The sequence below is a fragment of the Natrix helvetica genome (assembly GCF_964273705.1).
Source record: "Natrix helvetica genome assembly, chromosome: 7".
NCBI lineage: Eukaryota > Metazoa > Chordata > Lepidosauria > Squamata > Natricidae > Natrix > Natrix helvetica.
The window spans coordinates 54,836,383-54,899,120 of record NC_138558.1 but is presented as its reverse complement, the minus strand read 5'-3'; the positions used below and the strand labels follow the sequence as shown (position 1 = coordinate 54,899,120).

Here is a 62,738-nt window from a genome sequence, read left to right as displayed (position 1 = left end):
TAATTGTTAATTATTAATGTGCACAGAAAATAAAATTCTGAGTAACACGTGAAAAATGAAATAAGGTTGATCACTCTTTCGGGCCAGTTGTCCAGCCTGCCAAACTCTATGAGTCAAGGGACTACAAAACAAGTATGGAAGTATTAATTGCAAGTTGACTCCTTCTTCATGTTGACAGTGACAGAAATCATTACCATCTGTCTCTTGGTTGGAAACCTTGGCAAAAATCAGCTGCTATTCTTAGCACTATCCTCTTTGGACAGGTGTCCCAATCATGAATTTGGCTCATTACCATCTTTCTTTCTATCTTCAGATGGTAGGCTGAGTGAAGAAGAATGAAAAAGCAGTTTGCCCTCTACTTTCTACAGATGACCTTCCTAAGTCAGGAATAAGAAAGATGTCTCTGTTCTGGTTACTTTCAAATATTCTTGTGTTGGTTTATTCAAGGAAGTCTCATGACAGGCCTGTTACACATTTATTTATGGTTTGTTGAAAATGCTGTAGTGTACTTTGTTTGGAGAGCTCACTAAGACTTGCACCACCATGTTGCAGGAGCTGGGTCCCTACTTCATAGTAAATAAAGCACAATGTCACTAGTAACTGCCTCTCAGAGGTAAACTTTCAAGGCTTCTATTGTGTCAGGATGTTTTCCTGCAGGAAGAAAGAATTGCTAATGATGGAGACATTTTCAGAGGACATGACTGAACTATTTATGTAAAGGAATCACAGAACATTTTTGAGAAAACGTTTCTTCCCTAATGAACTGCAGTTTGCAAACCATAGTTCTGAAACAGATTGCTGTGTTACTGGAAAGGCTTGACAAAAGAGAGTTCCATATCTTCTATGATATTACATTTCTAACATATTGGGTAATGCTGGTACTGCTATATGTCTATGTGTGGAAATCATAGAGTACTGGAAGGGGCCTCAGCGGTCTTCCATTCCAACCCCCTGCCCAAGGCAGGAGACCTTATTGCCTCCTGGACAAATGGCTATCCATTCTTTTTTTTAATAAAGTTTTTATTTAATAAACATTAAAAATATTGGACATAGTGCAATATTTCTGGCATAAACATTTCCATATAGTGATTAGATCTTATAACAATAATATTTTATATCCATTACATAGGTGTACGTAGTCAGTCAGATTACCCGTATGTTGATCCTTTCTTTTATATAATTACTAATCATACAAATACATATCCAATTTCTACATATCACACATTCTTAATACCATATTTTCCAATTCTTAATTTGTCTGTGTTTTTCTGTCATGGCCTTTTCCCCTCATTTCTAACCATCAGTACCATTTGTCCCAGATTTTGTGATATTCCATCTCACCCTTGTCTTTGAGCTCTAGAATCAGTCTGTCCACCTCTGCACACGTCAATATCTTATTTATTATTTTTGTTCTAAGGGAGTCTCCTTATTTTTCCATTTCTGTGCAAAAACCAGTCTTGCTGCCGTTAAAATATGCAGCATTAAATATAGTCCACCTTTGCCATGTTTTTCTTTTGTAATCCCTAGTAGAAATAATTCTGGCCTCAACTCCATCCTTTGATTTAGCATCTCTTCCAAATACTTTCTTATCTGGTGCCAAAAAGCTCTAGCTTTCGTGCACTCCTACCACATATGATAGAAGGTCCCTACTGCAGCATTACCTTTCCAACATTGTGGCGATACATTTTTGTTAATTTTAGCTAATCTTGTGGGTGGGATGTGCCTCCTGTAGAACATCTTGTATAAGTTTTCTTTATACGAGGTGGCTAAAGTTAACTTCCTGTTTCTTTCCCATAAGTCTTGCCAATTGTCAAAATCTATGCTGTAACCAAAGTTCCTACTCCATGTCCATTCTTTTTTTTTTAATTAAAAGAGTTTTGTACAAACAAATTTTCCCCCTTTTCACCCCCCCTCCACACAATATAAATCTCATACAAATGCTATACCCCCCCAACCCCCCGCAAAAATTCACATTCAAATATTATACCAAACACTTTACCCCCTCCCCTCCCCCCATCTTAAAATAGATTACTCATAACCCCTCTCCTCCCAACAAACACTATATAAATTTCTCTTAAATTAATAATAACACATTGATCATTTTCTAAGCTAATTTAACATCTATAACTCTTAATATAAATTTCTCCTAGCCTAACAATGTTTCATTAGTCCCATCTTCTAATTTATTCATACATATATATTGCCCCACCCTCCACCCTAACCCTCCCCCACCTCCCACACAAACCCACCCCCCTGACTTCCGCTATATACCACTGTCCATTCTTTTCTTGAAGACCTCTAGTGACAGAGCACCCATAACTCCAGAAGACAAGTTGTTTCATTCAATAATTGTTGTCACCATCAGGAAATTTCTCCTGAGTTCTAGGTTGTATCTCTCTTTAATGAACTTCCACCCATTGCTTCCTGTCCTGCCCTCAGATGTTTTGGAAAATAGAATGACCGTTTCTTCTCTGTGACAGCCCCTCAAGTACTGGAAAACAGTTATCCTGTCACCCCTAATCAATCTCTTCATTAGGCTAGACATACGTATATAGTTCCTTTAATCATTCATCATTTTAGCCTTTAGCTCCATAATCATCTTCGTTGTTCTTCTCTGCACTCTTTCTAAGTCTCAAAATATTTTGTCTCGTGGTGACCAGAATTGGATACAGTATTCCAAATGTGGCCTAAGTAGTGCAGTATAGAGTGGTACTATTGCTTCTTGAGGAAAAGACTGGCAGGAGACAGCGATTGGAATAATGGGCCCAGAAGATTATGTAGACTTTAAGACTTCAAGAATTTTCCAATCAGCAAGGTTTATTTTAAATAAATATTAAAAAACAAGAATAACCGATTTGGAAGAGACCTCAGAGATCTTCTAGTCCAATCTCTGCTCAAGCAGGTAACCTTTTCAGCACTGAGTGCCCAAACCGAAATGCGGTTTCTTCATTTTGTATCACGATTTTAATATTTACAATGCTCCAATATCGGTATATCTCATATGTACATACAAGTTATTTACATTATTCTTCCTTTCCTTCTATGTATGTATCTATTTTATACAGTACGCCATTATTATAATTACATCACTATATATTACATTTTTGTCACTTCTTAATTTACTTTAATATTCTTGATCTTTACTTCTATTCTCTAACCAATTACACCATGTGACCCAAATCAAACTGTATTCTGTTTCTCCTCTTTCTTTTATTTCTATTGTTAGCCTACCCATCTCTGCACAGTCTAACACTTTTTTATCACCATTCCATCATGCTATCATTTTTCCAGTTTTGCGCATATATGATTCTGGCCACTATTATTATGTGTAACATGATATATTGTGGTTTTTTACAATAATTTCCTCTTAATAAACCTAATAAATATAATTCCAGTTTTACATCTATTTGTTGTTTGGTAATTTCCTCTAGCCATTTTCTTATCTTTTTCCAAAATTTCTTTGCTCCTGGGCATGTCCACCACATGTGGAAATATGTTCCTTGCTTCTGTTTACGTTTCCAGCATTCTGCTGGGCTTTTGGGGAACATTTTCGCTATTTTTGCTGGGGGCAAGTGCCAACGATAAAACATTTTATATAAATTTTATTTATATACTTCTGACATTGTTAGTTTATAATTTTTCCCCACAATTCAATGGTGTATCCAAAAATTTTTACCCAAGTTATCATAGTTTCTTTAACCCTTTCTTCTTCCATCTTAAATCTCAATATGCTTTTTTATCATTTTTTCCTCTGTCCCCTGTAATATTTTGTCAAGTTCTTCTTGTTCCCTGTAGATACCATAATTTTCTACATCTTTTTTGTATTTCGACTGAATTTGTAAATACAGCCACCAATCTATATCAATTATTTGGTATTAAAGTTCTTGATTTGTTTTTAATTTTCCTTGGTCATCTAATAAATTTTTGTACCTTACTATTTTATCTAAATCAAATACATTAGGGTATATTATTCTAAAGATAGAATAAATAGTAAGGGTAATGGGGCATCCCTTTCACACCTTTAACTATACTAAATTGTTCTGTTGTTTCTCTGTTTATTATCACTTTTGCTGTTTGAATGGAGTAAATTACATTTATCCCCACAGTCCCCCACAATTCCCCCATGTTCATAATTTTTAATTGTTGCATAATAAATTTCCAGTTTAGATTGTCAAACGCTTTTTGCGCCTCTAGAAAAAATAGTGCTATTTGTTTCTCTGGATGGGCTTCGTAAAACTCCAGGACATTCATGATCATTCCGGTATTGTTTTCTCAGCTGTCTTTTGGGTAAGAACCCACTTTGATCTGGATGGATAATTTCATTTAATAGCTTTTTAATCCTTTCTGCAATTATGGAAATGAATATTTTATAATCATTTAATAATCAAATAGGCCTGTAATTTTTGATCTGCTAGTGATCTGTATCTTCTGTTGTATTAATATAATATATGCCTCTGTTCATGATTTCGGTAGTTTGGGTTCTGCTAATGCTTTGTTGTATAGTTCCAGCATTAGTGTCTCAAGTGGTCTGTCAGGCCTGCAGAGGTTCCTTTAAGAATCTTTGGCCTGCCACACTGTTTCATTAGTGTAGTAATTGGGAGGGGGGAATAGAAAGGAGTAGAATTGTGTAATGTGTTGTTGTCATTCTTTCTAGAAGCCCAAGGTCATCTTTTGTCTCCGCACCTTGACACTTGACCGGAAGAAGCTGGGTGGAGGTGCCAGCGTGTTAGAAGAAGATTGGGCCATGTGATGGATTTATGGGTGTGGGCATAAGATCATGAACTTTCAACTGGGTGGAATTCCAGGAAGCAAATCAGAGTTGGAATTCCATAGATGTGCCCACTTGCCTGTATTATTAAATTGGAACTTTAAGGATGATTCTGATTTATGTTTGCATGGTATTTGGAACGCTGACATGGTCCTTGTATTGTTTTGTATTTTGCAGGAAGTCCATCAAGTCCCCGTGATTTGTTGTTGTTTTTGTTTTTTAACTGCCTCCATTAATTCCATCAAGGTTATTTTCTCATTTAGCATTTTTCTCTTTGTACTTGGAATTGTAGTTAGCCCCCTCTCCATTAAATACTGTTTAATATTTTCTTCCAATATATCTTCTTGACTATATAGGTTCTTGAAAAATTTGGGATTATATATATATTTGTCTTCTATCTGATAGTGTAGATTTCCTTTCTCATCTTGCAGTTGTTGTATTAATTTCTCCTTTTTCTTTTTTTAATTTACTGTATATGCCTGGTTTATTTGCATGTTCAAAAAAATTTGTTTCATCAATTTAACATTTTGTGCCATTTCTTCTTGTGTCATTAAATTTATTTTGTCTTATCAAATCTCTTTTTCCTTTTATTTTATTATTTTGGGGTTCATTTTGTAATGCTGATTCCAATTTTTAAAATTCTTCCTGTAATATTTTTTGCTGCTTTTTCTTTTCCTTATTTCTCCTTGGCATATATGCTATCATTAGGCCCCGGACATATGCTTTGGTCGTATCCCACAAATTTTGCAATGATTCTTTTTCTTGTTTTCTTTAAGGAATAATTCCATTTCTTTTTCCATCATTTGTACATATTCCTTTTCTTTCAAGATCCTTTGATTCATCATCCATCTCCGCCTCTTTTTCTGTCCTTTCCAGATCACTTTTAGGGGATTAAGGTCTGCCCACATATTTGTCATTATTTCTACTTCTTCTATGTCTCTTCTCAATTTCGGGTTCATCCATACCATATCAATTCTTGAGCATGAATTGTGTGTACTTGAGTAAAAAGTGTATTGGTTTTTCTTTTAATTTATCTCCATATATCTTGTACATTTAATTCTTGTATCATCTTAAAAATGTAGTTGGCTGTGTTCTTCTTTTTTCTTATTCTTTTTGTTACTTCTATAGTCATTCTTGATATCTACTATTGCATTGAAGTCACCTACTAAACATATGTTTTCATTTTCTGTCTCTATTATTTTTTCTTGTAATTTACGGTAGAATTCTTTCTGGCTGTTATTCGGCACATATATTGCCGTGAGCAGCAATCATTTTTGGTTTGTTACTATTTCTGTCAGTAGTATTCTTCTGGATGAGTATGGTTCCTCCTGCTGAGAAGGCATAGGTTAGTTTGGGATTTAGCCACTCTTTGTAATATATACGGCTATTCCTATCTTCTTTTGTTGTGTTAAGGATAGATGGAGTTTCCCAATTTTGGAGTATTCTAGTATGTTACCATGTTGCTTCTTGATGTGGACTTCTTGAAGACAAACTATGTCAATATTCTGTTTTTGTAGTGTTACTAGGGTTTGTTTCTTTTGTGCTGGTGAGTTCAATCCATTGTTATTGATTGAAATCATCTTAATGTCCTCCTTCATCTTCTTGTTTATATTTAGCTCTCAGTCTTCTAGTTGCCCTTGTTTCTCTCTGTACACTTGCTTTTGCGCCTTCTCGTTCAAATCATTCTACTCCCATCCATCTTCTTTCATCTTGGTCTGTCTCTTTTTCTTCTGATTGCTGTTCTTCTTGATTCTTACTCTTAATCTCTTCCCTACTTTCTTGCTCTTCATCTGTAGGAAAATGGTGCTCATAGAATTCATGCACTTTATCCAAGGTATCAATTTTAAATTTCTTGTCCTGTCATGAAATCAGCATTCAGAAATCAGAAATCAGGAACCTCGGATCCTTTTACTCACTTATGGCTCTCATCCTTTTTTCCTATGTATCCTCTAAGTCCCTAGTTTTTACCATGTTTCTTTCTTTATTTTATTTTAAAGGTGCAGGAGGCAGCAAGCGTAGTCACCTCATGGCTGCTGCTGTGTTGTAATATTTTTGGGGAGGGCTTATTTTCAGGAGAGGGCTTATTTAATGCATGTGCTCAAAAGCCTGATTGGGCTTATTATCCAGGGAGGTCTTATTTTGGGGAAAACAGGGTAACCTTTACCCGGTCACCTATTCTGCCCTGTGCTTTGATATATCTTGGGGCAGGGGTGAAATTCGGGCTGGTTAGCCCTAACCGGTAGTAAAAAAAAGGCTTAACAAATTAAAAAACAGTTCTGATGATCAGCTGTGCTGCGTGATGGTAGGAACTTTTTTAAAACTTATTTTTAGCATTTGGGATCTGTTTTTGCTCCCAGGAGACTTCCCTGAGGCCTGCTAGGCCAAAAACTGGGGGGGGGGGGTATTGTATAAGTACTGTATTTTTCGGAGTATAAGATGCACCTTTTCCCTCAAAAAGAGGCTGAAAATCTGGATGAGTCTTATACACTGAATACAGCATTTTTGCCTCCCGAAGCTCTGTCCCCTTCACCAAAATGGCCGTGCATACCCTTATGGAGATTTTCAGAGAGCTCCAGGGGGCTGAGGAGGGCAGAAATTAGTGAAAAACAGGCCATTTTTGCCCCCCCCCAGCCCCATAAGCCTCCATAAGGGTATGCATGCAATTTTTTTGGACAAAAAAGGGGTCCGTATTTGCAAAAAATGGGACGTTTTTTGCTCGTTTTTGCCCCCCCCCCGGAACACTCTGCAACCCCCCCCCCCAAGGCTATTCAAACCTTTTAAAAAATGGGCCTGTTTTCACAAAAAACAGCCCATTTGTGGGAGTTTTGCAGAGTGTAAAAACGTTTTCCCCTCTTTTGGAAAGCTCCTTAACTGATTGATGAGAATTACATTGATCAAGGGCTGTGCCAGCAGAAACACCTACCTATCTACAGTATTTCTCTCTCTCTCTATTTCTCTCTCTCTATCCCTCTACCTACCTACCTACACGCACACTCTCTCTCCCTACCTATCTGCTGTATTTCTCTCTCTCTCTCTTTCTATTTCTCTCTCTCTATCCCTCTACTTACCTACCTACTGTATCTCTCTCTCCCTTTATCTCCCTACCTAGCTACTCTCTCTCCCTACCTACTTACTCTATTTCTCTCTCTCTCTTTCTCTGCCCCCCTTTATCTCCCTACCTAGCTACTTTCTCTCTCACTACCTACCTACTGTATTTCTCCCTCTTTCTCTCCCTCTCTATCCCTCTATCTACCTACCTACTTTTTATTTGCCTCTTCAAAACCTTGGTGCATCTTATACTCCAGTGTGTCTTATAGTCCAAAAATACGGTACATATTAGAAAGTAACACAGGAAATATTTGGAACAGGTAAAACTAGGTAACTTATTCACAACCCTGGCCAACCAAAGTAAGGGAGGAAAGAAGGCCATATGTGAGGGAGTTGGAGAATAATGGTTCTTTAGCTTCTCCAAGAGTGTCTCCCAGGGCATTGAGTGCACTGACTGAGGGGCTGCTAAAGCCCTGGCTGTGCCAAACATTTCATGGCCACAGGTGCTGAGGAAATAGCCTCTTTTACGGCCACTAGACAAACCAGTGAAGTCGTTTTCCTCCAGGAAGCACTCAAACCTTTCGAGGTAAGCGTCCCATGTTTCGGTGGCCAGGCTGAATGTTGAGAATGCCGGTTGGGTAGCCATCCTGAGAAGGACAGTGTGTGAAGGATCAGAGAAAGAAAAAAAATTCAGCGATGAGTGACGTCTCGTCGCTTAGTGACTTGAGACAGCTCTAACAGTGACTTCGCCTTTGTCCTTTACCTCAGACCTGATCCCATCCTCGTCGCCAGTGTTCTGTAGGGAGAACGAGGCAAGGCAGATTGAAGCTAACACAACCTTTATTAACAGTGACAAACAGCTCATAAGTACGGCAATTCTCAGACCGGCAAACAGCAAGCAAAAGACAGCTGACAGCTCTTTTATACTCGAGCTGTCCGCTGTTTAATCAATTGGGTGGCTGGTTTCTCCCGCCGGCAGGCTGCTTGCATCATAGCCAATCAGGAGCGAGCAATGTAAGTCTATGGCAGGAGAAGTTAGCAATGCAAGTCTATGGCAGGAGAGTTTAGTACACAACATAAACCATCCTTGTTTTCATTATTTTGCAATACCACTTAATACACTGCTTTTTGTTTTACATTTCTCATCTTTCTCTATTTTAGGATTTCATTGTATTCTATCATGACTTTTTCAGTTTTCCATTGTTTCTAACCCACTCATACTTGCTTATATAGAAAGGGTTGCAAGAAACATTAGCATGTTGCGGCAGACTGTGACAGGAAACCTCAGTCAGCCAAACATAGGACGCGAGACCACAAGGTAAAAGAGAAACAGGTTTTTTAATGATGCATCAGAGTTCAGAGCGTTTAACACTGCAAAGTCTGAACTGCCCTGGGTAGGCCAGGACAGAACTTTAATACCCCTTCAGACGTTCTGGGGGTTCCATAGGCGTGTTTGTCCAAAGGGAAAAAGGAAGGTCAAGGGGAGGTACATTCGGTCAAGGGGAGGTATATTCTAGATTCATCATCATCACAACCTTTACAGTAAAATGTTACAAATATGCTCCTTGACATTTAACAAAAACAGAAGTGAATTTGTTGACTTGCCAGAAAAGAGAAGTTGAAAATGCTAACATTATACAGAAAAACAGAAAAACAGAAATAATGTGTTAGCCTAGGCGATCTCTACATAAAGGTGAGTATAATGCTAAATGCCACTTCCCTATTTCTTATCTTACCACATCTGTTTTTCTCTGTGCCCTTCCATAAAGCGTTTCCTAAGCTCTGTGTCACTAAAATGTGTAATATCCTATGCCAGCTACAGAAGTCCTTTTAATATGCAGACTTAATCCATGTTTTTATCAAGGAGTTTTATCAAGGAGTCTAGGGGCTCCTATACCCTTTAAATGAGGGGGTTATTTACCTGCTGCCACATTCCCCCCTGTTGAAACTTCACCTGTATGTGATAGCTTACTGGGGAGTTTCATAAGCACCGTTGGGATCATCCCAAGTACGCCAGAGAGGGGGCTCCTCCTTTTCTTGCCGGAGCAAGGTGACATACTCACCTTCCAAGTCACACAGAGCTAAGGCCTTTACAGAGGCCCTTTTGTCGACCAGAAGTGAGAGACTGTTACTAATGGTTCTCACAAAAATGGGGAGAATGCAAGGCAGAATAACACATCCAGCAGCAATTAGGCCAATCAAAGCCACTATTGCCTGCAGTCCAGGGAGTTTGGGAAACCAAGATCCAAAAGCTGAGGAGAAATCAAACCCTTTCCAATCCTGCCCCTCAAAGTGGGTGAGCTGCCTCATTTCAGTAGTCAATTGCTTTATAACTGAGCCAGTTTCATCTATTTGGAGACAACAGTTGGTAAGGTTAAATTTTCCACACACCCCACCTTCTTTAGCCAGCAGATAGTCCAGGGCCAGCCGGTTCTGATATACAGCGGTCCTTAGTTTATCTGCTGTCGAGGCCAAAATGTTAAGTGACTTATCAATCCTTTCACCTGCTAGGTCCAACACTGCCTGGAGCCTAATAAGGCGATTCAGCATATATATAGGAGTGCGATACCCCCAGGACCCATCCTCAGCCCAAGTGGCCTTCCCATAGGTGCAAACAATACGTTCCGAATCCCAGAATGTTTGTTCTTCATATTGGGCCAATTCTTTACAAGGGAAGTTGGAGAATGCATGTTCGGAGTCCCTCTTCTTCCTTTGAAGCCCTATGTGTTCATATAGGGGGACCCCTAAAACTTGGCGTTTTTGGATGGGGAGTAGGAAAAAAGAAGGTTTTATCCACCCCAGAACACATGACCCAGACCAATACGATGGCAAGACCTCATAGGCAGTGTTGCCACAAATCCAATACATATTTGCAGGGGCAACCCATGGGCCTGGGAACTTAGGGTTGGAGGTAATGAAAGGAAGGAAAGTGTTGTTAAACTTTGGAGGGGCTGGCAAATCGGATGGCGATGTCCATTTGGTATAATTGACATCCCATGTACCTAGGCATATCAGATGGCCCACCGGGAATGACCCATTCCGGACAAAGCAATTTCGTCCCACCAGGTTTGTGGTGAGCGTCCAGACTATGCCCGATGGGTCAGTTCTGATGGTAATATTGCCATCCTGACTCATGTTGTTATATACTTCGGGGCTAGTTTCCAAAGCTTCCCAGGGCCACTGTTCTCCCATGTTAGTTCCACCACACACAAAGCAGTTTCGAACTGCGAGGGACTTTGCCACAACCTCAGCCATTTCCACAAACAAATTGACTGCCTTAGTACTTAGAGGGAGAGGTTCTTCCAATTCTCGAAGGCTGTCATAAACTGACCATCCAAGAGACTTTATTTCCCCATCATTCTTAGTCTGGAGGCGAATGGTGATATAGGTAACAGGATCCCTCCCTGACCCCTCAATCCCAATACCATAACTAACCTGAGGGGGATGGTCTCGAGACACCTGGATCGATACCAAATTACTACCGGGGATCCTTTCAAACTTGACAATGTGCGGACAACCAGAGTGTGTTCCCTGGCCTGTGTATTTGCATACACAATCCCAACCTGTACATACCATTCGGTTGTCACAAGGGCTGAAGTCATCAGGATTGCCCTTGTGCGGGTCCAGATTTCGTGGACATAGGTATTTGTGTGCAGATTGATAGACATTTCTCCAGCTACTGTCCCCACAGGTAATATGGACCGCTTTGTCCATGGCAGCACACACATCAAAGACAACAGTCAGGGGTTGCGTTCCTTGCTTCAGGGCTACTGTAGAGTTTAGGTAATAGAGCCATGAGTGTTCCTGAGAGGTAAGGCCGAGGCCTGCCCAAACAGAAACATTCATCCGCACAGGGAGTTCTGGATTATAGCACACCAAATCAGTTCCCTGCAAACAGTAACTGTACATAGTGCCATTGGAGGTGCACCCTGGGGCCTGGGGTACACAATGTGGAGGGGCCTCAGTGTGGTAGATCAGGGTTTCAATGGTGCGAGCCCCTACCCATGCCTTTTTCATGCAAGGTGTGCAGCTGTCCAAACCTTGGGATTTTGGAAGGTAGCAGATGATACCAGTGGAGCCCTGGCATCTTTTGTATACCTGGGGCTTTAGGGGGACCTGAGTACAGTTTCTAATGCCAGCCCGACCCCTACATATTTTTACCTGAGGGTGATCCTTCCCAAAGGTGCAGTCCGGAAGTGAAGCAGTTTCAGGTGAAGTACTGCACTCTTGGGGCAGGCCCAATTTAAACTTAAAAATGTTTTTTCCTTGGCCCGTCATGCATGAAATGCACTGAGGGAGCTCCTTGGGTATTACTGTTAGATTTGAGTTAGCCCAAGCTTTCTTGACCTCATCAAGTGAGGCCCTGTCTGGTGGACCTGCATGTTCCCCCTTCGTCTCTTGCACGTGGTTGCTCATGAAATTGGTCAACCAGGCTGACATGTGTTTCTGAAGGGTGTGGGGGTCCTTTTTAGTGGATTTCTTACTAGTAGGTGTGACTTTGGCTCGTTTGTGTCTGGTATGTCTGATACCAGAAATTGGTACCTGAGTGGGCCTTAGCAAGTGGCACATAATGGATGAGTTGTAAATATCATTGGGGGCCCATTTTGTACCATTGGGGTCTATTCTGCATTGCCAAAAGTTAGTCTTTTCATACTCACAAGGGGAGAGCCCTTCCTCCTTATGGCATTCGGGGAACCAAGAATCACTATGAAGGAACTGTTTTCCCCCTGGACCGTACACAAAACACTCCTCACAGGGTGGAAAGGGGCCCGGCCCCATAGTTTCGTATACGGGGCGTGTCCCATTCCCCCCTGTTGGAGGGTCAACTGACTCGGGGAAGCCCTCCGGCAGGACCAGAGGAGGGTCCTGGGCACGCAAAAGTCGGTACAAATACATAGAGTTAATTACAATAGAAATAAGAAGAAGAACGACTACCACCCAGACGGTGGGCATAAGGCCTCGTCTGATCCAGGCCGTTTGGCGCAGGCGCTGGGTGGCCTCCATCGAGCTATTTGGAACGTCGGGATGAGCGAAGAGTCCACGGGAGACGTCGTAAGTTGCCCGTGCGATGGGTGATCACGCCTGGTAGACCACCTGCAGGGGGTGGAGAGCGTTGGTCACCTGTCCGTAGAGAGACAGCGTCCCGAGTGTCGTCAGGAGAGGTGACAGTCCTCAGGTCGGGGTCCCGATGACGACGCAGAGTGAGTTTCAAGGGATCGTGTGGGTTGCTGGCAGCGTGCCACTGGGAAGTTGCTGCCAACTTAACTCGCGACCAATGGATCCACGACTTGATTTCAGCAACCTTAACAGCAAGGGGAGAACATATGACAACAGTATATGGTCCTTTCCACTTGGGGCCCAATGGTTCCTTTTTCCAGTCCTTGACCCAGACCTCCTGGCCCGGGTGGAAGAAGTGGACCGGAGTGGTAACAACATGTGGCCGACAGGTCAATACATATTTTTGCAATTGGAGGACTATGGCATTCAGGGCTTGCAATTGTTTAATTTTAATGGAGTCAGCTATCTGAGCGGTCGGGTGCAAATTAGGGGCCAAGAGGTTGGGGACCCGCCCATACAACAGCTCGAAGGGCGAGAGACCAAGACCCTTGCTTGGAGCACAGCGAACCGCCAAGAGAGCCATAGGCAGGGCATCTGGCCACTTAAGGTGGGTTTCTTGGCAAATTTTAGCGACCTTGTCCTTAATAGTGCGGTTCCGTCTCTCGATAAAACCGCCAGATTCAGCATGGAACGACGAATGCAGCTTCCAGGTGATCCCTAAGATAGAAGCCACCTGTTGCGTGGCCTTATGAATAAATTCCGGGCCATTGTCAGAAGAAATACGAGACGGGAGGCCATAACGAGGGATTATAAGACACATGAGGGCGCGTGTCACCTCGAAGGCCTTCTTCGTCCTAGTGGGGACACATTCAGGCCAGCCAGTATAAGTGCATGCTAAGACTAACATGGCATTGTATGGACCTGACCTAGGCATGTCTGTAAAGTCAATCATTAAGGAGTCAAAAGGATAGGATCCCTTTGGTTGGTGTCCCTGGGGAAGAGAAGGAGCTTGTCGAGGATTGTTGGCAGCACAAATTTGACATCTGGCACACACACTAGCTGCCATACTAGGAAGGTGCTCAATGTAAACTTCTCTGGCCAAAGCATTTTGTAGGGCAGTCTTCCCCAGATGTAGGTTCCTATGAAGGGAGGTAACTGCTTCCCATGCCAAATGTTGAGGAACAAAAACTCTGTTGTCAGGTAAGACCCACCATCCTTCCTGAAGATGGGCTCCTATGGCTATGGCCTGTTGGATTTCCTGGTTCGAATATGAAGGTGGATGGGATGAGTCTGGGGTCCACAAGGTAAGGCATGTAGCTTGTAAGTTCAGAGGGCGGAGAGCAGCGGCACGGGCCATGCGGTCAGCTTTATTGTTGCCTCGCTCAGTGTCCGTGGTGCCTTTCTGATGTCCCCTTACATGCATAACGGCCACTTCCTTAGGTGCCCAGACACTGTCCAATAACCTCAGAATCTGTGGGCCATATTTAATATCTTTTCCTCCTGCCGTGATAAGCCCCCTTTCTTTGTAAAGGGCCCCATGGACCTGTACCGTGAGGAAGGCATATTTGGAGTCTGTGTAAATGTTGACTCGGAGGCCTTGAGCTAATTCCAGAGCACGTGTGAGAGCATGTAGCTCAGCCAATTGAGCGCTGGTGCCGGGGGGAAGGGGCTCTGCTTCCCATACCTCCTCGAGAGTGACAATTGCATAGGCAGCCTTGCGGGTTCCCTCATGGAGAAAACTGGTGCCATCTGTGTACAGAGAAGCATCGGGGCGAAGGAGGGGCTCATCCTTCAAGTCGGGGCGACTGGCATAGGTCTCAGCAATGGTTTGTAAACAATCATGGGTAGTTTGGGCATCAGGTTCAGGTAGAAGAGTAGCTGGGTTGAGGGCGTGGGATTGGATCAATGTAACAGCAGGATTGTGAGTAATCAGGCCTTGGTATTTGAGCATCCGTGGATTTGTGAGCCATTGATGGCCTTTTCGGTCCAAGACAGCCTTAAGGGCATGTGGGGTGTATATATTCAGGTCCTGGCCAAAGGTCAATTTATTAGCCTCGTGGGTAAGGAGGGCCGTGCCAGCAACAGCTTTAAGGCAAGCAGGCCATCCTTTTGCTACAGGGTCCAACTGTTTGGACAGATAGGCCACAGGACGATGCCAGGTACCAAATTTCTGAGTTAACACTCCCACAGCCATGTTCTGTTTTGTGTCCACAAACAAATGAAAAGGCTTGTCCAAATCCGGAAGGCCCAAGCTGGGTGCTTGGGTAAGAGCTTGCTTAAGCTGCAAGAAGCTGGCTTGTTCCTCTTTTCCCAATTGCATAGGTTCTTTTTCATGTCCTCTTGTGGCATCATACAATGACTTAGCTAATAGGGCAAAATTAGGGATCCAAATACGACAGAAGCCTGCTGCCCCCAGAAAGCCTCTCAGCTCCTTGCGATTCTTGGGGATTGGTAATTGGCAAATAGCCTCTTTCCGTTCATGCCCCAATGCCCTTTGGCCTTGTTGTATATCATAACCCAAATATCTGACCTCTGTCTGGACTAACTGAGCCTTCTTCCTAGAAGCCTTGTATCCCCTCTCCATTAACAAATTCAACAGAGCTGATGTGTTTTTGTGACAGTGCTCCTGGTTGTGTCTGGTGACTAATAAGTCGTCTACATACTGAAGCAATACATCAGGCCGAGGGATTTGTAATGACTCAAGGTCTTTTGCCAGGGCTTCTCCAAACAGAGTGGGGGAGTTCTTAAAACCTTGTGGGAGACGGGTCCAGGTGTACTGTTGCTTGCGACCCGTAACAGGGCTTTCCCACTCAAAGGCAAACAAGTGTCTACTCTTGCGATGTATTGGGATGGAAAAGAAGGCATCTTTCAGATCAATGACAGAAAACCACTTAGCAGTTGGAGGAATCAGACCTAACAGTACATATGGGTTTGGAACAGTCGGATGTATGGTAACTGTAGCCAGGTTTACGGGGCGTAAATCTTGCGCCAAGCGAAAACGACCCTCACCCTTAGGGATAGGCAAAATCGGGGTGTTCCATTTGGAGTCAGTGGGAACCAGAATATGGTTGTCCAGATACAGATCAATGACTTCTTGGATGGCTGCCACTATGGGTCTGGGGTAGGGTCTTTGACGAATCCTGACAGGGTTTTTAAAGGGGAGCTCTTCCACTATGATAGGTGGGTGATGGGCTGCAAAGCCGGGGGGATTGTCCTCTGCCCATAATTCGGGGACCTTGAATTCACGCCACTTTTCTCCTGGTACTTGCATGATGGTCATAATTCTCCAAGCCTCCTCCTGGGGCACTTCCAAATTCACCCGCCCATATTTAAGATCCATCTCCCCATCTTCAGTAAAGAAGATCTGAGCACGTAGTTTGCAAAGTAAGTCTCGGCCCAACAAGGGGAGTGGGCATTCGGGCAAATACACAAATTGATGAAGAATGGACTTTCCTCCCGTTTTACAAAGCAGGGGTTGTAGGAGTGAACGCTTCTGAGGGCCACCTGTGGCCCCTTGGATGTTGATAGATTGATTAGAGAGGGGGCCCAAGGGTTTGGTAAGCACGGAGCGGGTAGCCCCTGTGTCAACAAGGAAGGGAATTTCTGTGCCCCCAATTTTAATACGGACCATAGGTTCAGGGAGGCTGCTGGAACCCGGTCGGTTTCAATCTTCCTCTTCTAAGTGGCCCAACTGCATAAGGGGGGCAGGGGGAAAGAAGCCTCTTCTGCCTCCGCGCCCCCGGTTAGTGGGGCGGATACGAGGGTCTCTGGGTGGTCTGGGTCGTCCAGATCCTCTTGCTGGCCCCTCTGCGCCGTCCCTAGCCTTTTGGGGGCACTCCTCCCTCCAGTGTCCATATTGATGACAGTAAGCACATTGATTGCGTCCCAAGGGCCCTCCACTCTCCCTTCCTCTCATTCTTCCCTCTCCTGGTGGCAGCGTCATGAAGGCAGCTGCCAGAAGTTCAGCTTTACGTTGCATTTTGGACTCTTTCTTCTTCTCCTCCACAGCTTCTCTGTTGACAAACACCTTGCGGGCCACTTCCACTAGCTCACTCATGGGCTTGCCCAAGGCACCTTCTAGCTTTTGAAGCTTCCGACGGATGTCTGAGGCGCTTTGGGAAATGTAAGCCATAGCCAACATGCGAGCATTTTCAGGCGAAGTGGGGTCTATGGGAGTATACATTTGGTAGGCATCAATGAGTCTGGTATAGAATGCCTCGGGGCTTTCATTTGGTTCCTGATGAACGAGGGAGGGCTTTGACATGTTGGTAGTTGGTTTTCCAGCCATTCGGATGGCCCTAACAATTAACTGCTGGAGTTGACGCAATTCTGCCATCTGGCGGGGCTCATAAGGGTCCCAATGGGGATCCTGAGATGGAAAACGTCTCTCAATAAACTGGGCCAAAGTGGTCTGAGCAGGGACATCAGGCTTTAAAATCTGGCCAATTGCTATTCGAATCTTTTCCCTTTCTTCTGGGTTGAACAAAGTGGCGAGCAGTTGTTGGAGATCCCTCCAGTTTGGGTTGTGGGTGTCCATGATAGTTTTAAACAGATCAGCTACATCATTTGGCTTTTCACTAAAGGGTCCATAATGGAGCTTCCAATTAAGGAGGTCTGATGTAGAAAAAGGAACGTGCTGAAACAGAGGGCTGGTCAGCACTTTGGTAGGATCCTCTCGATCCACTAAGAGTTGATCCACCCTTCTCAAAGGGGCCGTAAGGGCTGTTTCAGTTTTTCTTGCCCTGGTACGGGTAGAAATGGGGGGATCCTGACTTTCCCTCATGGGTATGCCTCCACTTGCTTCCATCCCTTCCCCCTCTTCTTCTTCTTTTGCTTCTGGGGATATTGGTCTTTCAGAGGGAGCCAGATCCTGGGAGCCTTTGAAAGAGCTGGTGGCTGAGAGTAGGGGGGTTAGGTCATCCAGCCTTTCTTCCATCCATGTAACCCCCGAAGTTCCGCTTGAGCTTATGCTGCGTGGACGGGCACCTGAATGGTGCACTTGGGGCACTAACGCAGGCACCGGGGGTGGCCTGGCCACAGCCAATCGAGGTGCTTCCACCTGAGAGACTTCATAAGGTGGGGGATGGGGCACTTCTTCTGGAGCACTGGCCACTATGGGAGGAACCACTTTTATTTTCGGGCGTTTCAGCGTCAGTGTATGAGACAGCATAACGTTGACTGCTTTGGCTTGACATTTTTTCATCCAGGGAGGGGGTCTTCGCACCAGGAAATACCACACATCTATGTAAGGAGCCTGGTCAGGGTGGCCTAATTCGGGGTGAAACACCAGCTGATGGACTTTTAGAGTAATTTGGGGATCAAATGTGCCTGTGGCTGGCCAATCAAAGCCAAAAGTGGGCCATTCAGAAGTGCAAAATACCCTGAGTTTGTGCCTACTCCACCTGATGCCATAGTCCTGAGACATAAATTCAGCCTTAAAATGGTCTAACATACATTGGAGGGGGGTCTGGGGTGTACTTCCACTGCCACCCATGGTCCTCCCGGGGCCCCAGACAAAACAAATCACTTTCACTCACACGTCCGACCCACGGTCCCGGTTCACCACGGCCACCAATGGGAACTGCGAACGTAACACCTTTACACACACACAAACAATCGTCCGACCCAGGGAGCCCGATCACCAGGGTCACCGTAGGGAACTGCGGACGCTCACGCACCTGCTACTGGCCCAGGGTGCCCGATCAACAGGGTCACCGTAGGGAACCGCAATAGCCTCAGAAAACACTTATGCTTAGACAATCCACCCAGAGGTACCTGTTCAGTTAGCGTCGGGGGATCAGCCCGCGCCTCCGGTTCACTAAGGAATCCGGGGTTCTGGTCCGGCTCTCTAACGAGTCCGGGTCAACTTCAGGGGAGAGGGGTCCCGCAATACTTGCCTGTCTGAATCCCCTTGTCCCAGCCGGCCGGCGTCTGTGAGCTCCTGGTCTCTGGTCCTTTTCACGTGGTTCTTGGAGTCGTCAGCCGCAGGTGCCGCGGCCCCCCAGTCCTCTGGAAAGCCCCTCGGAACAAAGGTCCGTTGGCGCCAGGGGGAAGTCCCTAGGAGCAGCCGGGCGAGCGGCACCGGGGCCGACACCCCAGAGGGTCCCAAAAACCCCTCACAGTCCCGGCTTGGAGTCGCCAGAAATGTTGCGGCAGACTGTGACAGGAAACCTCAGTCAGCCAAACATAGGACGCGAGACCACAAGGTAAAAGAGAAACAGGTTTTTTAATGATGCATCAGAGTTCAGAGCGTTTAACACTGCAAAGTCTGAACTGCCCTGGGTAGGCCAGGACAGAACTTTAATACCCCTTCAGACGTTCTGGGGGTTCCATAGGCGTGTTTGTCCAAAGGGAAAAAGGAAGGTCAAGGGGAGGTACATTCGGTCAAGGGGAGGTATATTCTAGATTCATCATCATCACAACCTTTACAGTAAAATGTTACAAATATGCTCCTTGACATTTAACAAAAACAGAAGTGAATTTGTTGACTTGCCAGAAAAGAGAAGTTGAAAATGCTAACATTATACAGAAAAACAGAAAAACAGAAATAATGTGTTAGCCTAGGCGATCTCTACATAAAGGTGAGTATAATGCTAAATGCCACTTCCCTATTTCTTATCTTACCACATCTGTTTTTCTCTGTGCCCTTCCATAAAGCGTTTCCTAAGCTCTGTGTCACTAAAATGTGTAATATCCTATGCCAGCTACAGAAGTCCTTTTAATATGCAGACTTAATCCATGTTTTTATCAAGGAGTTTTATCAAGGAGTCTAGGGGCTCCTATACCCTTTAAATGAGGGGGTTATTTACCTGCTGCCACAAGCAGAACCATTCAGAGATAATCAAAGGGAATGTCAACAGCAATATAGCAAGGGAGTGAAAGGAACATTAGAAAGATACTCAAAATAACATTCCTTGTAATGTATAAAAGGGGCTAAATGGAAAATCTGGCAGGCCATTCCATTCTGGATGCCACAATGAAAGTGAGTCTTTCACCGTGAGTCCCCAATGCTATGTTCAGGGGTTCTGTAGCAAAAATGGCCAATTCCTCCCCTGCAACTGACCCATCCAACTGGCAGAACGCAATGAGGTTTTTAAGCTTCTGCAAGTGTATGCCCTATTTTCCCACCAGGATTAGGCTAATCAAACACCAGGTGCACCCTGAGTCCAAGAGGGCTGAGATTTTCACACTTTCCTCCAAATGGGGACGAATAGTCTTAGGGGCAGGGTGAGTGGCTCAATTGGGTCACTTGCCAGCGGGTCATCTTCAGGGTTGCTCTCGGAAAGGGCCGATTCCTCCCCAAGTGATGCCGGAGTTCCTTCCCACAATTTTGTGAGGAGGAGAAACTCTGCGGCCTCTCCACTTCTAGGTGTGGTGTCTTTTTTTCAGGGGAGGGGTGTTTTCATGGGCTTTCCTCCGGACAGGCATTCTGGCTTTCAAGCAGGAGTTTTTGAATGACACTCAGCTGCACAGTGCTCCTCTTTCCCACATTTGAAGCAGACAGATGATCTTGGTGCCAGGAGGTTTGCGGCTTGATTGGCTCTCACTTCCCCTGGGGTGGGGATCTCTTCCAAGCTCTTCCCCCTCAGTACTGGTTTCTGGCCATGTCAATCTCCACTTCTTTGGCCAGGATGTACCAGTCATGCAGGTGGTCTGGGGCTCCTCGAGCCAGGCAGGCATGGTAGAGGTTGTCATTCAGGCAATCTTTGAACCAGATCACTAGGATATCTTCTGGCCAGTCCACTCTGCAGGTGAGATCTTGGGACTCTTTAGTGTATTTAGCTACCAGCCAGCACCCCTGTTTCACAGTTCTGATGTGATCACAAGCTAGCAGAGAGCCATCATGAATCGTCCACAGTTCAGGGGTGTCAGCATTGTGGAGGGTCACCATTCAGTGGGCAGCTGCCCTTTCCAGGGCCAAGGTGACGACTTGGACCTGAATGCTCTGGGTCTGGAAAGCCTTCCTGTACTCCTGCATAAACCTTCTTTCCTCCTGCCTTTTCTCTGCCCTACCTATTCTCTGAATACCTGTTGTTACATTTCCTTCGTCTCTAACTGACACATTGCACAGTTGCATTCTTCTAAATTTGTATTCTTTCCTAAGATAGGGATGTATTGCTTCTTAATGGGTGATCCATCATTGTAGAACTGCTAATTTGCAAGACTTGGAAGACCAGTAAAGCCAGTAAAGTAGGTTCATCAGTATAGTAACAATTGGATTCTGGACATTTAGGCAATGAGGCTTGGAATGCTTTGTTATCCATTCTTCAGTTTCACTGCTAATTTTAGTTGTAATAACCTATTCCTTCCTTTCTTTAATCACAAGAATACAAGAATTTTTATTTAGAAACAAAGTACTAGAGCTAAGTATGTCTGGCCTTGTGAAACTAGTTAACTGAAACCATTATATGACAGTTATTTTGAGTTCTTAGATGACATTCAGGATATACAGTATGTTTTGTGGTTTTCATAATATTAGTATTAAGAATAATTTTCAACTTCTAAAATATGGTGACCACACAACTATCAGCAATTGTGCAGGAAGCAAAGTATCTTGACTCATTTCATATTGGCTTCAGAGAAGACTGTAATAGTTGAGCCCAACTGTGTCCTTCTGATATTCCTTATCTGATGAGCATTATTTTTGTAAATCTTGATGTAGGAATAAATTAGTGATTTATTTAATTGAATACTGAATTCTGATTACCTATCTTTGTAAAACTTCATGTAATTTTTTTTGCCTATTTTACCTGCGGCTCTGAGATAGATGCCCAGCAAAAGTTCAATAGTTTAAAAACTTCAAATGTTTCTGCTAATTCATACTTGAATGCTCTGAATTATATGGTTAGCTCTTGTCCATGAGGCTGCCCTGGAGATGGCAAGGGGTTGGCCCCCGCCACCTTGGCCTTGACCCACCCCAGTCTGGCCGGGCACTCTCCCAGGGCATGCACACAGAATGTGGTGAGCACGTGAGAGCTGCCCTCAGCTGACCTGTCATGAGCACCGTCTTGCCCCACAGACTGACCATTTTCCAGTTGTAGTAGAGCAGCATGTAGAGTTCCAGCAGCAGCGCTGTGCCTCTAGGGCACCCACTGTGCCCCACTAGGGCCTCCATTGCTCCATGGCCTGCTTGCTGCCCAGCCTCACCTGCTGGCCCCACAGTCCACAAGCACTTTTTTCACTAGGACGGCTCCACCTCCCACCTCACGTGGGAGAGCCACAGCCACCAGTAGTGCTGCCACCATCTCCCCCTCCCCTCATCCCTTCCTGGGTGTGGAAGGGATGGAGGGAGGGAGGAAATATGGGAATGAGAAGGAGGGAGGCAGGAAGGAGGTAAAGAGGTAGGAAGGAAGGTAAGGAAGGAAAGAAAGAAGGAAGGAAAGAAAGAAGGATGGATGGGTGTGTGGGTGTGTGGGTGAAAGGAAGGAAGAAGATGAAATAAAGGAAGGAAGGAAGGAGTTTGGAATGAGAAGGAGAGAGGGTCAGCCCCACTGCCCTCTCACCATACACTTCCCCCTCCTCCTGGCCACTCTTGGTAGTCTCCAGCCTATCGCTGAGGATGCTTTGCTTACAAAGCAGGTCTCCTTGCATGGAGAGGGAGTGGGCCTCATTTTGACCCATGCGGTTTGCCATCCCACATCAGCCATGAGCAACCTGGCCAAGGAGAGCAAGCACAGCAGCAGCCTCGAGGAGGAGGTAAGTGTGGCCTGGTGCTCCCTCGGGGAAGTTGGGCTGGGCTGGGCTCAGTGGTGGGATTCAGCCAGTTTGCACCACTTCAGGAGAACCAGTTGTTAAATTATTTGAATCCCACCATTTGCTGGGCTGCTGGATCCTGGAGCCTTGGGAACTTGAGGGCTGGGCTGGGCACTTGCCCTCCACTGCCCAGCTAGAGATGAGGTGCCAGAGAATCAGAATCAGAGAGACAGGCAGAGAGAGAGACAAGAGACACAAAGAGAGAAAGAGAGAGACATACAGGGAGAGAGAGACACAGAGACACAGAAAGAGAGAAACTACAAAACTGTATATGAATTGTATTTGCATAAACAAAGGAAAATATGTAAAAGTGTATGGAAATCCATGTTACACAGGAATCTGTAAATACAGCTGCCACATGTAAGTGCTTCATTTTCCTAAAATGAGGCCAATGAATTGTTTCTGTAAATCTTGGCATTATTTGTCTGCATAATTTTTCCTGTTTTTTTTTTTTAATGTGGAACAATTCAATTCTCCTTGGTTACTTTCTTTTTATACATTAGGGCCTGTCACTGAAGTCAAAACAGATATCTATGTCACAAGTTTTGGACCTGTTTCTGATGTAGAAATGGTAAGTATGAGTATTATGATAGGTTTGAGGAAGAAAAAAATTAAACCTAGTACTTAGTGTGTGACTAAATGAAGGGCTGCTTTGGGACTCACCTGTTATTCATGCAAAAAAGAACAGATTACCAGCAACTTATTTTCAGGGTTTTATTTACATATGGCTATCACAGCTTCTATTCTGGTCTTTCCTTATTTTAAAGGAGGAAAAACCTCAAAAAATTGTCATGGTAAAGATAGGGGTTTGACTGAAGCCGATCAAGATATGATGAATACTACAATCTGTATAATCAAGAGAAATCATCCAAGTTGCCTGGGAGGAAAGGCAAGAAATAGCCTGATCCTGTGTACCAGTTCCTTGACATTTAGTTCAGAAATACCACTGAAATTTCCAGTTATACCAGGCATTACTTATATACTGTATGTGTAAACAATTTTCTTGCAATAGCAATTTTAAAAGAATAATAAAGGAAGAGCTGAATTTTTTAGAAATTGAATTCTACCCTATGCATTTTAATTCAGTTTTGACACTTGTAAAATGTTGCAATAGTTGTGTAACCATCCCAAGATAGAGATAGAAATGGTGCCCAGAATTATAAGATCGAACCCCCCCCCGACATATTTTAAGAAAGGGGAAGGCCTTGATCAGGCCACTATCTTGATTTTTTAAAGACTTTTTGTGAATGTCCTAATGCAGGAGTCTTCCCTAGTGAGCAGTTTGCCTAGATGCTGAGGGCTCAGTTAAAATGATTCTGCAAGATTTACAAACTTCCATATGTATCTTATATATAAATGGTGGTGAAGTTAGAAGGTTTACTATTTTGTGGAAAAATATTCACTTTTTGTTTACCCCTATGATGTTTTTACTGATTGCAATTCAATAACATTTCTTTCATTTGTTTGCTGTAAGCATACAATATATCCTCAGTTCAAATTTTAATCATTTGTAAAAAACAAAATAGCATGAACATAAAATCAATAACATATGTTAGTGAATTTATCACTTCGTTTCCAGTTCTGAACAAGTTTAATTACATGCTTCTTGCCATTCTATTAGATTACAGTAATTATTTTGATTTAGTATGTTTAGTAATTTATTTATATAACTAATGTGGAAAATTAAAGTATTAAGATGTACATAGATCTATTGAATTGATAGAAATGTGTTTAGGGACTTTGTAGTTTCCTATCACTGATTTATTCTTGGAGAAATGCATGTACTGTATAACATTGCATAATTTGTTCCCCAATTATTGTAGGAATATACAATGGATGTTTTCTTTCGTCAGACCTGGGTTGACAAGAGATTAAAATACGATAGTCCCATTGAAATTCTAAGATTAAACAACTTGATGGTTAACAAAGTGTGGACCCCAGATACTTTCTTTCGGAATGGAAAAAAATCTGTGTCTCATAACATGACAGCCCCAAATAAACTATTTAGAATTATGAGAAATGGCACCATTCTATATACAATGAGGTACCTGCTTTATATATTCTGTATATTTACATGATTTAATAATTGCTGATGTACTATCCTATGTCGGGACTAATTTTACATGGTTCCTATAGGCTCACCATAAGTGCTGAATGTCCCATGAGGTTGGTGGATTTCCCAATGGATGGACATGCCTGTCCGCTAAAATTTGGAAGCTGTAAGTCCCCATTTTGACATTTTACTTATGGTACTAAAGCTCCATTTTTGTTCTTGTTGTAAGAAACAGGTCAGTGAATAGCCACAGGCTTGTATCTTTGTCAAAAAAGAAAGCTGGTGCCCCTGAAAGCAACAGGAATGCTTTCACTGGGTTTTAAGATAAGTTCTTAAGACAAATATCTTGTCCATTATTTTTTTTCTCTAAATACATCTTGTTCAGATGCATATCCAAAGAGTGAAATGATCTACACCTGGACAAAAGGGCCAAAAAATTCAGTGGAAGTCCCTGAAGAGTCTTCCAGTTTAGTTCAATATGACCTACTTGGACATACAGCATCTACTGACACAATTAAATCTATCACAGGTAAGATTCTTCCATTTCAGGTTTAGATGAATTTGTTTGCTCTTTGCTGGGTAATTCTTTAGGAGGCAAAGTGAAAATGTTTGAAAAGGCAATTAAAAACATGGGAGTTTGCAGCAAGTGACATGTTTCATAACTACATGTTTGTCAATGCTAATCATTAATTGTGACTTAGCATACAATAAAAACTTGCAGATGGTCCAAATAAATTCATATTAAGCTGCTAGAACAAATGTATCAAGTGTAACAGATTATTGTTTGTGACGATTTTTAAATTCATGTTTGAATATAGCAATAGAGAGAACAGCAAGAGAAGTGACAACAGTGATGGTCTGTGGGTGACAGTTTTAAACATTAATTTTGTTGTTTATGTTATATGAAGATTTTAATCCTGTAGTGTAACTCAGGACAGAATTAGGTAGTGGAGGGAGAAGATGTAGTTGACATATTTTTGAATGGCATTATTGATAGCAAGAGGAAAAAAATATTTTCATAATGAAATGGAAATTATCAGTCAGTGAGAAACTATTGATCCCTTATGGATTCATTCAGAAAGACTTTATACAAAGAAGTTATCAAGGGATAACAATCAAATCTTTGCACATTTTCTGTTCAGTATTTGAGGCTTTTTAAAAACAATCTTCTAACCCAGTGCCTTTAAATTTTCATCCTATTAAATTAAGTTTCAATAGCAGCCAATATTGGACTAATTATTTCATGCAAGAAATGTTAACTATGTAGAAGTAAATTAATTTTTTAATTGATGTACCTTGATAAGAATTGAGTAAATTGCATCCTATTCTATCAAATCGTGATCATCAAAGGCTCTCTGAAGGTTCAATAAACTTTTTTCCATTGCTGCCAGGTGGCATTATTTTGCTTTGTTTCTTCCATGTTTCTTTGGAAGAGCTTATGAATTAATATAAATATGAGATAAACAAGAAAACTTATTCATAAATGTACTTTTGAAATTCATTTTATTTTGCTATGATATATTTAATTACTTCTTAATTACCTCCCTATAACGGGGGTGAGAGACCATTCTACTTTTTTAAAAAAATATACCTTACCTTGATTGATTCATTGATTCTCTGTTGCTAAAAAATATCATTTGTCATTTGGAACACTGAACCTGAAAAACAAGTTGCCTAAAAGAAAATATTTGTTTGAGGAGACACAAGTATCACCCAGACATTTGATAGCACCCTTTCATCAATTTGTATTTTTTTCCTACAAGTTTTTCTTGCCTTCTTGCTGTATGTATGTATGTATGTATGTATGTATGTATGTATGTATGTATGTATGTAACATAATACCAGGATATAAAATAAAATCAAGAGAATCTTCTGCACTCTGATGACTTCCATGCAATTCCATGTATGGATTCTGTGCTGGTGCAATCCAGTTTCAGCAATAGATGCTATAGGTGTGGGCAGAATCTGTGCAAATTTCACAGGAGGCCCCCTAACACTATCAATGGCCTTCTCAATACTTCCTTGACAGCAATGGCAAAATAATAATAATAATAATAATAATAATAATAATAATAATAATAATAATAATAATAATAATAATAATAATAATAATAATAATAATAATAATAATAATAATTAATAAGTAATAAGTAATAAGTAATAAGTAATAAGTAATAAGTAATAAGTAATAAGTAATAAGTAATAAGTAATAAGTAATAAGTAATAATTAATAATTAATAATTAGTAATTAGTAATTAGTAATTAGTAATTAGTAATTAGTAATTAGTAATTAGTAATTAGTAATTAGTAATTAGTAATTAGTAATTAATAAGTAATAAGTAATAAGTAATAAGTAATAAGTAATAATTATTAATAATAGATCATTGATAATTGATAATTGATAATTGATTATTATTACTAATTACTAATTAATAATTTTACAAAATGGTCAAATAATAATTTTACAAAATGGTCAAATTGATGAATGGTTGACAACTGGAAAAACATACTTGATTCAGAAAGATGCAACTAAAGGAACAATACCTGAAAACTACAGACCAATAACATGCTTGCCAACAACCTTCAAATTACACACAGGCATTATTGTAGATAACATTATGGATTATTTGGAAACAAACAACATCTTGCCAGTAGAGCAGAAAGGCAACAAAAGAAGGAGCAGGGGCACAAAAGATCAGCTCCTAATTGATAAAATGATATTAGAAAATTGTAAGAACAGAAAAACGAACTTGAATATGGTCTGGATTGATTACAAAAAGGCATTTGACTCATTGCCACATAGTTGGATCATAAAATGCTTAGAAACAACTGGCATTAGCAAAAATATTACATCCTTCACTGAAAAGGCAATGAAACAATGGAGAACTGAGTTGGCAGTAGGGAATGAGAACTACGGAATGGTTAATATCAAGCGAGAAATTTTCCAGGGTGATTCACTTTCACCTCTTCTCTTCATCATCGCGATGATCCCACTATCAGTAATCTTTTAAAAAATGAAATTAGGCTACCAAACAGCCAAAGAAGCCGAAAAAAATTCGCATTTATTATATATGGATGATTTGAAACTCTATGGGAAGTCAGAAATAGAAATCCAATCATTGACAAACACAGTCCGAGTATTCAGCACCGATATTTCAATGCAGTTTGGCATGGAAAAATGTGCCACTGTATCCATAAAAAGGGGCAAAATCACTACATATGAGGGAATTGAAATGCCCAATGGCCAACTAATTAAATGCAATGAAAATGAAGCCTACAAATATTTAGGCATTCTGCAGTTGGATAACATCAAGCATGGAGAAGTAAAAACTATTGTCAGGGGAGAGTACACCAACAGAGTTAGGAAAATTTTGAAATCTAAATTGAATGGTGGAAATACAATCAAGGCCATAAACACCTGGGCAATACCAGTTATAAGATACACAGCTGGTATAGTTAACTGGACACAAGCTGATTTGGACATTTTGGACCGAAAAACGAGAAAACTAATGACAATGCACTACAGTTTACATCCACGTGGTGATATTGATAGACTATACCTACCCCGAAAATCAGGTGTCAGAGGATTATTACAAGTGAAGCAAATAGTTGAAGAAGAAAAACATGCACTGGCTGATTATTTAAAAGAAAGTCAAGAACATCAATTAATCGAAGTAAAGAACAAAAATCTACTGAAGGCCCAACAGACGAAACAAGAATACAGAAAAGATGTGATAAAATTAAGAATGGAAAGTTGGCAGAACAAAGCATTGCATGGCCAATTTCTGGAAAACATAAAAGATAAAGTGGACAGTGAAAAAACTTGGTTATGGTTAACAGCAGGTACATTAAAGAAAGAAACAGGGTCACTAATCCTGGCTGCGCAAGAACAAGCTATCCGCACAAATGCCATTAAGGCCAAAATCGAAAAATCCTCTGATGATGCCAAATGTAGACTTTGCAAAGAGGCTGATGAAACTGTTGACCACATACTCAGCTGCTGTAAAAAAATCACGCAGACTGACTATAAAATGCGGCACAATTCAGTGGCACAAATGATCCACTGGAATTTGTGCAAAAATTATAATATTAAAACAGCAACAAACTGGTGGGAACATAAGCCTGAAAAAGTCATCGAGGGTCAGTTGGTCAAGATCTTGTGGGATTTTCGCATACAAACGGATAAAATACTGGCGCATAATACACCAGACATCACACTGGTTGAGAAAAATAAGGGTACAATCATAGACATCGCAATACCAGGTGATAGCAGGGTCGCCGAAAAGGAATATGAAAAAATCGCGAAATACCAGGACTTAAAAATCGAAATCCAATGATTATGGCACAAACCAGCAGTGGTAATTCCAGTGGTAATCGGCACACTGGGTGCTATTCCAAAAGCACTGGAATTACATTTAAAACAGTTAAAAATTGACAAAATCACCATCAGTCAAATGCAAAAGGCCGCAATGCTTGGATCTGCACACATACTACGAAAATACGTTATGACGTCCTAGGCCCCTGGGTGGGGCCCGACTAGTAATTAATGCCAAATCCGGCGAAACAAATGGCCGCTGTGATACAATTCTGGTGATGCAATAATAATAATAATAATAATAATAATAATAATAATAATAATAATAATAATAATAATAATAATAATAATAATAATAATAATGGCTAAAAAAACAAGTGGTGATGAACAAGCTGAAGAAATTGCTCCAACACCTGAACAAATTGGCCAGCCAGTGGAATAAACAAACATACAGAATGAAGACCCTCCTGTGCAACAACTTGAAAGTGTAGAGTTAAGTGATCTAGCAAAAATGCTGAAAGAAAAAATTGAAAACCACAAGAAAATGTAGAAAGAAAAAGACTACCTATCATTCATGAAGGGCATAGCAAATGAGTGAAAGATCTGTTAACTGCCAAACAACATTTTAACTTCCATCCCATCCAACACACTATATGAAACCAACCAATTAATGTATAGCACAGCCACCATTATAACTGCAGAAGTATGTTATAAAATGCCAAAAAAGAAACCCACTGGAACACCAAAGTGGAAAATTCGACTTGAAAATAAAATTAAAAAACTACAAGGGGATATCAGCAATCTGAAGTTCTTGAAAGAAGGAAAACTAAAAAACAAAAAGCTGAAAAATAGTTTACCCAAAAAATACAACTTGGAAGAAAAAACAATAACTGAAAATATGGAAGAACTAAAACAACGTGCAATAGCAACAGCAAGGAAAATTGAAAGATGCAAAGGATGAATAAAACAATATCGTGAAAATGTCCAGTTGAGAAGAAACCAACACCTCTTCTATCAGTCCCTTGATGAAAATCGAATCCAAACTAATATTCACCCATGTAAAAAAAAAACCTTTGAACTTTTGGAAAGAACTGTGGGAAAACCCAGTGGAACAGAACAACACTGCCTCCTGGATCAAAGATATTCAACAACAAACAACACAAAACAAGATGGAAAATATTGTAATAAAAACTGACATGGTGGCAAAACAAGCAAAGAAGGTCTGGAGGGCACCTGGCCTGGATGAACTGCATGGATACTGGCTAAAACACCTGACCAACCTCCATCATCGCATGGCCACTCAATTTGATCAAATGCTTCAAAATGCAACAAGCTAAGAATGATTAACAGCTGGCCGAACATACTTGATAATGAAAGATCCAGAAAAGGGCACAGAACCAAGCAACTATCGCCCAATTACTTGTCTGCCAACAATGTTCAAACTTTTTACAAGGATACTGGCAAATTCAGTATTCAATCATCTGATGGAAAACAGTTAGTATCCATTAGAACAAAAAGGAAATTATAAAAAAATCAAGAGAAACAAAAGATCAACTGTTCATAGACAAAATGGTACTAAAAATGCAAAATAAAGAAAAACAAATTTAAATATGGCATGGATTGATTACAAGAAGGCATTTGACTCATTACCCCACAGCTGGATTAACAACTGTCTGGAAAACGTTGGAATCAGCAAAAATATCTGTACATTTTTGAAAGCAAATATGCAAAAATGGAAAACAGTTCTAACAACAAATGGGGAGAACATTGGTGAAGTCAACTTCAGACGAGGAATCTTCCAAGGTGATTCACTTTCACCACTACTGTTCAACATTGCATTAATTCCACTGACAATAATCCTACGAAACACAAAACTGGGATAATCTTAAGCCAACATGGCAAGATAAACCATCTACTATACATGGATGACTTAAAAATGTATGCGAAAAGCCCTAATGAACTTAAATCAATACTCAACACAGTTCAATTGTTCAGCAGTGACATCAAAATAAACTTTGGACTTGAAAAATGTGCTATATTATCCATGCAGCGAGGAAAAATGGGGGGGGGGGGAACCAGAAGGAATAGAACTGGGAAATGGAAATATAGTGAAAGCATTAGCAAAGGATGATGGTTACAAGTACCTAGGCATATTGGAAGCAGATAACACCTTGAATGGAAAAGTCAAAGAGTCAATGCAAAAGGAATACATCAGGAGGGTCCACAAAATATTAAAATCAAAGCTGAATGCTGGAAACATAATTTAAGCCATTAATACATGGGCAGTTCCAGTGATACACTACTCAGCTGGAATCATCAAATGGACTCTGGCTGAACTGGAAAACTTGGACCAGAAAACTTTTGAATATGTACCATGCTTTACATCCACGAAGTGACATCAACAGGTTGTATCTGCCAAGAAAAATAGGGGGAAGGGGGCTATTGCAAATCCATCAAACTGTAGAAGAAGAAGAAACAAAGTTTGAATGATTATGTGAACCAAAGTACAGAAAAAATGCTGCAGGCTGTGAAAACGGACAACAGCATAAAAACAACAGAAACAAAGGCAGAATATAAGGAAAAAACAGCTGGATGACAGATTAAATAGATGGAAAACCAAAGCTTTGCATGGACAATACTTTAAAAACATTGAAAGAAAATGTGATGACAACTTGACATGGACATGGCTTAAGACTGGAACTACCAAGAAAGAAATGGAAGGTTTAATACTGGCTGCACAAGAACAAGCACTACAAACTAATGCCATGAAAGCGAAGATACAAAAATCTACTGACAACCCAAACTGCCGACTTTGCAATAGCAAAGTCGAAACTGTTTCACATTTAATATGTGAATGCAGCAAAATCACACAAACTGATTACAAAGCTAGACATGAACGAGTTGCTAAATTAATCCACTGGTCATTATGTAAAAAATATGATTTACCTGTATCCAGAAAGTCATGGGAACATAAAGTGGAAAAAGTTATCAAAAATGAAAAGGTGAAGATCTTGTGGACAAACAGATCGTCATTTGGAGCACAACACACCAGATATCATGGTTGTAGAGGGCCGAAGTGTACAGTTCATTGATATCGCTGTTCCTGGAGATGCCAGAGTCGAAGAAAAAGAACTAGAAAAAATCATGAAATATTGCGATGTGGCCATCGAAACTGCACGGCTATGGATGAAGTATGTAACAGTGATACCCATTATCATCGGGGCACTTGGCACCTTGTCCAAGAATTTTACAAGATACATCAGGGGTGGGGAACTGTGGCTCTTTTGCGACTTGTGGACTTCAACTCCCAGAATTCCTGAGGCAGCTATGTTGGTTCTGGAATTCTGGGAGTTGAAGTCCACAAGTCGCAAAAGAGCCACAGTTCCCCACCCCTGAGATACATCGACAAATTGCAGCTTCCTGCAATAACGCCAGTGGAACTGCAAAAAACTGCTACTTGGAACATCTTATATTTTAAGAAGGTACTTGGTGGGGGAGGCTGTTTTCGTCTTCCCCGAGCTCCTATAAAGCCTCTGGAGCCTGGGGAGGGTGAAAAAAGAATGCAAAAAATGGGGGGTCACGCCTGTCATGCGCACATGAACACTGGGTGGGCGCGCATTGCATTATGGGTGCGGCAGGCCCATGCATGACCCCTCTGGGCTCCTCCTGCTTATGGCATGTGAGCCAAAATAGGTTCGCCATTGCTGCCCTATGTGAACTAGAAGAAGGGGTTGCTAAAGATCTGGCAGCCAGTGGGGAAGGAGGATAGGGGAAGAACCATGAAAGGCTACCCTTAAACTGCTGTGGCTGAAGTCAATAAGGGAGGTGAAAATAGCCACCAAAGACTGGCCCCAAGGTAATCCTTGGATCCTCAAAGTGTACTAGGACTTATGGAATGTTTTCAGTGAAAAGGGGTCAGATGCACTCCCACCCCACCAGCCGACCAAGTGTTTCATAGAAATCCTATTGGGAGCCAAACTACCCAAACCTAAACTACCCATTCCATGACCCTAGAGAATTGGAGGAACTGCAGAATTTATATACAAATATCTGAAGCACGGTTTCATCTAGCCTGCCAGACTGAGGGTAGCTGCCCCAATGGTGGCTGCCCTGTTACTGTTTATGGAAAAGAATGATGGGTCCTTTTATCTATGCACTAACTGTCGGGGGCTTAATGCTGTCAGCATGGAGAATGTCTACCCCCTCCCTTTGATGAAGGCCATGCTAGCCTATTTGGCCAAGGGGAAGGTCTTGACCAAATTGGATATGCGGGAGAATCATGGCAGGGGATGAATGGAAAATGGCTTTCAATTTTCCCTTAGGATGTTTCCAAGTCCTCCCTTTCAGACTGCAAGAGGCCTCTGCTGTCTTTGTGCAGCTGATAAATGAAATGCTGCATGAACACCTGTACAAGGGAGTGCTAGTCTACCTGAATGATATTTTAATCTATACTGAGACAATGGCAGAACATGTAAAACTAGTCAGAGCTGTGTTCACAAAACTTTGAACAGCCAAACTATATGCTAAGCTATCCAAATGTGAGTTTCACCAGAGTAAAATTGATTATCTGAGCTACAACATGAGGGAATAGAGATGGACCCCAAAAAGGTGCAGACACTACTAAAGTGGGGTCCTCCACACACCTGGAAGCAATTACAAAGCTTTCTGGAACTTACAAACTTTTACCACCAATTCATTTCCTTATTTGCCCAGATAACTCTCCTTATCATCAAGACAAAAAGGGAGGGAAAGCCCAAGCCCAGCCAACTGCTTAAATGGATCCTAAGCCATGAGCTTAGGCTTCTGAAAAGCTTAATGAGATGCAGCAGAAAAGGGCAGTTTGGGAATGAAATCTATGTGGTGCACTGGGTGCTCCTAACTTGGAGACATTTCCTAGAAAGGGGGAAAAACCATTTGAAGTATGGGCTGACCATAAGAATCTGGAGGCTCTCCCCCCACCAAGGTTATTGTCCAAACAATTTGTTGGGCTCAGTATTTTAACTGGTTCAACTTCACATTATGATTTCTCCCAGAGGAAAAAAAAAGCTTCCTAGCAGATGGTTTATCCAGACTGTTGCAATACAATAGTTCAAACCCAGAGGTAATTAAGGTAGTCATCCCCTCCAGCCCTTCCCATCATTGACTGCATCACTAAAGGAGTGAGTCATCCACTATAGAATATACCTGGCTGGTGGTCAGGAAAACACACAACTTATATGCAAGGGAAGCATATAAAAAAGCCAATAAAAAGCACATTAAGCCAAAGGATTTTAAAGTTGGAGATAAAGTCTATCCATCTATCAAATTCTTGCAATCTAGACAACTACCCAAAAACATGAGGCCAAAATAGGTTGGACCTTTCCCCATTTAAAGGATTACTAACTCAGTGACTATAAAACTTGAGCTGCCAAAAATGCTCAGACACGTACACCCTGTGTTTCATTGCATCTTATTGAAACCAGAGATTATGTCTTCCCTACACCCTGAGTCATAACCACCACTTGAGCCCATTATGATTGAGGGAAAGCAACATTTTGAAGTCAAAGACATTTTGGACTCCTGTATATATTGGGGGAAAACCCAGTACTTAGTAGCATGGAAAGACCCCTCCCTCAGAGACTGAATGGGTTGATTCCAAACATATTAAAGCCTCCAGAATGCTTTAAAAAATCCCATGAACAGTACCCAGATAAACTTCATTGAATTATCTGCTAATTAGAAATTTCTGTTTGTCTTTCCCTCCCCTCTTCTTTTTCCTTTACATGATTAATGTCTCTGTCAAAGGAGGCAAAATGTCAGGACTGCCAGGCTCAGTTTGCCGCCTCATAGGCATCCTGACATCAAAGGGTAGAAGGAGGGGGAGAATGGACAATAAAGCTCTATGTATACGTGATGGGAAATAGGGAGGGGGAAATGACAGGTGATAAAGACCAGACAAGGTCAGAACCAGTTTGTACCAGCATCCAAGGCCAAGCATCCTGAGAATGAGTGTGAATGTCCCCAAAAACATTTTAGCATTTTCAGAACACATCAGTGAATTATGATTGGCTGAAGAATGAGAGGTCATAGAGTAGGACTGGGATGAGGGGAAACCTTTCTGTATCTTGTGAGCATGGGGAACCCAGAGCTAGTCTGACTTTACTGCAGCCAATATCTTTTATAGTAAAGAAACTTTTGCTTCAACCCAATGGAGTTGAGGGTCTTTCTTTCCTAAGGGATCAAACTGGGGCAGGTCTGACAAGCTTTCTGAAGAATTACAACTCCCCAAGCAGCCTTTTAAAGCCCTAAACAACCTTTCGGAATCTTTAAAGAGCATAGTTCAGGACCCTCCTTCTCTTTATTGCCCATTATAATTAGATAGATCTACCTGAGAATTTTATTCCAAAACATTTGGCGGGCATCATTTTACGGAAGGCCGACTTGCGGAAAATCAAATGGGGCTGATTTCTTCTTTGTTTAAAGATTACCACTCTTTGTTACCATTTCTTGGGTTTACCTTGTCATTCCTGGATTATTCGATATCTCTAGTTTCCTTCATAAGAGATAAAAGTAGCTGAGGCTTCCAGCAATATAAGATATGACCTATTTTCCTTTAGCTTCTTGTGATTTTAGGAAGATATGAAAGAACTGGAGGTTTTCTTTTCTGATTTTTCACGATTCACCCTTTGACGGGTTTTTTAAAAATTAAGATACATGGAGTGAAGTGTTGGGGTTTTGTTGTTGTTTGTTTTGGCTTTTATTAGGTGAATATGTGGTCATGACAGTACACTTCCATCTCCGGAGGAAAATGGGATATTTTATGATACAGACATATATTCCGTGCATCATGACTGTGATCCTCTCCCAGGTGTCATTTTGGATTAACAAAGAGTCTGTTCCTGCCAGAACTGTTTTTGGTAAGTGTCACCATTGACTATGCCTGCCTTAACCATGTTGTGTTTTCTCTCTTCAAATCAATATTAGTATAGCAAAAGTATTAAGAAACTTTTAAAAGATTACCACAAAAAGAAAAGTGAGGGTAGTAGTGATGATTATATATCACTACTAGGCACCTGAGGGTAGAACAAGAAGCAATGGGTAGAAACTAATCAAGGAGAGAAGCAACTTAGAAATGAGGAGAAATTTCCTGACAGTCAGAACAATTAATCAGTGGAACAGAAGTTGCCTCCAGAAGTTGTGAATGCCCCAACACTGGAAGTCTTTAAGAAGATGTGGGATAGCCATCTGTCTGAAACGGTATAGGGTTTCCTGCCTAGGCAGGGGGTTGGACTAGAAGACCTCCAAGGTCCCTTCCAACTCTACTATTGTATTGTATTGTATTGTATATGCTATACCATAATATACTTCACTATCACTCTTTAGTGAAAGATTGAAGCTTAGAGAAATAGACTATTAATGTTCTATTTGTTCTATATTAATAGAGAATAGAAAATCAGAAGTTGCAGGTGCTCCTTCACTTTAAAGAAGGGTCCTGGACAGCCATTTCTCTGAAATAGCATAAGGTCTCCTGCTTGAACAGAGTGTTGGACTAGATGACCTCCAAGGTCCATTCAAACTCTATTTGTCTATGTTCTGATAAATATGTTCTGAAATATTTTCTAACACCTAAACTAGGTGAGTTATGATGGAAAGAAATTGAAAATAGAAGGAACCTAAGGAATATATATTGTGCTTCAGTTAAATAGTATGTTGTGTTCCTATTGTTATTTACCCAAGTAACAACAAAATCTATTATTTTGGTCCTTTGACAAAGGACCAGTCTTTATTTACATGGAGATAGACTTCATAATCTGAACTGAAGCGTTGAGGTACAGAATAAATATGACTGCTCCCAGTTTTCCATCTGGAAAACTCCATTCCTTGTCCATAGCATATGACAATGGCTCTACGACAATTTGCCATAGCCAGCTCATCATGGCCATCTCACCATAGCCAACTCGCAATGGCCAACTCATCATAGAACAATTCGCTGCAGGACAACAGTTACACTAATATTAAGGAAATAGTGGAATAAAATCAGTAAAGATAGAATGCCAAAGGAGAGACAAAAGGAAATGTGAATGACAAAAATTAAAATATTTTTAACTATTTTAAATAATTACATTGTGTTATTGAATGGTTGTCCTGCAATAAGCTGGCCATGGTGAGTTGTTACATTCCATATAACAATAGGATGTGAACCCCCCCACCAAGCCCCAAACCAGTGCTAATTATGAAGTGGACAAAAACTTTCTCATTGAGATGAATCCCAGTCAAACTGGTTGAGATCAACTGGGTGATTTTGGGAGAGGAGAGAGTGGGGAAAGCAATGCATAAGCAGTCACTCATAATGGGTAGATAATATATTTTAATTTATTCAAAATAAAATTCGAATACAAAATACAGAACTCAAAAAAGGTATCCAAAAGAAAACACACAAACAAACAATTTGAAAAGAAAAAGACCAACCTCTCTATTACATATACATATAATATCCCCTCTAGAATACTGATGAATAGATTATTACAACATTAGTACCCTCCCTCTACAAACTGTCTGTCCCAAACGTTTTAATCTACTACCTCTATTTACAAATTGTTGACCTGTCTTCTATAAGTTATTTTAATGACAATGTATCTAACAGGAATAATAAGAATAAAATTAAAGTTTCAAAACTAACACTGTTATTGTAATCCACTTGTAGAAAATTTCCCAGAGCATCTTATCTATCTCAAGTCATCCCAAAAGTTATAAATAGTTCATCCTGAAGCAAAATCCATGTTTGTTTAAGTAAATATAATAATCTCCAGAGTTAGTCTGTCTTCCGATCAAAGTCCAAATAGAAATAGTTACCAGTTAACTGTAATAATTGTAATTGCTTCTAGGTGTTGGCAGATCTGTTGCTTAATTATCTTTTCAAGTCTCTTCCTAGGTATAGATGTCAGACTTATTGGTTTGTAGTTTCCCTTTTTCCCTTTTTTTTTGAAGATGAGAACCTTCAAAAGATTGAATCTTCAAAAATAAGATTTCCCCCCTTTTGCATCATGGCAGATGCTAAGAAGCAATTAAGCAACTTCCTTGTCATTGTCCCCCATTAGTGTATTAATTGTTTCCTTCACTTTTTTCTTGTTTTTTATATGTTGAAAGAAATGTTTTCAGAATTATTATTATTTTTACATTTGTTGCAAGTTTTAGTTTATTCAGAGCCTTAGCTTTCTTGACTTCATCTTTGCAGATTTGGGCTATATGCTGGTATTCTGCTTCAGTTATGTATCCCTCATTCCATTTTTTATACTTACCCTTTTTGTGTTTCAGTTTATCAGAGAGTTCTTTGTGCAACCATGCTGGCCTCCTCTTGGATTTCCTTATTTCTGTTATTGTGGTGGACTGGGCTTCTGTAATTATATATTTTAGTGTTTCCCAAGCTTCTTGGGTTGTCTTCTCCTTTAAGATTTTCATGCATGGATTCCTTCCCAAACTTTCTCTATGTTTGTCAAAATCAACTCTTTTTAAGTGTAAGAAGCTGGTTTTATTATGTTCTATTGTTTTGCATGCATTATATCAAATTCCAATATGATATGGTCACTCTCCCCCATGGTTACCCTAACTTCCACTCCCTTTTTTCTTTTCTTCTCTTTTAGTAAGAATTGGGTCCAATATAGCTGTCCCTTTAGTTCTTTCCTCTAACTTTTGGATGACAAAATTGTCAGCTAGATTAATCAGGAACCTGTTTAATCTTTCACATGATGCAGTATTTGTCTTCCAGCTGATGCGAGGGTAAAGTCCCCCCGGCTTTTTTTTTACTATGGCTTATTTTCTACATACATTTGTTAATTGAGTGGCAAAAAGTTCATCTATTTCTTCTGCTTGGTTGGGTGCTCTGTAGTATACATCTATGGCAATGTCATTCTTTTTTTCTTTTATATTGACCCATATGCATTCTATGAGGTTTTCATCCTTAATGTCAAGTTCCAACTGGCAAATCCAACCAATTCAGTACTCCAAGACAATCAAATTTCTCAAAGAATTATTTGATTGAGTGCATCATTTCGGCACGCATGAAAGCAAAACCAATTGTAACTATTTCCCGTGGTTTCAGTATAATTAAAGAATAGATATTCTCCTCCCTCCTTGTCACAGGTCACATTGTCCAATTAGGTGTTCTGGCGTCTTCCTGGCAACTCCTTCTAGTCTCTGGCCAGCATCTGTTGAGATGAACTTGGTCCCTACAGGACCATCTGTTGTTATTGTCTGGTTTGACATTCAAAGCCTCTCCCATACTGTGTGGCAAACTAAGGAATGAAAAGATAGCTGTGGCAGCCTAGTTCCATTTTGAAGTTGACAATCGGATCCCCTTAGAAAGTGAGAAGCACCTGGAAAACATCAAGCACACACACACACACATTAATAAAGCCAGGGGGTTCCCTAGGTCTCTAGGGAAGCCCTTTTGGTTTCTGGGATGAAGCTTCCTTATCAATTAATCTGCCTTCATATTCTGTACTTTCACAGCTTCTGACATTGGGTATCCTTTCCACTGGACCAGGTATTGGAGTTTCCCCTTGTATAGCCTAGAATCCAGGATCCTTTTAACCTCATAGTGTGTCTCCCCTTCCACTACAATTGGACCTGGAGCTACCCTGGCTACTAGCCTTAGTGCTGACCCCACCACCGACTTAAGCAAACTGTAGTGGAACACGGGGTGCACTTTTCCCAGTAGACATGGCATTTTCAACTCTACTGTAACAGGGTTTATGATGGGAAAAGGCCCTACAAACTTTGGATCCAGCTTTCAGCAGGGCAGCTTCAATTTCAGATACTTTGTAGATAAATACACTTTCTCTCCTCTGTGAAACAGTTTCAGGGTGACTGTCTACTGTCTGCCTGCACTTTCTGAGTCTCCATCACCTTAGCCAGCGCTTGTTTTACATTTCCCTATGCATTTTGCAAATAACTCACCCACTCAGTCAAGTTCACTGAGAAAGGGGGTTCCCAAGGGTATTCTGGCATAGGTACAAATTCCACCCCTGTAGTTACTTTGAATGGGGCAAGCCCTGTGCTGCTATGTACAGCATTATTGTACACAACTTCAGCAAAACTGCAGGAGGTCTGTCCAGTTAGATTGCTGGTAGTTGACATAGCATTTGAAGTATTGCTCTATCATTGCATTGGCCCCATTCATACTCAGGTGGCATCTAGAACTAAGCCCTTGAGTTGATCCTATCACAGTGTTTGCAAACCTTTTCGGCATCGAGTGCCGAAACGGGAGCTTGCACGCATGCACGTGCACGTGCCAGTAACCGGAAAAGCAAATTATCTTCTGGTTTCCAGCATGCAAATGCTCGCTGGCCACCTGGTCTTCCGGTTTCTGGCACACAAGCGGGTGTAAAGACCAGCTGTACAGTGTGCATACATTGGCTGTGCCTTGCCTTTCGGGGATCCTAGCACTTCAGAGGTAAGTGGTGTCAGCATTCCCAGGGCTTGGCTTGGGGGGCCAGCAGGCGGAAGAGCTTCAACTCTGGCTGGAATGAAGCACTCCCCATCCCGCCACTGAGGACAAGCCAGCGCAGCCCCTCTCTTACCCATAAGTGGTACTTTCCTGCTTCCTGGCTGGCCCCATGCACCTCTTATCCCTCAGCAGTGTCTTTACTCCCAGAAGGATTTCAATAGCACAGTCAGTAGGGCAGTGGGGAGGTAGGACATCATATTCCTTATCACTGAAAACCTCCTTCTACTTTATAGGAATGAGCAGAGATCCTGGTGGCTGCTCCAAGGCAATCTTCAAACATTTGGTGTCCTCCCCCTTTGCTCGCTGCTCTTCTGCTTCTTCTCCAAATGACTCTCATTGGAGGAGAGAGCCCCAGGTTCATCTTTTTCTCTCCCGTTTGTCACCATATGGTAGGGACCCACTTACCTAACCAGAATAGCCCCAGTATTACCGTCTGTGTCATCTTCGGTGCTATCACAAATTAGATGGTCTCTTGATTCTGGCCTGTCTCTAGCCACATGGGCTCTGTCAGGTGAGTCACAGGGGAGCCCCCATCAATGAGCCATCCACCTGCTTGAATCTCATGGATTGGGGCAGCTTTCTCACTTGTGTTCCTAGTTTCAGCACTGTTGACATGCTCATTAAACACCAGGTACAGCCTGAGTCTATGAGTGCCTCCATTTCTCCCTGGGCTTCAATGCTATAATCTTGAAAAGGGCCAGATGGTTCCACACCATTGGGTCACTTTCCCCTTCACCCTCACTCTTGTAGGGGATTGGCTGCTGGTCCTCCTCAACCAGAGTTCCCTCTCCCTCACTGCTAGGGGAGGATACCTCTATGACCTGGCATGCCACAGTAGGTTTATCTCACCCCTTTCATTGCAGCTTCTTTGGCCTGGTGGGAGTAGCCCCACCACCACCACCACTGGTGGCAGAGCAAGTATCAGGCACTCAGCCACTTTATGGCCCTGATGGCCACACCATAAGCACAAAGATGGCCCTGTGAGCCAGGGCGGCCAGGGAGGTGGCCATCAGGGCAGACCCCAACCTCCATCCCAGTAGGCACTGTTCTTGCTTCCTCTTCAGCTTTGGCTCTGGGTCACCATGGTTCTTGTATTCTCTCATATCTAGATCTATCACTGTTGCCTTCCGGTACCTGTCGTGGATCCAGTCAGGTACTCCCCAGGACAGGCAGGTGTGGAACAGCTCTGAATTCAAGTCATTTTTGAATTGGTAAACTAGTAGCCACTCTGGCCAGTGCCTCAACTTGCCTGCGACTCTCCAAAACTCCCAGATGAACTCCGCCACCAGTTGGCTCCCTTGTCTTATCTCTGATGCAGCTTTCCACTGACTTGGATCTCATCTTCAAACCTGGTCCTGAATTCCACCAGGAAGTCATTGATATTCCCCAATTCTGGTGCTCCTTCGTCAGGGAGGCCTGTCACCCATTCTGCTGCCTCTCCTTTGAGGTTGTCAGTCACAGCGTTCACTATTGTCACCTTGTCCTGTGGTTATCTCGTCATTCTTCAGCATAACAAAGGATAGGGCTCCTTAATAAAATAAAGGGCTGCTTTCTCCCCAAGAAAGAATGCTGAACAGGGACTTGAAATTTGCAGCAGCAAGATCACATGTTCTTTTGCATGAATTGTCAGGCTGTTTTTGAGGAGATGCTTTGTTCTTAGCCCTCTTTATCCCTATCCTCTCTGTTTTGAAGTGCTCCATACTTATCGTTTTCCTCCTTGCCTTCTTGCGCTTTGCCTGCCTGGCCACTGCTGGGGTTCTACAAGGTCCTTGGACTCAATGTGTTGCTCTAGTTCTGTAGCTGGTCTTCTGATGCTCCGCCACCCAGCTGGCCTCTGGTTGCCATCGCTCATTGCCCATCTCCATCCATCTCTACCTCTACTTTGGCCTCCTGCTACTCAGCTCCTCATTTGCCTTCCCAAGTGGAATCCTGTATCCGCCTTGCCCATCTCCGACTCAACTCACCTCCTCTTAGCTGGTCTGACACACCAGTCACTGCCACACTCATTTCTGGCTGGCTCTGCCTTGGCTGTCAGTCTGGATTGTAGAGTTGGGCTGGCAAACTGTCGCTCTGGGCCAATTCTGAGCTTCTGGGCTGGTGGGCTGCTGGCTGCTGCTCTGGGCCAGGCTGCTGGGCTCTCTTGTCTCTAGCCACCTCTGCCTCCATTGCTGGAGGTCACTCTGGGTCTATCTACTTCTCAGCTGGTCTACTGTGCCATGCTGCCTCTCAACTGAGTCAAACGCCTCTCAGGTCTGCCAGTCACTGGGCATTTCTTAGCTGATCCTGCGCCACTTTTCAGCTGGGTCTTAAAGTACTTCTTAATTGCGTCACTAATGTGACCGAGGGGAAGCTGGCCTCTTCTCAGCCTTTTGGCCTTTCGCAAGCTGCACCCTTGCTGCACCTCTGTTTTGGAAGTGTTTTCCTCCTTCCCCCATTTACTTTTCTCTCCTTTTCCCTTCTCCTATCTTCCTTCTCTTATTATCTGTCTGCTCCTTCTCCTCCTCCTCTCCTCCTCCTCTTCTTTCTTAGTTTATTAACCTTTTCTCTTCGTCATGGGGTACTTTTCTCCATTGCCATCCTCTTGGGTTGTGTGGTAAGGTAAGGTAACATATGGTAGTATAGGATAGGGTAGAGTAGCATAAGGTAGGATAAGGTAGAGCAGAACAAAACAGGACAAGGGCAAGACAAAACCTGCACTCACAAGCCTTGAATCTAGTACCAGAAAGTTCACAAGATACCGTCTACTTTGTCATTCTGCCTTGCAAATAGTAAATTGGAAAAGCAGTTACAAAAATCAATGACAGGATATTAAAGTGAAACACATTCAACTGCAATTTAAAAGAAGACATTACAGGGGACACTGCAAAGTCCAAAAGATAAACTGCATGAGGCCCAGGCATGAGTAACTACAAGGTAAATCTGGATACTTGGTAAAATGGTAGAGCTTACTGAGAAATTGGCTTTCTAAAACAAAGCTTTATCATAAGGTAGTGAAAGAATAATCAAGAGTGAAAGACATATTAAATGATCCCTTTGGAGGAATCTAATAAAGGAAACAAAAAGTAGGCTTAAGGGGAAATTAAGGGAAAAGATACCAATGGAAAGAAAAATATGAATATGTTAATTGAACATATCTACATAGCCATTTCATTTAGGAGAAATGAGAGCTGGTATAAGATTTGTTCAATATGTTGAGACTTTGGCATAGTTCTCATCTTTTTTTTAGCTTACCAAGAAATTGGTTGTAGTCTACTTTGTCAAATGCCTTACTGAAATCCAAGTGTACTATGTCCATAGCATTTCCCTTGTCCGCTGTCTGAGTTTTAATAGTTTTACTTATCAGGACCACCAACTAACAGTCCAGATGAAATCAAAACTCCAAAGCAGGGTTCCTCAAAATATAGATTTATTAGGCATGTCATATTGGCAGAGCTGGTGAAAAACTGACTCTGGGGTTTTCCCCACCAAGTTCAAAACCCAAAGTTCTCCCCCTCCCCCATTACACACCATGACCATATGCTCCAATCAAGTCTCTCTCCCCATCCGGGATGTCTCCCATCCACGCCCCCACCCCCCCGCAGGTGCTGGTGAGAGTGTCCTTGATTCCTAGAAGAAAGAACATTATTTTGGCTACATATTTCCCCAGCTATCTCTACTCCCCCCTCTTTTCCCACAGCTCCATCCAGCCTGGCTGTGCCAACCCTGAAGATGTTCAAAGATGGCTCCAGGGTTGACAAGAACATAGTAAAAATCATCCAGTCCTTAGTTGTTCTTAAAAGTAAGTAAATTCAACTGTAGATAGACAACATAGTCCAATACTCTTCAACATCTTCATAAATGATTTAGATGAGGGAATAGAAGGGAAACTCATTACATTTTCAGATAACATCAAGAATAACCAACATTCCAGATCTTGTCTAACAAAATGAAAATTAAGGTTTTATATTTAGGCAAAAAAATCAGTGAGAACAATTAACCAGTGGAACAGCTTGCTTTCAGAAGTTATGGATGCTCCATCATTGGAGGCTTTTAAGAAGAGATTGGCTAGCCATTTGTCTGGAATCTATAGCATCTCCTGCTTGAGTAGTGGGGTCAAGACCTCCAAGGTCCCTTCCAACTCTGTTATTCTTTTATCTGATAACCTTCATCATTTATTTTATAAAAAGAAAGCCAAAAGGGAGAAGTCATGTGTTAAAAACTAAGTACACCTTTGCTGCTTCCAAGGTATGAAGAGTCTAAGAAGCAGCCAGATGCTGCTAATCAAGTGCCCTTAATCAATTGATCATCAGCAAGTATGACTACATTTATAAAAGCTGAAGTTTTAGAAGTTTGCTGGTCTCCAGCACTGAGTTGTGTGTTAATGTAAATAGAATGAGAAAACTAGATGTGGCCCTTTTGGCTCAGCCATCTTGGCATGGCCAGCTTATTACCACCAAGTCGCCTCTGCTAACACATCACCCTCAAGTCATCGCAGGACAACTCAACACAGCCAATTTAGTATGTGGTCAACTCACCCCAGGCAGCTGGAGGAAGAGACGGGTGGGTGGATGAGTAGGTGGGCAAAATACAGAGTGATGGCAATGGCAGCCAGGAGTTTCCCATTTTCACAGCCCCTCTCCTGCCACTGCTGCTGTTTGGCAGCTGCAATGGTGTTCAGGCCACTTGGGGATGATGGCAGTGGGAAGAGGTGGTGTCAGGGAGGGAGTAGAGAGCATTGTGTCTCCTTTTCACACGCACCACCACCGAAGCACTGAACTTGAGCAAGTGAATTCAGCGTGGTGGTGGCAAAGGGTGTGAAATAGGATGCACAAGTCACAAAGACTGGGAAGAAGGTTTTGGAAAACAACTGGCTCAACTTATCAGGAGGGTTTTAAACTAAAATTGAGGGGGGAGGGTGACCAGTCTTTAGGATCTCAAGGACCTAATTCCAAGCAAAAAACCCTAGAAAGCAAGGCAAATAATGAAGTAAGGCGGGATGGGAAGGATGACAAACTCAAACACTAAATAGGAGACATAGGAAGCATACCCAGAGTCAGGCATAATGATCTCAAGTGCCTATATAAAAATACACAAAGTCTGGGGAACAAACAGGGAGAACTTGAATTATTAATACGCGAAGGTAGATATGACATAGTTGGAATAACAGAAACTTGGTGGGACAAAACCCACGACTGCAAAATACTGATAGAAGGCTACAAACTCTTCAAAAAAAACCAGACCCCATAAAAGAGGAGGAGGAATTGTAAAGGACCACTATATTGCTACATAATTGCATGAAACCTAAGGCAAAAACCTCCTAGAATGCATATGGACCAACATAAAAGAAAAAAAGAATGACATGGCCATAGGTGTATCCTATAGGCTGCCCAACAAAGCATAAAAAATATATTTCCTTTTTGCCAACCAACTAACAAACATATGTAGGAAACACACTACAATAGTAATGGGGAACTTCAATTATCTTGATATCAATCGGAAAACTAATTCTGCACCAAATGAGAAACCAAATAGGTTCCTAACTAACCTAGCTGACAACTTTGTTGTCCAAAAGGTGGAAGAGGGAACTAGAGGGACAGCCATACTGGACTTAATATTTACAAACAGAGAAGAAGTGATAGAGGGAGTTGAAACTGCAGGAACCTTATGTGAGAGTGACCATGTCATACTAGAATTCAACATAACACAAACACAAGCAATTGAACATAGTGACACCAGAGTCTTAGATTTTAAAAGAGCTGATTCTAACAAACTCAGAGAGAACTTGGGAAAGATTCCTTGGATGAAAATCCTAAAGGAGAAAACAACTCAAAATCTTGGGAAACTCTGAAAAATATGATCATGAAAGCCCACAAGCACAATACTGCCGAGAAAGAAAAATAACAAATCCAAGAAGAAACCAGCATGGCTGCACAAAGATCTTTCTGACAGAATGAAAGAAAAAAAGGACAAGTACAAAAACCTGTACATAACTAAGGCAGGATATCAGGAGATAGCCCAAATCTGCAAAGACGAAGTCAGGAAAGCAAAGGCTCAGAATGAAAAAGTACTTGCACCAAAAGTCAAAGATAATAAAAAAAAGTTTCTTCCAACATAGAAACAACAAGAAAAAAAATCAAGGAAACAGTCTGTCCACTAAATAGAGAAGACAGCAAGGAAGTAACAGGCAAAAGAGAGAAAGCAGAGCTGCTTAACTCATTCTTTGCATCGGTCTTCATGCAAAAAGAAACCATAGCCCAACCTACCACAAACATAATTGTAAAACACAGACTGGAAATAAACATTAAAATAAGCAAAAAAACCAGTAAGAGAACACCTGTCTGATCTTGATGACTACAAATCACCAGGACTTGATGGATTACATCCAAGAGTTCTAAAGGAACTAGCAGATGTCATCTCTGAACCACTGCACCACGTCTTTCAAAAATCCTGGAACATCGGGGAACTACCAGAGGACTGGAAAAGAGCTGATGTGGTTCCTGTCTTCAAAAAAGGGGAAAAAACAGACCAGAGGTGGGTTGCTCCCAGTTTGGCCCATAGTAAAAAAATAGAAACCCACCAATGAAACAGACCCAGGAAACTACAGACCAATCAGCCTAACATCAATACCCGGGAAGATGCTGGAAAAGATAATAAAAATCTGCCAACACCTAGAAATGAGTAAAGTAATAACTAGCAGCCAGCACAGGTTTGTTAAAAGCAGATCATGCCAAACCAATCTTATTTTATTCTTCAGCATAGTGACTAAATTAGTAGACCAGTGAAATACTGCAGACATAATATACTTAGACTTCAGCAAGGCATTCAACAAAGTAGACCACAGCCTATTTTGTAAGCTAGAAAAAAGTGGGATAGATAGCTTCACCACCAGATGGATTCCCTAATGGCTGACAAACAGTACTCAATGAGAAATCCTGAATGTGTCCAAGTCTACATGGAGAGAAGTAAGCAGTGGGGTACCACAAAGTTCCATCTTAGGCACAGTACTCTTCAATATCTTCATAAATGACTTACATCAGGGATTAGAAGGGGAACTTACCAAATTTGCAGATGATACTAAGGTGGCAGGAATAGCTAACATCCAGTTAGTTCCATCCAGATGGATCTTGATGGATCTTGACAGACATGAACACTGGGCCCTGTCTAACAAAATGAAATTCAATGTAGAGAAAAGTAAAGTCCTACACTTGGGTAAAAAAACCCAAAAGTATACATATAAACTGGTTGAAACTAGGCTTAATAGCAGTAACTGTCAGAGGGATCTTGGAGTCTTACTGGACAACCAGCTAAATATGAGCCAGCAGTGTGCCATGGCAGCCAAAAAAGCCAATGCAATCCTAAATTGCATTAATATAGGAATACAATCAAGATCAAGTGAGGTACTAATACCACTCTATAAACACACCTAGAGTACTGCATCCAGTTTTGGTCACCACACTATAAAAAAGATGTTGAGGCTTTAGAAAAAGTGCAGAGAATCAGCATGATTAGGGAACTGGAGACTAAAACATATGAAAAACAGTTACAGGAACTGGGCATAGCTACTCTAGTGAAGAGAAGGACCAGGGGAGACATGATAGCAGTGTTCCAATATTTGAGAGGCTGCCACAGAAAGAAGCGGGTCAAGCTATTTTCCAAAGCACCTGAAGGCCGGACAAGGAATAATGGATGGAAATTGATCAAGGAGAGATTCAACCTGGAAATAAGGAGAAATTTTCTGACAGTGAAAACAATCAATCAATAGAACAGGTTGCCTTCGGAAGCTGTGAGGGCTTCATCACTTGAGTCTTTCAAGAAGATATTGGACTGCCATTTGTCAGAAATGGTGTAGGGTCTCCTGCTTGAGTGGGGGTGGGGTAAAACTAGATGACCTATAATGTCCCTTCCAAATCTGTTAATCTGTTAATGTGCCATCTCCCTACTTCCCACCCCACCCACAACAGCCACCTTAGAATGGCCCAATCACCACTGCTGCCAAATGGCCCATATCGGCAGTGGCGGTGAGGTGTGTGAAAATGGAAAGCCTCCAACCATTGCTGCTGCTCTGTGCTCTGCCCACGCACTTGCTTGCCCATCCGTCTCTCTCTCCAGCTGCTTGCAGTGAGTTGTCTCTGTGGCACATTGGCCATGTTGAGTTGTCCTGTGATGACTTGGAGTGAGTGGGCAGAGCGACTTGGCAATGGCTAGCTGCCCACACTGCTGGCTGTGCTGAGATGGCTGCACTGTTGCCCTAGAGTCTAGACCCTAAGATTATGCCAAAGAGGCAAGATCAGCATTGATCTTAGAGAAGCAATTATTGCCATCCATCAATTTGGGAAAGGTTATGCGGCCATCTCCAAACAATTTAAAATCCATAATTCTACAGTGAGGAAGATTATTCATAAGTGGAAAATATTCAAGTCAGCTTCCAATCTTCTTAGGAATGGGCACCACAGCAAATTCACCTGAAGATCAGACCAAGCAATGCTCAGAGAAATTGCAAAACCCCCAAAAGTTACATCTCAGACTCTACAGCTGTGATGATGAACCTATGGCATGTGTGCCACACATGGCACGCAGAGCTCTCTCTGTGGGCATGTGAGCTGTCGCCCCAGCTCAGCTCTGCTGGTTTTTGGGTCTCTGCCACTCATGCACGGGAGGTGGGGTGCATGCGGGGAGGGGGGTGCTCGAATGCATGGGTCAGGTTCCGGTCAGGTGCAGAGGTGTAGAGAGAAAGGATGACCTCGAATTCTAGAAAGGAATTTTATTTTGACAACATCACATTCTACTCCTTACTATTCCCCCTCCCAATTCCCCACTAATGAACCAGCATAGGAAAATAAGAGAGAATGTGGCAGGCCAAAGATCCAGAAAGGAATATGATTGCAGGCCTGACAGGCGGCCTCTCCTCAAAAGTGATACGGTTCCTGAAAGAGATTAATGTAGGGATTAACATAACAGAATTAACCACCTCTGGCTTTGGACCTTTTGGCTTATTGGGGAACTTGTCATGGAATTGTTTTACTAACCTATCTGCTTTTAGGTTCCAGCTTTTCACCCAAGTAGCTTCAGACAAAGGGTACCCCTTCCAATGCACTAAATACTGTAAGCAAACCCTATACAGCCTGGAGTCTAAGATTTTTTCACCTCATAATGTGTTTCCCCTTCTAACACTACAGGAGGAGGGGGAGCTTGGGTGGACGGTCTTATCCTGGACCCAATTGCTGGCTTCAACAAGCTACAATGACATACTGGGTAAATCTTCCCTAGAACTCTGGGTAGACTGAGGTGAACTGCAACTGGGTTAATTATCTTCACTATTGGGAATGGACCTAGAAATTTTGGGCCCAATTTCTTGATAGGCATTCTTAATCTTATGTATTTTGTATATACAAAAACTTTGTCCTCCACACAAAAGGGGGGTTGGAGCAAGTGGTGTTTATCAGCTTGCTTCTTGTAGGCTTCTGCCACGCCCACTAGAGCTTTCTTTGTATTTTCCCTTTCTTTAGGGTGTCCATCCATTCAGTCAGAGACATGGAGGAGGGAGGTTCTTTAGGCAGCTCAGGCATGGGAACAAATTCCATGCCACTAGTAATCTGGAAAGGAGTTAATCCAGTGCTGCTGTGGACTGCATTGTTGTACGCCACTTTGGCGAAGGGTAGCAAGTCTGACAGTTGTCTTGCTGATAGTCCACATAACAGGCATTTTTGAACATGTAGACCAAGAGTTTTTCTGGCCAGTATCTTAGTCTTCCAGCTATTCTCCGGAACTCCCAAACTAACTCCTTCATGGGATGACCAGCCTGTCGCAATCTCTGGATCTGCTCTTCTGCTTCCACATGTTGGGCCACATTGCTAAATCAGGAGTGCATTAGTTGGATGAACCTGGTTGCATCTTCTAGCTCAGGAACCTCCTCCTCATTGAGCTCTGTTGTCCAATGGGCAGCCTCCCCTTCATTCATCCCCTCGGCTATTTATTGAATCAACTCTCTGTCAGAAGGGTATTGTGCCCCAACTTGATCAATGCAGACTCACCCAGACTCAATTCAGGAAATAAGCCAGCTTCTCTGGGGTCCCATCAAACGTTGCCCAAAACCTTGGGGGCGTGGGAGTGGCAGGGCTGGTGGTTGAATTGGAGCAGTCCGTTGGCTGGCTGCTTAGGGTGGTAAGCCCCCTTGTTGAGTCACACCCATCGGCAGAGGTAGGGCAAAAACCTGTTGAGGCATTGCTGGGGGGGACTGGAACTGGTGGGACCCCCGGTCCCTGGCTCTGCCCAGGCCCAGTTATCTGAAATGGCATCATCTGCTGAGGAGGGGCAGGCATCCTTTGGTATTGGGCCCATCCGTGACCCGGGAAGAAAGCCCACCTCAGTGGTGCTTGATTCACAGGCTGCAGGCCAACCATTGGTAGCTGGGGAAGGGGAGATGTGCCCCAGGCCCCTTTCTGCTGGCTGGATTGAATTCCCCAATTCGGTGGATGGCCTGTCTGCACTCCAGGAGGGAGGAGTGCTGATATGGCTGATGTTGGCTTTACTCCAGCAGCAAGGGGTCGCTAGTCACTGTGTGGAAGGAACCAAGATCTCCACTCCATTGCGTCACAGATTCTTTGCTAGGGAAGGAGAATGTGGGCTGGGCCAGGAGCCACTTAGGTGGTCCTCAGGGAAGTAGGGGGTTGATTCCACTCACGTTTAGCCATCCGAATTGGTCTGGGAGGCCCGTCAGAGAATGACTGCATGAGGGTGGCTGGGATCTCCATTCATCAGATCTGCTGACCATCCTCCAGTCATGTGTCAGAGTTTCCCTGGCACCCCTCTCTCTTTCCAGCAGAAATTCCTTAGAGATCATAAATCCCGAGGTCTTGGGGTCGGTTCCTTTCGTCGGGCCCTCAGCTGACACTCCCTTTCTTTAGCTTCTGCAGCCTCGACTACCTCCCTAGAAGGCTCATAAATATGCTTGATAAATATAGGCGATCCGTCATCTGTGGCCTTCTCTGCTGCTTTCTTTTCTTCCTCCATCTTCACTGAAATTTTGTACTGCCCAGGGTTGGGTCAGAACTGGGATTCATTACCCCTAACAGCTTCCCAAGCTTGGGATAGCTGATGAAATATTTTAATGGAGATTCAGGTTAATGTCAGAGTTCTAAATAACATCCAAAAGTAAATCAGAGTCCAAGGCAAAGTATTCCTCAAAGTTCCAATTTATTAAGAGAGTCATATTGGCACATCTCTGAAAACCCGAATCTGAAAGCTTCCTGGTTTTCCCCACCTAGTTGAAAGTTCATGATCTTGCCCCCACACCCACAAGTCCATCACATGGTCCAATCTTCCACTGCCATGCTGACAGTTCCACTCATCCAATTCCAGTCAGATGTAGAGGTGCAGAGACAAAAGATCACCTTGGAGTCTAGAAAGGAATTTTATTTGGACAACATGACATTCTACTCCTTACTATTCCCCCCTCCCAATTTCCCACTAATGAACCAACATTGTAAAATAAGAGAGAGTGTGGCTGGCCAAAGATCCAGAAAGGAATATGACTGCAGGCCTGACATATGGTTTGTTTGGAAGGATTGCTAGGAGAAAACCTCTTTTTTGTTTAAAAAGAACATGGCAGCCAGGCTTACATTTGCAAATTTGCATCTGAACCATTAGAGTTTGCAGCAATGTATAAAAGAAACTTGTAATATAAAGTATGATGCATTTATACAATACCCATGCAGCAGAGGCCAGAACAGCCAGAACTCAGAAGCACAGAATAAATACACACACACACACACACAGAGAGAGAGAGAGAGAGAGAGAGATCAGTGAACCTAAGCCACGCCCAGGCTCCGAGCCATCTGGGTCACCAAACAGTCCCCATTGGGTGATCTGTTATCATGTCTATTTCAATTGATGAACCCTTATAAACTGACATGAACAAATTACAAGATTTCTGAAACACTTTTCTTTGGACTGACAAGACCAAAATAGGGATGTTTAGCCATAATGCACAGAGGCATGTTTGGTAAAAACCAAACAGAGAATATCGGCACAAACCTCTCATACCAACCATCAAGCACGATAGTGGAGAGTTGAAGAGTTGGATTTAATTTGCAGCCACAGGATTTGGGTACCTTGTAGTCATTGAATCAACCATGAACTTCTCTGTATACTAAAGGTATGAGGCCATCTATGTGACAGCTAAAGCTTGGCCAACATTGGGTCATGCAACAGAACAGTGATCCCAAGCACACCAGCAAACTTACAATAGATTGCCTGAAGAACAAAAGAATTAAGGTGTTGCAATGGCCCAGTCAAAGTTCAGACCTAAACCCAATTGAAATGCTGTGATAGGACCTCAAGAGAACTATGCATAAACAAATGTTCACAGGCCTCAATGAACAAAAGGAATGTCATAAAGAAGGATGGGCCAAAATTCCTTCACAACAATATGAGAGACTGATAATTTCACATCGAAAACAATTACTTCAAGTTATTGTTGCTGAAGGTAGTTCTACAAGCTATTGAATCATAAGGTGTGTTTGTTTTTTCACACATGAGTTCTCCATTTTGGCTATCTTTGGTAAAATAAATGATGACCTGGTGCAATATGCCATGTGTTGTTGTTCATCTGAGATTGTGTTTCCCTACTTTTAATAACTGCTAAGGAGCAGATGATTTTTTACTATATCCTGATATGTAAAATCATAGAACTCAAAAAGGTGCACTATAGAGTACATTAAAATCACTATTATTTTCCCCTAGAAACTGTAAAAGCATTACTGTATACTCTGAGACACCGCAGTTTCATTGTCTTACACCAATTAAATGGGGAATTAATTGGCCTTGATGCTTTTTAAATAAAACTTTCAAATATACGTTTGCTTCTTTAATTTAAAAAGTAGGTGAAGTCTCCAAGTTGGGCTACATTAACAAATCCATGTGTTTTCTTTCCACCAGTGCAGAAGTGGTTGGCATTGCCCTCTATAAGAATTTTTTTTAAACTTCTCAGTATATCCTATAGTCCTGGGAAACCATGGGGATGTTCTGTCCCAGCTCCAAAACACGACAAGCCCTTTGTAGTTAACAAAATATTTCCTTTATTAGGAGCACATAGTAGGCTACGAAGCCTCTAATTCCTGTGGAAAGTGACACTCGCTCCCTTTCCCCCTGAACTGCCCCAACACCAGCAGTCTCTCTTTCTTCCCACACTTGCAAAGGAAATCCTGGAAGGTGCGCTCACTTTCTTCCAGCAGCATGCGCGCGCGCGCACACACAGACACACACACACACATGTTCAGAAGGCGCTGCAGATTCCAAGAAGAATTTTGATAATTTCCAGACATGATTCGGAAGTGCAGACTATCAGTGGCTTACCGGCAGGGAGATGAATATTTGTCTGTCACACATATTCATCTCCGCCCTCTGCCTTTTATCTCCAGAGCTAGGATGGGCTTTGCTAGCAGTGGTGGTTCTTCCATCCCAAGGACTGGCGCATAGATTTCCACTGCACTCCTCTGCCTTCTGCACATCCACTGCCTCATCAGCCACCTCCAGACCTGGGAGCTATTGACTCTCCACCTGAGGGCTGATGGACAGCCCAGGCTCCGCCTCTGACTCTCTGACAATTCCATTCCCTCTTCCCCCTCGGAGTTCTCAGATTGCCTTGATTTGGCCCTGACTCCCACATCGCCTCCTCATCTGATTTGACTGCCGAAGGAGTTGGTGGCCAACAGGCCACAATAGGGGGTTTCCCAGCCAAGTAAGCCTGACCCTGCTTAGCTTTTCCAAGATCAGCCAAGGTCAAGTTTGTATTGCCACTTGCTTTGTTCAAAGACCCTCTTCATGGAAAATAACATTCAGAACAACAGAATTGGAAGGGATCTTGGAGGTCTTTGTTAAGTAAGTAAGCTCCCCGTTAGGAGAGCGAGTGTGCAGAGAAGTGTAATGAGAGTGGTATGCAAGAACACGCACTAACCAGCATACAGGGACACCGAATAGTATAAAATATAGTAGTTTACTATGTGGAAATATAGACGTATTCAGAGTTCAAATTACAGTCGAAGTCATACACGGTTCAGTCAGTCAGTTATCAATGTTCTCAGTTAAGGAATGATCCCTCGAACACAGTCCAGTACCAAATCATCAGTTTAGCACTTACAGTAGCAAAAACACAGTACCTCACAATACACCGATCAGCGTCTAACAAACAGAGAGTTAACAGTCATTCTGGCTCCCTCTTATGGCTGCTTGAGGTAACAGCAACCAATCACATTACAGTAATACTTAAAGCTACAGTATATTTATATATTGCTAACCCAACTGTTAGCTTATATTCCTAACAGTCTTCTAGTCCAACCCTAGAACTCTGCACAAGCAGGAGATGGTATACCATTCTGGACAATGGCTGTTCAATCTCTTCTTTAAAATCTCTACTGATGGAGCACCCACAACTTCATAGTTCATGTTAATTCACAACATGAACACACACAACTTTATATTCAGTTTTTCCTCATAATTAAAGGAAAATTATGCTTTGGGTATTTTTTCTTCATTTCATAAAGATACCAATTACATTTGTTATATTTCTTTTATTCCCAAGGAATAACGACTGTGTTAACCATGACAACCTTGAGCATCAGCGCCAGGCATTCCTTACCTAAGGTCTCCTATGCCACAGCCATGGATTGGTTCATAGCGATATGCTTTGCCTTTGTATTCTCTGCACTGATTGAATTTGCAGCTGTCAACTATTTTACGAACATTCAGACAGAAAAAGCCAAAAGGACGGGAGTGAAATCCATCCCTGAGTGTTCAGCAGCACCTGTACAGAAGGAAATTTGTACAGAGGAGACATCCACGGTAAGACCCATTGCTAGCAAAATGACTCCTAATAGCATGTTAAAAGATGTTTGGAGAGATTAGTTGAGCATTTGGTGTGGCTTTATCTTAGGTGGACATTTGAAACATAAGGGACCAAGCTGAACAGTTGTTGAGGGCATGAATGTTGTAGAGTGTCAGGACCTCACAAGGCTTGGAAAAGTCTTGCATGTCTATTTGAGATCTTTACAGCAACTTTCACCTCTTTCCTGGTTAAAGATGGGAGAGAGTTGTGGTGTCAGTGTTCAGCAGTCCTGGTGAGAGGAATTCTGGGTAATAAAAGAAAGAGCGAGACAGATGGAAGGAAGAAAAGAAAGAAAGAAAAAGAAAGAGAACTTATGACCACAATTGAGCCCAAAATTTTGGTTGCTAAGCAAGAGCGTTGTTAAGTGTGTTTCACCACATTTTCCAAGTTGGCCATGCCCACCCAGTCACACAACCACTCCCACCTGGCCACATGACCACCAAGCCACTCCCACAAAACAGGCCACAAGTATAGAATAGGTTCTAAAAAAAATTGAAACCCACCACTGCATAGAACCATATAGGAATCTCTCATGCTGCTGCATTCTGGACCAGCTAAACTTGAAATAGTCTATCCATATAAAGCACATTGCATCAATCAACCTGCAAGATGACCAAGGCATGAATGACCATGAGAAAGATCTAATACAATTGATCCACAAGATAATATGACCACAGATGCTTTGAGCCTGTTTAATGTTCCAGATCAATTTTCAATTTATGCATCAGTTTTATCTAGGAGGGATAACCTCATTCAGAACTAAAAATGGAGAAACCTGGACCCAGTTGTGACATCTTTGGTAAATAACTTACAGCAGCATGGCTGGGCACATAAAGCATAAGCTGGAGTTTCAAATCTCTTCTGCCGAATTTTAGTTCTTTTACACTTTTGCAGAAAAACCAATCTTGTAAGAATTAAAGGAAATAAAACTATACTTAAGAAAATACATAGAAACATATAATATATTGCACGAAATGATTTGAACAAATACATTCCACGTGCTCAGTAAATGAGATGGTGCTGATCTGCTATAATTGGTCTAGAACAATATTTATACTTATAAATTAATTTTCATTAAAAGAAATCAAATAGTTTGGAAAACATTCTGAAATTACCTGGAATGATAGGAAAAACAAGATAGTAGTGCTAAACTAATAAGTGGATGGAAATATCTGTGCATCTTATAGAGTGAATATTGTGGTGGGGGGAAGGGGATTGTCACCGCTGCTGACATTTGCAGCTGCTGGGGAATGCTGAAGCCTTTGCTGCCATGCAGCTGAAGCCTTTGCTGCCATGCAGCTGATTGGCAGTTGGATCGGCGTCCGAGAATACAGCTGATCAGCTATTTTAGGCACCGGGGATCGCTGCTGCCTATCGCCGCCGCCAATTGCTGCTACCACCAATCATCACTGCCACGTTCACTATTGATTGCTGCTGCTGCCAAGCCCTGCCGCCAAGTGACAGTGGTGGGGATAGGTGGCAGTGAATGGCAATGATTGGTGGCAGTGGCAAATGACAGTGGCAGTGGCAATCAGTGGCAATCAGCAGTGGTGGCGAATGGCAGCAAATGGCGGTGATTGGCGATGATAGGCGGTGACGGTGGCAATCCCCGGCACCTACAACAGTTGATTGGTGGTATTCTGGGAGGCCGATCCAACCGCCAATCAGCTACTCAGCAGCAAAGGCTCTAGCATTTCCTGCTGGCGGCAGCAGCTCAGCTGAGTAGTGGGCACAATGGAGCGGAGCCCTGATGAGTCATGTGCTGGGGCTGCGATAACATGCTGAAGCTGATCAGGCTGTTTGCTGTTTGCTGCAAGGATGCTAACCAGATGAATACCGGATGGATACTGGGAGGCAGAGGCAGATTTCTTTTTCTTATTTTATTCCCCTAAAGCTAATGTTCATCTTATGGTCGGGTGTGTCTTATAGTGCAAAAAATACAGTATTTTTTCCTAAATAGTATCCTTTCAAAACAAAAGTCCTTTGCTGCTTTTCTCTGGAGCTACTCCCAAATTTTGGGTGAATTCCAGCCATTTATCAGAATTGGTATGGAGATACTATTTACTTTGTCAGGTACAGCAGTTGAGTTCTCCATGCAAGATGTTTATCTGTCTCTAGCAGAGGAAAGAATGAAGGAATTTCCTTAAGTATGCATGCTAAGGCCCTCAGTCTCCTTTAGCAGTTTCCTTTATTGTTCCTCATCTGTAGAGAGAAATCTAAAGCAAACAACTTGCACCATAACTTGCACCATAAAATATTCACTCTGCGAGGTGCGAGGACAGACTAAGAACTTGCAGTCGGTTGGGAGACCATGGCTGTTGGTCACACCCGGTCGCTTGTACCAACCCCCGCACTCTTTGTGGCCAGGATCTACAGAGCCAGGGCCTGAGGCTGATGTTATGCAATGCGAGGTCCATTGTCAACAAGGCCCCCCTCATTAATGATCTGATTTTGGAGGGGGAGCCGGACCTCGCAGGAATAACGGAGACCTGGTTGGGCCACGAGGGAGGTGTACCCCTCGTGGAAATGTGCCCACCAGGCTATCGAGCATTCCACCAGCCACGGGCCCAGGGTAGGGGCGGCGGGGTAGCGGTGATTATCCGGGAAGACCTGGAGCCGAGAGAGTTCACTGTGCCACAGATATCCGGGTGTGAGTCTCTTGTCATGAGATGGGGCCCAGGGAGACAGTTGGGCCTGCTGATTGTATACCTGGCTCCTCGCTATACATCAGCGGCCCTGCCTGAACTCCTCGAGCTGATCGCAGCGATGGCGGTTGAGACCCCCAAACTTTTAGTTATGGGGGACTTCAACCTGCCATCGATGGGAGAAGCATGAGAGGTGGTTCGGGAGTTCATGGCTTCCATGACAGCCATGGACCTGACTCAATTAATTTAGGGTCCCACGCACGAGGGAGGCCACACGCTGGATCTTGTTTTTGTCTCTGGCCAGTGGATGAGTGATCTGGGAATAGGGGACTTAGCTATTACTCCCCTGTCATGGTCAGACCACTCACTTCTCCGACTTGAATTCCCTGGTGCTACCCCACGCTGCGGGGAGGCGGAACCGGAATGTCCTAGATGGTTCCGCCCCAGGCGCCTGATGGAACTGGATAGGTTCCAGACGGAGCTTGGGCCACCTCCTGTAGACCTGACCCACCCCCGGACAGAGGACCTGGTAGCCGCATGGAATAATGTTGCCGCCGGGGCCTTAGACCGGGTGGCGCCTTTGCAGCCTCTCCTGCAGCAACGAACCACCCTGGCCCCTTGGTTTTCCGAGGAGCTAAGGGTGATGAAACGCCACAAGAGACGCCTAGAGAGCCGATGGAGATCCTCCCGTTCCGAACTTGACCGAACACAGGTACGAACCTATTTAAGGACATACCTTGTGGCATTAAGAGCGGCCAAACGTCGACATTGTGCCGCTCTTATTGCGTCCGCAGATAATCGTCCTGCCGCCCTGTTTCGGGTGACCCGCTCCCTTCTGTCGCAGAGGCCGCAGGAAGCCCCTTTACAGGGTAGGGCAGAGGAATTTGGGAAATATCTGCAGGATAAAATCGCTCAAATCCGGAGGGAATGGGTCCCCTTCAGTGGGCTAGGGGGGACGCCCGAGGCGAGTCTTGAGAGACCATTCTGGGAGGAGTTTGACTCGGTTGCCATCGAGGATTTGGACAGGTTGCGTGGGCGACTACGAGCTACCACATGTTCATTGGACCCGTGTCCCTCCTGGCTTGTACTGGCATCCTGGGAGGTTACACGAGACTGGCTCTTGGGACTAGTGAACGCTTCATTGGGCGAGGGGTCCTTACCAGCTGCCTTGAAAGAGGCGGTTGTGAGACCCTTACTCAAGAAGCCTTCCCTGGACCCAACGGAGCTAGCCAATTATCGTCCTGTCTCCAACTTTCCCTTTTTAGCGAAGGTTGTAGAGAGTGTGGTGGCCCAACAGTTCCCACGTCACCTGGAGGAAAATGATTATCTAGACCCGCGCCAGTCCGGCTTCCGACCCGGGCACAGCACAGAGACGGCCTTGGTCGCGTTGGTAGATGATCTCTGGAGGGCCAGGGATAGGGGTTGTTCCTCTATCCTGGTCCTATTAGATCTCTCAGCGGCTTTTGATACCATCGACCATGGTATCCTACTGCACCGGCTGGAGGGGCTGGGGGTAAGGGGCACCGTTTTATGGTGGTTCTGCTCCTACCTCTCTGACCGGACGCAACGCGTGTTGGCAGGGGAGCAGAGGTCGACCCTGAGGCCCCTCACTTGTGGGTTGCCGCAGGGGTCGGTCCTCTCGCCTCTCCTGTTCAACACATATATGAAGCCGCTGGGTGAGATCATTCGTGGTTTTGGGGTGGGATATCATCTGTACGCTGATGATACGCAGCTGTACATCTCCACCCCGAACCACCCCAACGAGGCCGTCGAAATGATGTCCCGGTGTTTGGAAGCCGTACGGGTCTGGATGGGTGACAACAGACTCAAGCTCAACCCCTCCAAGACAGAGTGGCTGTGGCTTCCGGCCCCCCCGGTTCAACCAGCTGATCCAATCCCTGGCCATTGGGGGCGAGCAACTGGCCCCCATGGAGCGGGCGCGCAATTTGGGCGTCCTCCTGGATGCCCGGCTGTCCATGGATGACCATGTGGCAGACGTGGCGAGGGGGGCGTTCCACCAGGTTCGCCTGGTGCGCCAAATGCACTCCCTATTGGACCGGGATGCCCTTCGCACAGTCACTCACGCGCTGGTGACGTCCCGCCTAGACTACTGCAATGCTCTCTACATGGGGCTTCCCTTGAGATGCACCCGAAGACTACAGCTGGTCCAGAATGCGGCCGCGCGGGTGATTATGGGGAGTACCAGATACTCCCATATAACACCTCTCCTGCGTGAGCTGCACTGGCTCCCTGTGGTCTATCGGGTGCATTTCAAGGTGTTGATCACCATCTTCAAAGCGCTCCATGGCACAGGACCTAGTTACCTGCGGGATCGCATCCTGCCCCATACATCCCTAAGACCAATTCGCTCTCACAGAGAGGGACTTCTCCGGGTGCCGTCCACTAAGCAGTGCCAAAGGGCGGCACCCAGGAGCAGGGCCTTCTCTGTGATGGGCCCAGCCCTCTGGAATGACCTCCCCCCCGACATTAAGATTACTACCGACCTCCGCTCCTTCCGTTCAAAACTCAAGACCCACCTTTTTCAATTAGCCGGCCTGGCTCAACCATAGTTCCATTTTAATCCTCCTGGCAATCTTTTAAACTTGTAATTTTATATTGGGGTATTTTAATTCTTAATCTTATTATTACTATTTCTATGTACTGTAATGATTGTTGTGTGATTTTTACAACTCTTCCGTGTAATGTTTAATTGTATAATATGTGCTTTTTTATTTATTGTACACCGCCCCGAGTCCCTCCGTGGAGAGGGAGCGGCTAACAAATCTAATAAATCTAATCTAATCTAATCTACTCTGGGAACTATTAGGGAGGAGTCATCTTCATTCCTTTTCTCCCATACAAAATATCTAAACAATGTCTCTTGCTCCTCTAAAATGCACTCCCTCCCTCCTGGGAATCCAGGCAACATTTCACCACAAAGTTCTATATCTGAGGGAATCTGTGTCTTTGAATTCCAATGGTATCTAGCATTAAGATCCTGCAGCATTGTGAACATAACGTGAGAATGCAAAACAGAACTTCCTTCTTTTGGAGACAAACCTTGCATTTTCATCAGTGTAATCTTGCTAAATGATCAAGATTCCATTCTTCATGAAGACCTTTGCTTTGTGCCAGTAGTAGTTTGGAGGCTTGCTATTATTCTTTTAGTTGCAGTTGTTGCTATTTGGGTAGATGCTTGCCCTTCCCAACAATGTCAATGCAATCTACAATAGTCTGCAATGGGTCTGCAGACTTCTGATAACAGCTATGGGTTCCTTTCCTAGGTATTTGGGAGAGAAGAGCTTTTCAAGAAGAGAACAAGAACAAGAAAGAGAAAGGAGTGTCAGAAAAAGGGGAAAAAGAGGTTCAATCTGCTTTTAGTTTTGACCCTTCTCAACATTTACTTCAGCTTTAGTCCCATTGGCTTGTAATCCTGTGGTAGAATATATCATATTTCCCCAAAAATAAGACCTGGTTTTATTTTCTTTTAGGCTTGAAAATAAGCACCCAGGCTCATTTTCGGGGCAGTCTTATTGTTTTGAAGTGCAGGAGGTGGTGAACGTGGTCATCTCATGGCTGCTCAACCCATTAATTATGGCCCACAGATCAGCTGAGCCTGGAAGGGCCTGGAGTTCTGTCTCTCCAGACACCTGGAGATGTTTCCAGTGCACTCTTGCTAGCCCCAGTCCTGCTCAACAATGCCAGGCAACTTCCGCAGTTCACCTTGTTGGCTGGAGCAAGCAGTGACCACGATTTGCACTCCACCAGGTCTGGAGCTCAGGCTGCTGCTACGATGAGGCAGAAAGCCATATGGCCTGTCGGAATTGCTTCCTCCCCCCCTGCCTCTACCCGGCTGCTGCTGCTGCTTGAGAAAAGGGCGATCTGCAGGCAATTCTTGGAAGATTGTGGGAAGTGTGTGCTTACAGTAGAAGCAAAGCACAGCCTGTTCCTTTCAAGCAATCAAATGTCTCTGTGTGTGTGTGAGAGAGAAAGAGAAATGATGGAGAATTGCAGGCAACGCTGTTTGAAAGGTCTCTCTCTCTGTGTGTCTCTCTCTGTCTCTCTGTCTCTCTCTGTCTCTCTGTCTCTCTCTCTCTGTCTCTCTCTCTCTCTCTCTCTCTCTCTCTCTCACACACACACACACACCACACTTGATGAGAAATGATGGAGGGCAATTATGGAAGATTGTGGGAAGCACGTGCTAATGATAGAAGCAAAGTGCAGCTGGTCCCTTTCAGGTGCCACTTGAGAAAAGGGCGATTGGAAATGGGGAGGGGAATATTCCTTCCTATCATCCTTTTCTCAAGCCCAGCACAGATGCACATCCCAGTAGTGCAAATCTGAAGGCATAGGATGGAGCCTTTTTGACAATCGACAGGAAAATGGGGAGGGGGAATTTTTCTGCTGATCACCCTTTTTCTCAAGCAGAGCAGACAAGTAGAGGTGGGAGGTGGAGCTGATTCTGATGGACCGCATGGCTTTCTGCCTCATCGTAGCAGCAGTCTGAGCAAGACCCGAGTTCCACCCGAGAACAAACCATGGTTGCTCTAGAGCCGCAAGATGAGCTGCAGAAGAGAGGGTCCCTCGGCTGCAGGGTTGCCTGGTGCCGTGGGCAGAGCTGGGTCTAGCAAGACTCCACCAGAAACATCTCCAGGCACCCGGAGAGACAGAACTCCTGGCCCTCGCTAGCTCAGCTGATCCGCAGGCCATGATTAAGAGGCCGAGCAGCCATGAGGTGACTAGGGAAGGGAAG

The 62,738-nt window shown here is 43.0% G+C and overlaps 1 protein-coding gene across 1 annotated transcript; it reads left to right on the top strand.

The window, feature by feature from the left end:
* Nucleotides 1-22,519: 22,519 nt before the first annotated feature.
* LOC309395454 (gamma-aminobutyric acid receptor subunit alpha-4-like) lies at nucleotides 22,520-55,400 on the top strand (the record flags this gene model as incomplete). The annotated part of the gene is made up of 9 exons (XM_081959716.1): nucleotides 22,520-22,570; nucleotides 22,963-22,987; nucleotides 23,131-23,198; nucleotides 24,451-24,671; nucleotides 24,764-24,846; nucleotides 25,066-25,209; nucleotides 35,739-35,891; nucleotides 55,038-55,297; nucleotides 55,389-55,400. The coding sequence occupies 9 exons, from the start codon at nucleotides 22,520-22,522 to the stop codon at nucleotides 55,398-55,400; spliced, it is 1,017 nt and encodes a 338-aa protein (XP_081815842.1).
* Between the last annotated feature and the right edge of the window lie 7,338 nt (nucleotides 55,401-62,738).